The sequence below is a fragment of the Apium graveolens genome, chromosome 3 (assembly GCF_009905375.1).
Source record: "Apium graveolens cultivar Ventura chromosome 3, ASM990537v1, whole genome shotgun sequence".
Lineage (NCBI taxonomy): Eukaryota > Viridiplantae > Streptophyta > Magnoliopsida > Apiales > Apiaceae > Apium > Apium graveolens.
Window position 1 is genome coordinate 103,221,448 of NC_133649.1, and position 72,089 is coordinate 103,293,536.

The 72,089-nt window shown below is 38.1% G+C and overlaps 1 protein-coding gene across 1 annotated transcript; it reads right to left on the reverse strand.

Annotated features, from left to right (window-relative positions):
- Positions 1-33,178: 33,178 nt before the first annotated feature.
- On the reverse strand, positions 33,179-42,366 carry LOC141712657 (2-oxoisovalerate dehydrogenase subunit alpha 1, mitochondrial-like). The gene is made up of 9 exons (XM_074515669.1): positions 42,012-42,366; positions 35,400-35,537; positions 35,033-35,215; positions 34,683-34,840; positions 34,501-34,600; positions 34,241-34,352; positions 33,931-34,070; positions 33,570-33,755; positions 33,179-33,483 (listed from the first exon to the last, which is right to left on the reverse strand). The coding sequence occupies exons 1-9, from the start codon at positions 42,249-42,251 to the stop codon at positions 33,316-33,318; spliced, it is 1,425 nt and encodes a 474-aa protein (XP_074371770.1). The 5' UTR covers positions 42,252-42,366; the 3' UTR covers positions 33,179-33,315.
- Between the last annotated feature and the right edge of the window lie 29,723 nt (positions 42,367-72,089).

The following is a 72,089-nucleotide window of genomic DNA, read 5'->3' on the forward strand; positions in this document are numbered from 1 at the left end:
AATTAGCTTGTTGGGTTCAAGAGAGAAGAATCATTTCAGATTTGAACAGAGCCAACCATCATAGGGATGTGCCAATGTTCTACTTTCCTGTAATGCAGACACCTCAGGTAAGTGAGGTAAGTTCATCCATACCCTCAACTATTCCAATCTCCTCAATTTCTTTGAGTTCAGGAGTAGCTATGGCAACTGTGACAATGACCAAACAGTTGCCTACCAAAGCCGCCAAAACAACTGTAATTTCCAAATCCAAGTCAAAGAAAACCCCCTCGGTATCTCTCAAAAGGTACCAGTTGAAAAATCTACCAAAGCCAAAGAGGGGAGTGTGAAAGAGGGTCAGTTAGGTGAGGGAAGGGGTGAACATCAAAGAAACCCCAAGGATAAGGTTGGAGAGTTGAGTGAATCCCAGCCTAGCCACACTGCAGTTTCCCAACAAACTGCAGTGCTTAAAAAGGAGAAAAGCTCACTTCTAGCTGCATCCTCCCAAAAGGATGTGGCTATTGAACAAAGCTCTCAGCCAAGAGCACAGGCTAAAAGGGTTAGGGACACAAGCTCACCCCAAACTTACACAAGAAAGAAGAAATCCAAAACAACTAGGGATGCACAGGGCACACATGTAATAATCCCAAAATTTTGAACTTTTTGTAACCCTTATGAATAGTGTTTTGCTGATGTTACTGAATAAGAAAACTTTTCATGCCACACTATGTAGGGGTTCTTTTATTGTTATTCTAAGATCTTATTAGCACTCTATATGATATATAAGTGTATGTAAAGATCGTCAGAATCCAAATTCGAACACTTTGATTTTTCCCGAAAATCCACCAGATACCTAAAGAATTGAGTATAAGGTAACAGGGTAAAAAGGATTTAAATTCAAGGATTATAAGAAAGGATCATAAAAGGAATATAATGTATTGAGAAAGGTTAAGGAAACCCAAGTAATAAGATCCCGGGTATGATCCCTCAAACGATAAACGAAAACGAAAGTTAAGCGAACCGTATAACAGATCAGCGGTCATTAGCCAAGTAATTAGAAGCTAATCAAAGAGATTAGTGGGGATGATGTCATCAAACCAATAAGAAGAGGACAAAGGTGGGAGGGTGACATCACATGGTGACATAAGCATGACCAAGCAAAGTGTGTTGTTGGTTGATTTAGAACCTCACAAAAGTTACCATGGTAAAAAGGTAACAAAACAAAACAAATCAAAAAAAACGACCAACCAAGCCAAAACATTTCATTCTCACCAAAAACACAAAATTATTTCACCTTCTTCATCCTAAAAGCTCTCGGCTTTTTCTTCTTCTTCAAAGCAAGAAATTCAAAATCTTAGTTCCAAGCTTTGTTAATTAGCAAGGTAATTATCTCAGACTCCTTATGCATAGATATAGTTATCCTATAAGTTTGAGCTCCTAAATCATTCACAATCTCCTCCTAAAAATCATGGAATAAGATGGTGAATAGTGTTTTTCAAGAACTAAAATTTTTGTTCTTGAGTTTTTGTTTAGATTAAGCTTGGATAAGGACTTTTAAGGGTGACTCCAAGCTAATTACTTGATTCTCCACTCTCCAAGGAAGGTATAACCCCTCTAAACCCTAACTTTACTTGAGTATTAGGTTTAGTTTTGTTGTTATAGTTCATGAGAGGCATGTGTGTTGTGAATGTAGAGGATAGTTGGTGTTGTAATGTTTTGGAGTTGTAATTCTTGGAGTATTGATTAATGAACTTAAGTATAGTTTAAATTCATGTTTGAGAATAGTATAAATTGTTAATGTTGAGTTGTTGGGGCTGTTATGGTGAAGTATGGATGGAGTTTTGATTGGGTTGTGATTGTGGGTTGATTGTGGGTTGATTTGGAGTGGTATAAATTTGGGTAATCGCGTAAACATAGTCGTCGTAATGTCCGATTTACTTTAGACTGTTTTTGTTCTTAACATTAGGACCCGTGAACTCACTGCTAGGTTTTGACCATTGCCATGATTAGATAGTTCATGTTACGAGCTTCGTTTTGATATGTAGTTCGTTTGATTCCGATGTACGGTTTAGGAGAAACGACCGTTTTAAGTAACGGCATTTCGCGAACAAACCGTTACCCCTCGCCTTACTTTGAAACATAGGTTAAAGAACAAAAAGACTAATTGGAGTATGAAACATTTATGTAAAGTGTATTAGGCAGTTGGTAAGACACTCGTGAAAGAATCGCCTTAAAACTCTTAATGGTTAATTTATTAAAAATGGTGGAGCCGAGGGTACTCGAGCGACTTAAGAGAATCAGTAAGCGCAAAGCGAGCGTTAGAGTCTAAATTGGTTAAAGTATAGATTTATAAGTGACTTTGGTTTAATTCCAACTTATATGTTGTTTATAGGTTACCACACTCGTCCAAGCCATTTGTAACCCCCAGTCGCTCAGGCAAGTTTTCTATCTGTTATACTGTTGTTGTGATATATACATTTGTACATGCATTATCTTGTGATAGATGCCTAATGGTTATTTAGCAAATTTTTGCGATATATTGTAGCATGTGATATGGTATATATGCATGCCTATTTCATAATCTTGATACATATATCTGTTGATTCAGTTGATAATACCTATGCTAGGGATAAGCGGTAATTTGCATATACCCTTAGTATAGGGAACCCAAAGGTGAACATTTTTTTCTAAAACCGGGAGTCGATGCTCCCGAGTATATTATATATAATTATGTATATATATATATATAGATATAGTTTTCAAAACTATGAATCGAATAAGGTTTATTCGATAACTTTATTTTTATTAATGAATATTATTTTGAATATTCATTCGAGGACTTATGACTCCGTTTATTTTATTAATGAATATTATTTTGAATATTCATTCGAGGACTTATGACTCCGATTATATACTAATTATTATTCTTAATTTTATTAAAGAATAATGTGTCGATAATCAAACTCACTTTTGATTATTCAAATAAAGATAGTACTTTCGTATAAGTATATCTTTGGTTATTTAATATTCATTGCAAGTATAAGTTTTAAAACTTCTACTTCAATTATTTTTATAAAGATTATTCTTTATGGGAATATTATTTAAATAATAATATTCAGATATTTTCTAATATATTGGGACTGATTTATTTTGTTAAATCAGCATCACTCCGAACATTCTTAAAAATGTTTTCGAGTCTTCAACATGATTTTAAAGATTAGGGCGGATCCCAAAACTCATTTTTATATTTAAGATCCTCCTTTAGAAGGGGATTTAAATACTCACTCAAAACCTGAGGGATCCGGCTCTGTGGTGTGTTTTATATTCGCAACAAGGTTGCTATTCTGATAAAAGAGTTTTTGATTACTTACCCAACACTCGGGAAGTAAAATTCTTGGAACAAGTTAATCCATTAACAGGCATCGCCTGGGAAATATCGGTGAGTTTCTCTTTCCAACTAGATACGACTTCTTGGTGGAGCCGTATCAATAAGTTTCTACTTGGGGAAAGTGGGGATGAGCTTTACGTTTCAGAGTCATGGATTTCATCTGAACTAGGAGTGGCGTAAGTGGTCGAGTGGCGCCGGCCCAGCCTTATTATATTGGCCCAAATGGCCTGAAAGTTCCGCAAGACGGTACATTCCTTAGGAGTCCAGTGTTCGGTTGACAAGTAAATCCGACAGGTTCTCCTCTACATGTAGAAAATGGTGGGGTTGTACTACTGCGACTGATCATCGTAAGTAGTCTTCCTGGTGCGACAAACTCCCGTAATGAGTTCATCATCCAGTTGGATAATTCTGCAACACTACCCATAGCATTTCGATCGAAAGGCTACGAATGGGTGGTTGCCGAAGCATTGACAGGGTCAAACAGTTATAATGGTGTTTCCATTGAATGAAGTATCTCGTAACTTCATTTCCTTTAAAAATATTTCAAAGATTGAATCTATTCAAGTCTTAACTTGTGGTCTCATCTATGGGATGACCTTTTGAAACTTATTATACTTTGAACAATAGTAGTTCAAGTAGATTTCTAAAAATGGTATAAGTATAGTGAAGTAATTGGTAACTTCACCTTCCTTTAAACTTATATCCAGTAAGTAATTACCTTACACTTGATAAAGGATTCTAGTAAGTTACATATTTAGATACTTGCATTATTGTTTACACTATATATTATCTTGCGAGCTGTAATGCTCACTCTTGCTTCATTTCTTCATCACACAACAACAGTTAGGAAAGATGGCCAGACTAAAGCAGACCCAGCGCAAGCGCGTGGGAAGCGTCCCGCGTCTTCCCGTTGATGTTGTAGCTGCTATAGCTGTAGAGGTAGATCTATTGGTAGATCAGGCATTCTACTTTTGGGAACCAAATATTGTATAATTATAACTTATGGCAGATAATGGCAATTAACTGTAAATTTATCAAGTAATCATTTTGGGTTGTAATAACTTTTAAATTATGGATTCAACGACTTGTACTCATTTCAATTTCATCTCTGAGACTATAACGGGTTGTGGTGTGTGTTAGTGTGGGGTCACAGCATGAGGTTATTTATTATTAATTAAGTGAAGTGATATTATGGAAAGAAAGACCGTGGCGACCCGGATCCCTGACCCCGGATCTGGGGGTGTTACAACACACACAGTGCAAACTGGTGCTAACGACACAGTCCCTGTACTTTCTCAAATTCAGATTGATGTGGCTCCAATAAATGTGGAGTCACAGCCAAAATCTCTTATAATAGAAGCCTCTGAAACACCATACTCACCAACAAACTCTCTGGAAGTGGATATGATAAACACTTCAATTCCTGATTCCCCTTCTTTAACTCTGTTGGGGAAGCCAAAATCTAGTGCAAGTGAGCATCATCTTTTAGATGATTTGTTGGCTCACTTGACAATTCTTTCAGATACTATTGTGACATATGTGCCTCAAATAACTTCAATCAACAAAGAGTCAACAATAGTTTCTCTTCCCACCTCATTCATTTCTACTCTCTCGATGGATATTGCTCATCCGTCGAGTAGTGATTGTATCCCGACGGATAAGCTTAACAGCAGTTATCCGTCGGATAGCTTTACCACTCACCCGATGGATATCACTTATCCATCGAGTGTCAATTATTTCTAGTGCAGAAGACTTAGTGGTAATACAATCACTCTTAGGACTGAGAGAGGAGAGTGCATTGAGTGAGAGGCTGGGTTGCTCTCAGGCAAAAGGAGAGGAAAAGAGTGAATCTCAGCAATCCATTTATTCAGGATTGCCAAAAGTGAGTGAGAGGAGTCCCACCTTAGTAGGTGAAGGTGAGGGTGTGAGGGTGGGGAGCCAGGGTGAGACCCTGATGCAACAAAAGAGAGATTATGAGAGAAAGGCAGGTACAGGAGAAATAAGGATGGATCCAGCCATTGCTAGTGAGTCAATGATTATGGATGATGCTGAAAAGGGAAGACAATTATAGCAACATTACAAAGCTGAAATTGATAACATTTCCTTGGATGCTGACACTTTTACTCATCCTGTGTCAGCCTATCAATTGTTGGCTGCTCAGGGCAATGTGGAGGCAAAACAGACTTTGAATTTAGTACACACCTCAGAATCTCTTCAAAGAGATAAAGCTGCTATCAATAGGATGCCTTCTCAAGCTGGTGAGCCATCTGAAGAATTTGGAGTAAATTCTGATGATGATGACTCTGTTTCTTTGGATGGAAGCATGAACTTAGGGGGAGATGAAGGCCCAAGTTCTGTTTTAAATTTACCAGGATGGGCATGGACAAAGGAATTTACACCAGGACAATTTGATGTATCTTTGGTCATGCAAGTGGTGGTTATTCAAAAGGCCCTTCAGGAGACTTCAGATGCTGGTACCAAGGCTATTCTTCAAGCTCACCTAGACTCTCTACATCTCATGAAGATCCAGCACTTAAGACAGAATATGAGTGTGGATGAACTAAAAAGAGATATAGCTTACTTGAAGACATGCAATTCTGAGAAGCTGGATTCAGTAATGCCATATGGTACCATGCAAGATCTACTACTGAGATTAAGGAGAGAATCAGATTCTGAAAAGAAGCTAGCCAAGCTGGAAAAACAGAGTTCAAGTTATTGAGAATTCAGTGGCTATCCTTCTTCAAAATCAACAGACTCAGACAAATCTTCTTATGCAACTGGCTAAAGCACAAGGCCTAACTCCTCAACTTGATAATAACAAAAAGGGGGAGAGAGAATCAAGTAAGGGGGAGAAAGGACCAACTGAGGGGGAGAAACTTCAAGTACAAATCAGCAAAGTAATTGTACCTTCAATTACAATCTCCAAGCCAACAGTTGCAGATGGTATAGATCTAATTAATGCAGCAGCAGCAAATTTGAAAGTTGCTGAAAAAGGAAAGTTGAGTTTGATCAACTGGAATAAGATTAATGAGGAGATACAGAAAAAGTTTAAACTAGTCAAGGAGCCAATTCAGACAGCCATCCATCATTCTCATGTCAAGCCAATCAGTGTGAATGAGATGAGCATGAACTATCTGGAAAAAGGACAATCTTCCTGCATCAAGTCTACAAAGGCTGAAACAATTCTTAAACCAAGGGCAAATTATCCAAAATCATCTTGGAAGAACCCTATGGACACTGTGTATGAGACACCTAAGCCTGATGAAAAGAAGCTTCTGTCAAGATCTATTGTCTTCTATAAAGATCCAGCTGATTCAGCTTCAAAAAGGAGAATTGCTAAGATATTCAGAAATGGAAGGGAAATTTGTGTGGTAGCTGGACATCCACAGTTTGCTCAACCAAAGAAAGAAGAAAAATCCAGATTAAAGCAGAAAAAGAGGCAAGCTGCTCTAGATGCAAAGAAGTCTAAACAAAAGAAAGAACAGATTGCTATCTTGGCCAAGCTATAGGCTGTGAATTCTTCTCAACAAATTCCCTCTCAAACATCTGAAGCTGCTGAATCAAAGAAGAAGATTGAAGAACAGAAGAAATCCCCAAGGAAGAAAGAATTGGCTAGAAGAACAAAAAGGAAACTGGATGTTGTTGACAAGGAATTGGAAGATCAATTTCCTAAGGAATCCACACCAGCTACAACTCAAGCATCAAAGCCCTCTATGGTATTTGAAGATATAAGGGTGGTGGATCCCTACAGGAACATACATGGTGAACCTATTGTGCCAAAGGATGGGCCAATAGAGTGGGACAACATACCAATTCCTGACTTCAACATACCAATCCTTAGCAAGCCAAAAAGGACAAAGTCAAGGGCAGTCAAGAAAGTGAAGCTGTCACCTCTCAAATCCAAGTCAGTAGTTAAAGCTCAACCCAAGGTCAACAGGGGAGACAACTTGTACTTGTGTGACAACAAAGAATTTTCAGATCTAAACCTTTATCTGGATGAACTGGATAAAGTAAGGGCAATTGATGCATACAGAAACCTACCTGAAAGGTTGGTGTTCAAGTACAAAGGAGGAAGGGAGATTCAGTGGCCACTTCACAGGATTCTTCAAGAAAGCCAAGCTGTGCTGATTAAAGTCTATTCATCCTTCAAGAAAAACTTTGGGTTCAATGTAACTGCAAGAAGACTAGTATTGAAGAAGATTGAAGAGCTAAGGAGTGTTAGAGCTAAAGATGCACTCCCAAAGACTCTAATCATCCCATACACAGGGAGAAGAGTGCATCTAAGGCCCTACTGGCTGATGGAATTCATGGATGACAAGGGTGTGAGAAGATTCTTCAGATTAGAAGACCAACTGAGTATCTCTAGCAATGAGACTCTCTTGGAAATGCAAGAAAAGCTAGATATCTCAGAATCTGATGAACTAGAATTCCACAGGCAGCTCCAGAATCAAATTGAAGAAAATAACAGAAAGCTTGGAAGAAGATCCAGACCTTCAAGGAACTAGAAAAATCTGCTCAGGCTAGAGGAGCATTTTGAATTGACTGTGAGCCAAACCTTGCACATTTTAATTAATTGAAGCACTTTCAGTTTATCTACTTATCTTTAAAGATATATGTTCAGGATGTTTTGTTATCATCAAGTATCTCTTAATTTATGGCTACAATTCCAGTAGACATAAATTGGGGGAGATTGTTGTGCATATGTTGTGTACTTGATGATTTCATAAACAAAACATCTAAGTAGATTTTACTTAGTGAAATTATGTAGCACTCGACGGATAAGAATTATAGTCCCGACGGATAACTCATTATAGTCCCGACGGATGATTAACTTATTATCCATCGAGTGAGTAGCTTATGTAATAATAAGTTTGTAGCACATTTATGTATGCACCTTTGTATAGAATCTGTAGTAGCATATAAGTCATGTTGACTTTAACTAGATATGCAGAATAGGTTGATTAATTGTACATAATTGATGTCTTGTAATTCTGCATAAGTGAAATAAAGTCAAGTGCCAAAAGAGCTATTGACGGATGATTAACAAAGCCATCGACGGATGATCAAATGACTATCAACGGATGTTTAATATAGCAGTCGACGGATGATCAATTAAACCATCAACGGATGTTTTGAAAGTCGACGGATGATTATATGAAGAATTCAAACAGCAGTTGAACAGTGAAAGCTGACACACAGCCGTCGAGATGTATACAAACACACTGTGGAAGCCCATTAACTGGGTAATAGAGGACGAAAAGCAGCAAAGCTTAAGACTGTTAGATTTTATATTTGTTCAGTCTTTTTGACTTTGTAATCTTGGTATTATATAAACCAAGAAAGTAGCAAAATAGAAAAAAAACTGAGATAGCTGAAAAACACAAAAACAGAGAAATCTTTGTAAGCAAAATCTTTAGCATTTCCTGTATTCTCAGTAGTTCCATTTGTAAGCAGCTGTGAGCATTTCTGCACACAGAGTCCTCTCAATATATTATATATATCTCTGGTGGAATTGTTTAAATCCACCAGAAAGTTTTTAAAGACTCTTGTTTTTAATTACTTATGTTTTGATTCAATTAAGTTTTCATTCCGTATTGTGCTAATCAAAACAAATATATCTATAATCGAGTTGAACATTTTTATTTCAAGAAAAAGGTTCAAGAATTCCATTCAACCCCCCCTTCTGTAATTCTTGCTATATTGTTAAGGGACTAACAATTACGTAAATACGGGAGCATATCCAAAGATTATCGGGACGTCGAGCGAATATAAGTAAATACATATATGTATGTTTTATACAAAACCTGATTGTATGTTGTGTTGTATATTTTGTCCAAAACACAGTAACCCTAATTTCGTAAAATGACGAGTATACGTATTTTCTAACAACGAACACTAGATCAATTTCAAGAATGTGAACCTTAATTGTTGTCTGTGTATTCTAATATGAGTAATTACGAGTCGGGTTTGAATATTTTTGGGTAAGAATTAGTATCGAGGATATGTCAAGCATACCTAGACGTCTAACGTAGGGAATTTCGACCCTGTAGGTTATAGTCGGGAACCTGAAAGTGGATGATGGACTAAAGATAACCTAGTGGTCAGTCGACGAGCTCAGTAGAGTTTCAACAGGAAGACTTGAGTGTCGAAATCGAATCCAATGGGATCTAGTGGGTGGACGTTAGAGCCTGAGCAGCAAAGTCGGCTCAGAGTTGATCAGTAATAGTTGTAAAGCCTTGTAAGGCAAGTACTTTCAAACTTTTCTTCAAGATATATGGCAATTATTTTCGAATTATTTCATAACATGTCGCTATTATTTAAAACAACTCCTGTTTTATATTGCAAGTGCTTTAAACTATTAAACCTTGAACCCTGATTTTCTTAATCTTGAGTCGTAAGCCTTATTCTTTGTAAATCATCCTATGTTGATCCTCAGATACCAAATCACACAAATATGATACTACTTCCCAAATGTATAACTACCAAACACCAGACACTGAAGCAAAAATTGTTTGAAAACACAGAAACATTTATACTTCAACCATTCTTTAAAACCTCAAAGAACTATACCTTGGAAAGCCATTATTTGGCTAATATCTGATCCTTTTACAGGTTAAAAACCGTTTCTTGTACATACCTTGATATACCCTTATGATACTCATGAATCGCATTACGCTTTTGTACAAATGCTTTATTAATATTGATTATGATCTTGTTTATTGAATTACATTGTTTATTACAATGAATTGTTTTAGAATTGGATAGTTTTCTTATGTGGACCAGATTCGTGGTCAAACCAGATTCGTGGTCGAATTAGGCCAATGTGTGCCTTGGATCCAGTAATTAGAGCAGTGCTGTGTGTTTTGCTCGGGGTTAGTGCGTGACTGATCAGCAGCTTAACCTTGGTTTTTAAAACTTAAAATGAATATTCAATTCTAATGATTAGTTAAAAAGAAACTTGATTCATCGGAATCATCTCACTTAATCATTGTTTAACCTCAGTTATCGTTATTATGACTTGCTGAGCTAGTTAGCTCACTCTTGCAAATATTTTTATGTATTCTACAGTTAAAAAGGAATACGGTTGATAGCGAGGTTTCCCAGTTCAATGTACGAGCTAGAATTCCAGATTGAGTTGGATCGAGCTAGCAGAAGTTTATGGAGGTAGTGAGATAGGAAGATTGTAAGAATAATTTTATTATCAGTTGTAAGTTAAATTAGTTGGGGTTTGGTACGTTGTAATAAAAATTAAGGTTGTGGCTTGTTTTCATACTAAAACCTATTGCGATCCATGGTTACATAAAGCAGGGTTATTGCAATTAATATTTCAGATACAGGTTGATATATTGTGTTTATGTTGTGGACCCCAAACTTCTGACCCGGGTTTGGAGGGCGCCACAGGTTGGCATTAGAGCTACAGGTTATAAGTCACTGAAACAAGCCTAGAAATGTCGGGATTGGGTAGAGGGTTAGGAATAGGAATAGGAATAGAAAATAGAAAGATAAGACGTTGTGAGGTTGAGTGCGATGGTATAGTAGGTCTCCGGCACGGTTCATATTGCGATTCGGGATTCTCAGCGTGCGACGTGATTTCCAGACAACAGCAATGGCAGATCTTGATTCCGGCGTCATTTGATCATTTGGAACTTTCTGTTTGAGGATCGTCATCTTCTCTCAGATTGAATTTGCGCCCTGTTCCTCCAACAGCATTAATGGTATTACCTTCTATTATAATGGTTGTACTTCTTCAAGCTATTCTATGCTAATTTTCCACCTCTTGATTTGAGATTACCTATTCAAAAACCTCCATCTGTTTATTCTTGTATCACTGGACATTAGGATGTGAGTGTATCTCTTTAGTTTACCATACATCATGTTCTATATCCCTAGTTTAGAACTTGTCCTATGAAGCAATTGTACCTACGAGGATGGATTCGAGAGCTACAGTAAATGGTGGGTGCTTGAGTTATAAATAAAGGTGAGACGAGGTTTAGAGAAGAGATTTAAGTGTTTCAGAGGATAGCTGTTATCGGGTTAAAAGAAGCCCTTAGTGACTAAGCCACCCGTGAATAATTATGGGATGAACTAGATGAATTTTGAAAGAATAAGAGAGAAAAGTATAAACCTGGGATTTTTGTGAAATTGAATGATGATGATATGATAAATGTGATACGTAAAGTAGTGATATGATGTGATACGGGCAAACTTTGTTCTATGAAATAGACTTGTTGACTATTGGATAGCATGTTCTACTTAACTACTGCAACGATAATGTCAGAAGTATTACCAGTATGGGCGCCTTGATGTGAAGCTACGAATAAGATAACATGCAACGACAATTGAAGTTTTCGTCGATTAAGGAAGGCAAATGGACCCGATAAAGGAGAAAAGGTAGATTGGAGTGAATGCACTTTTATGTAATTGTTTCTTTAATATGGTACCTTGTTATAGGTCGGAAGGACAACAACCAACTCATATAGTAAGGACAACCAGGTTCATGATTTTCCAAACTTTTTAAACAAGTTTTCTAAAAAGATTTCCCTTTACAAATTTTTAAAAGCCTTTTCGAATAAAATGATTTTTAAACATTGGTTGTCAAGTTACTACTTGAGTTTCTTGTTTTTTGGAAAGCTCAGATTACCTGGAAGGATACTGTTTCAGATTTAATATTGCTAATTTCGAGAATGAAGTAACCTATGATTATGGAGAAGTTGATTATTCTTAACAGTAAAGTGCAAGTATTGTTTGATAAAATTTACAACAGAATCAGTGTATGGAGTAACTATACATTCAATTACTAGGACTATCAGAGTTCGAAGAATTCATTGATTTAACAGAAGCCGGAGCGTGATCGCAGAAGATTGGAAAAATTTCCAGACCTCTCTAAAAGCAGAATATTATTAACACAAGGATCGCTATGTTGAATGCTTCGGGGTTATTCTAAATTGAAAAAGGAAACTCGAGGTTGTCTGGTAGGGACGTCATTATGATCGAGTTGTTAAAGTATTATATGTAGAGGTGTGATGTTAAAGACGCAAGACGTGACAAGTAAGAATCTACCATAATGTTAATTTGCGAAGGCATTTCAACGTACTTTCTAAAGTTATTATATAAAACAATTGGGATATGATCGAACGAGCTCGAAAGATAAATACAAGTGAAATGTGGATGGTAACCAGTGGTATCGTTCTTGTCTTCAATATTACCGCGTACATTCCTTTTTAATTCCTAAAAATGTATAAACTTCTTTTCTTAATTCTTTATGATGATATCAAAAAGGAAGATATTCCATTCCTTTCAAACTTATTTGCTTCCCTCAAGTTTTGCTTTCTGATTGGGACAAATAGTGTTATGATGAGACACTTTGTCCGAATGACGAAGAGTCGGGTGGGACGCCACCTAATCATGTGTTGTATGTCATATGATACGAAAGACTGGCCATCTTAAGTACCAATGTGGTTGTCTCATTCATATTCAAATCCTTGTTTCTTCTTTCTTTTCAACTCTTAATTTTGTTGAATTGTGAATCCTTCTAGTTGCTTCATTGTACTGTTGTTCTTTGTAAGAATTTTTCAAACAGAAATCAACGAATTATGGACCCAGCGGGCAAAGTTCCATCTACTTCTCACGCATGGAAAGCAAACAAAGGCATATGATGAAAATTGCAAATCACTAGCCCAGTCAGGGATGAACTAAGAGTCAAGGGTATCTACTCCAATAAGGAATACGTCTCCAAGAACGAGAATATGTGATTTTTCTGTGAAATATGTTATTCAGAATACGGATGTGATGACATGGATGATTAGGGTGAATGCCTTATGCGTTAAAGTATTAAAAGATGTAAAAGAAACTTAATTGTTTATCTCTCAAGGTTTTGTTGATAAGATAAATTACCCTGTTGAATTGATAAGATTAGGATCAAAGGACTAACAAGTTAAGAACGTGAAATTGTTGAACAAGTGAGTACCAATGGTGAAATTGAGATTCCTGGCAATAAGTTGTGAAGAATTGATATCATGGAAGATAAGAGGATTTGATATTATTCTAAGGAAGGAATTAACTATTAAAGCGTGATGTCCAGATAGACCGTCGTGATGAAAAGATAATTCTGAGAACGCCAAATGAGAAGGTGAGGAGGTTCAGAAGATGAAAGAAGGTAACGAATGTGTTAATGATGATTACGGTGATCAAGATATGAGCATTATGGTGATTATGGAATACATAAAAGTCGGAAGCAAACAAAGTTTGAAGATTTTATAGTAATTAAGGAGTTTCAAGATATGTTTTGGATGAGTTATCAACATTTCCTTCGAATATAGAAATTGAGTTTGTGACTGACTTATCACCTGAAATGAAGCCAGTGTCCAAGGCCCCGCACAGAATGGCGCCAGTTAAAGTGAAAGAGTTAGCAAAGTAAATGCAAGAAATGCTAGAAGAAGAAGCGATTAGACCTAGTGTACCCCATAAGGTGCACCGGTATTAAATGTTAATAAGAAAAATGGAAGTATGTGATTATGCGTCAATTAGCGAGAGCTCAACAAGTTTACTATCAAAAGCAAATATCTGTTACCTCGACCCAATGAATTGATTGATCAAACGAAAGAAGCAAAGTACTTTTATGAGATTGATTTAAGACTTGGTATTATACCAACTAGAGATTAAACCTATGAATATATCAAAGATAATTCTCATTTCTAAGTATTGTTCTCGTATCATCAATTGGATTAACCAATATACTAGTAATATTTGAACGGGATGGTCAACACCTTTAAGGAATATCCGAGTAAGTTATAGTTGTAATACTTAAAGTCAACGGAGGACCATGCGAAGCATTTAATGATAACTGGGAAGTTGGAGAAGAAAGAAGTTGTATGAAATATAGTTCTTAGCATAAATAGTCAATGTGGAGAAGATCAAAAGAGACCCAGTAGAAATTAAAGTTACTATGAAGGAAGGCCAAAAGCATCCAATAAAAGTAAAAAGTTTTACCCTGGACTGGTTAATATTGAAAATTGGTTCAGGATTTCTTAAAAGTTGCAACGCTTTCGACGAAGCTAACCAGGAAAAGCAAGAAATTTATATGAAATGGAAAAGGGTAAAGAAATTTTTGCGGAGTTAAAGGAGAGAATGCTTACAGCACCTGCTTTATCATTTCGAGAATATCAAGGAGGTATGGTAGTTATAGTGATGCTTCTCATAAGGTAGTAGGATGTGTGCTGATGTAGCACAATAACGTTATTGTATATGCATCCAGACAACCGAAAGTTTATGAGCAAAAGTATCCTAATTATAACTGGGACTAACAGTACCAATATTTGTTTTAAAAGATTGGGGAAAAACATGATAAACATGGAGAAAGATGAAAGATCTATACGGACCATAAGAGTTTGAAGTATGTATTCACGAGTAAAAACAAATGTAGTGGCAAGCGATAGGCAAAAAGGAGAGAAGAACAGAGAGACTTCACCAGAGGAATTAACTATAGAATTCTGAAAGTTGGAATTGGAAGCTAAAGTTCATGATCCAAAAGGAAGAAAGATGGATAGTATAACCTTTCAGTTGAAGTTGTGAAGGGAAAGATAAGATGTCAAGAGAAGATAATGGATCACGATGTTAGTAGTTAGAAAAAGGAAATTTATGCGCCCAGGAGAACGATCACGATATCTCCAGATTTTCTTCCAACACTTGGATGCTACAAGTAGAAGAATTAAGAAACGAGATCCCACAGGGAATTCACAATATTAAGTATTTAAGTTATTGAAGAAATGCCAAGATATACGGAAATTTAAAGAAAAATAGTGGTAACCAGGTATACGAAGGAAATTTCAAGATGGACTAGGAAGTGTGGACATGTCAAAGGATTAAGGCAAAATATCGGAGGCCTAGTAAATAAGGCAGATCCAGGTAGTGATTTTACAAGAAGCGAATCGTGAAGTGTACCAGTGATGTTAAGGGAGAAAAAGGAATGAAAGTATAAGAGTATGTACTGATTATCGGGAGTTTAACAAAATAACGAATATGGAGAAGTGAGACTCTACAAAGAATTGATTACCTATGAAACCTAATCCAAGAAGTGTGTTATATCTCGGGGATTAATTTAAGATCCGACCTGAGAACATATCAGAGATTACGATTGAAGTGAGTTAAGAGCATAGCAAGCTTTGGTGATATTATGTGAAATAACAAGTGTATCAGGTGACTATAAGGAATTAAGGATCATGGTATATAAGGATTACTTAGATAAGCAAACTGTATTTATTGATAACATTCTCAGCTACTCAAAGAATAAGAAAGTCTGCGTGGAATGCCCAAGAATTTTTCTCCAAGGATCAGAAGGGAAGCAACTATGCGTTAAGTTTTCAAGAATGAAATTTTGACTAAGGTTAACAAAAGGTTCTGAATTAATCCATTAACAACTACCTAAGCAAAGCCGTATAATAACAGATGCCCTATACCGACAGGAAGGGTGGATATAATTAAGACTACTGAAGAGTTAATAAATGAATTGGAAAGAGTGAAATTTGAAGTTTAAATACTTAAAGGTGATAATACGTGAATATATGAGATTACTTTTCAGCCTTAACTAATAAAAAGGAGTAAGAAATGTTTAAATATTTGGAAACCAAGTTGAAAATGAGCACCACTTATCATCCTAAAACGGAGAGTCAAAGTACGGAGGTGATTTAAGAAATGTAAGATATGTTGAGGAGTTGAGTTTTAAGGAAACACGGGAATGAATAGTTATCATCGATGTCAGCTTTGGAGTGCTACTTTATCAAGATTCATGTGAACGCAAGTGTAGATCCTCATTTTTATTATAAAGTGAGAGAAAGAAAGTTGTCAAATTCTAAATTAATTCAGCACACCAAGAGCGAAGTAATATGGATTGAAGCAGCTCGGAGTAGACAAAGAAAGAAGGCGAAATTATATCGAGAGAGAATATGAGTATAGAAATAGGACCAGTAGTGTTAGTACAAGTTTCATCTTGAAGAAGACTAGATAAGTCTAAGTAGAAGAGACAGGTTAAGTCCTAAAAATTGGTGAACCATTCGAGGTATTGATAAATATAGATAAGGTTGTTCATGAGTTGATGTTACCGTCACAACAGTGTGTATATATAGTGTGTTTAGTCTGTTAAAGATAAAAACGATAAGTATTTGATTTAACTTAAGTAATTGATCAGAAGCCAATGGGGCTCTTGTCCAAGTTGTTCTGCATATAGTGATCAATCCAAATTCTTGATCATCAAAGGCAAGTCCTTGGAAATGAGTGCATACCTATTGTGAGTACGTTTGAATCCTCGAGTAGAAGAGTCTACTTGGGAATTAGAGTCAGATATGCTTGACAAATATCCTCACTTATGTAACTAAACCAGATTCTGAGGACAGAATCTTTTTAAGGGGGGAAGGATATAACGACTCGTGTTTTTTTTGAATTATTTAATTAAGCAATTATGGAAATTATTAAATAAATAAAATATGTGTGTTGGTTTTGACCGCTATGTGTTGTTTGATTATTAACCATATGTGATTTATAGTGTATCGGGTTGTCCGCGCGATTAATTATGGGATTGTATTGAATTGTTTTCACTTTCAAAAGTGGATTTAGTGCAAATTTATTTGCATAAATATTTAGAATATTTGTAAAATTGTTTTTATGATTTTATAATTACAATAATTATTTTTAGGATTTTATATAATTGAGGAATCAATATTTCATTAATTATTTATCTTTAAATAATTTTCTGAGTATGTTTAATGGTAAAATTCATAGTTAATTCTAAAATTCTTCAAAAATTATGAAACTCGTATTTATTGAAGTTTGGAATATTCCGAGAATTTAAAAATTATTTTGGAAATTTTCGGGATTAATTTCACCCGTGCGTTGTTTCGTTTATTTGTTAAAAGCGGGTATAAAGTGCATTTTAGAAATTATTTTAAAATTACGAAATTTACGTTTTTATTTACTTCGGGATATTTATAGCATTTTAAGATTATTTTTGTGATTTTCAGAGTTTGTTTTAAGTGCAACTTAATTCGTTATATTTCAAATTTCGAGTCAAAAACCAGATTTTCGGGAAGGGACAGGACACGTGTCTAATTAGTAGCTTATGGACTGATACGTGTCAATTTTTGTTCAGCCATTGTGAATCGTGGCAGTGCTGTATTGGTGGAACAAAATAAAATAAAAAAAACAAAAAAAAACAGCAAACACAGTTCCTCCCCTGTTTTTATCACCTGTACCTCTCCACTCTCTCCTCTCTTCTCTCGTTACCTCTCTATCTTCCTCTCTCAATTTTCTGCTCCCCTTCTCGTGGCTTCCCGATTACCCATTCCTGGTGAGGTTCCAGCCGTTCTATCAGTTCCTGGGTGCAAGCTTCGGTTTTGTTCTTGGTCGATCGTGCGTATATGCGTGTGTGTATATACGCGTGTATAGGTACAATTAAGTGATGTGGTGGTGTCACTGTTGTTGTGCTTCTCTGTGTTTCTGTCTCCGGCGACTCGCGGTTGTGTTCTTTTACTTTCTGTTTTTGGCGCGTGAGCGCGTGCAGGAAAGGGTCTGTGTTGTGGGATCCTGTTTATGCTTGGTTCGATTGTTTTGAAATTTTCGTTGTTCTGTGAAGGAATATTGTTGACTGATTTCATGATAGTATAATTCGTGCGGGAATTTATTTTGTAATCTGTGAAATTACATTGGAAACCCGAAATTTATCGGCTACCTGTAATTTTACCGCCATTGACGATGAACTTCGGTGAATCAACGGTGGACGGTGATGACACGATTCTGAGTCCTAATAGTTTTTAAAAAGTAAAAGTCGTGTTGTGTTTCTATTCTGGATCGAAATAGCTAATTAGTAAATATCGAATCGTGATGGTTAAATTGGTTGTGATTACTAAATTATATCGGTGATTGGAATTGGCGAGTTGTGATTGGTTATCGGTTTTAAATGGGATTGTTATTGTTGAATTGACGTCGATTAATGTTTCGACGGGTAGTCCGATAAACAGAGGAAACGCTACCCGATTCTCGGAAACTGAATTACGTAAATATGGGAGCATATCCAAAGATTATCGGGACGTCGAGCGAATATAAGTAAATACATATATGTATGTTTTATACAAAACCTGATTGTATGTTGTGTTGTATATTTTGTCCAAAACACAATAACACTAATTTCGTAAAATGACGAGTATACGTATTTTCTAACAACGAACACTAGATCGATTTCAAGAATGTGAACCTTAATTGTTGTCTGTGTATTCTAATATGAGTAATTACGAGTCGGGTTTGAATATTGTTGGGTAAGAATTAGTATCGAGGATATGTCAAGCATACCTAGACGTCTAACGTAGGGAATTTTGACCCTGTAGGTTATAGTCGGGAACCTGAAAGTGGATGATGGACTAAAGATAACCTAGTGGTCAGTCGACGAGCTCAGTAGAGTTTCAACAGGAAGACCTGAGTATCGAAATCGAACCCAATGGGATCTAGTGGGTGGACGTTAGAGCCTGAGCAGCAAAGTCGGCTCAGAGTTGATCAGTAATAGTTGTAAAGCCTTGTAAGGCAAGTACTTCCGAACTTTTCTTCAAGATATATGGCAATTATTTTCGAATTGTTTCATAACATGTCATTATTATTTAAAACAACTCTTGTTTTATATTGCAAGTGCTTTAAACTATTAAACCTTGAACCCTGATTTTCTTAATCTTGAGCCGTAAGCCTTATTCTTTGTAAACCATCCTATGTTGATCCTCAGATACCAAATCACACAAATATGATACTACTTCCCAAATGTATAACTACCAAACACCAGACACTGAAGCAAAAATTGTTTGAAAACACAGAAACATTTATACTTCAACCATTCTTTAAAACCTCAAAGAACTATACCTTGGAAAGCCATTATTTGGCTAATATCTGATCCTTTTACAGGTTAAAACCCGTTTCTTGTACGTACCTTGATATACCCTTATGATACTCATGAATCGCATTACGCTTTTGAACAAATGCTTTATTAATATTGATTATGATCTTGTTTATTGAATTACATTATTTATTACAATGAATTATTTTAGAATTGGATAGTTTTCTTATGTGGACCAGATTCGTGGTCAGACCAGATTCATGGTTGAATTAGGCCAATGTGTGCCTTGGATCCAGTAATTAGAGCAGTGCTTTGTGCTTTGCTCGGGGTTAGTGCGTGACTGATCAGCAACCTAACCTTGGTTTTTAAAACTTAAAATGAATATCCAATTCTAATGATTAGTTAAAAAGAAACTTGATTCATCAGAATCATCTCACTTAATCATTGTTTAACCTCAGTTATCATTATTATGACTTGCTGAGCTAGTTAGCTCACTCTTGCAAATCTTTTTATGTATTCTACAGTTAAAAATGAATACGGTTGATAGCGAGGTTTCCCAGTTCAATGTACGAGCTAGGATTCCAGATTGAGTTGGATCGAGCTAGCAGAAGCTTATGGAGGTAGTGAGATAGGAAGATTGTAAGAATAATTTTATTATCAGTTGTAAGTTAAATTAGTTGGGGTTTGGTACGTTGTAATAAAAATTAAGGTTGTGGCTTGTTCTCATACTTAAACCTGTTGCGATCCATGGTTACATAAAGCAGGGTCATTGCAATTAATATTTCATATACAGGTTGATATATTGTGTTTGTGGGTTGGACCCCAAACTTCTGACCCGGGTTTGGAGGGCGCCACAAAAACACTATTCACCCTCTTCTTCCATGAATTTTAGGAAGATATTGTGAAGGAATTTGAAGCTTAAACTTATAGGATATCTATATCTATGCACAAGGAACCTTAGATAATTACCTCACTAATTAACGAAGCTTGGAACTTGGATTTGGGTTTTTCTTTCCTTGCAAAATGAAAGGGGCCGAGAGCTTTTGCTTGAAAATGGGAAGTCAACTTTGTGTTTTTGGTGTTATGATTTGTTTGTTGGTTGTTTTTGCCTTTTGTTTTAATTAATTACCTTTTAACCATGGTGATTTTTGTGTGGCTTGAAATCAACCACACTTCCTTCCTTTTTGGTCATGCTTAGGTCATCATTCTTATGTCATCTTCCCATGCTTGTCCTCTTCTTATTGGTTTGATGACATCATCATCACTAACCTCTTTGATTAGCTCCTAATTACTTGGCTAATGACCGCTGATCTGTTATACGGTTCGCTTAACTTTCGTTCTCGTTTATCGTTTGAGGGATCATACCCGGGATCTTATTACCTGGGTTTCCTTAAACGTTCTCAATACATTATATTCCTTTTATGATCCTCTCTTATATTCCTTGAATTTAAATCCTTTTTATCCTGTTACCTTATACTCAATTCTTTCGGTATCTGGTGGATTTTTGGGAAAAATCAAAGTTTTTGGATTTGGATTCTGACGATCTTTACATACACTTATATACCACATAGGGTACTAATAATATCTTATAAGATCAATAAAAGAACCCCTACATAGTGTGGTATGAAAAGTTTTCTTATTCAGCATAATCAGCAAAATCACTATTCATAAGGGTTTCAAAAAAATCCAAAAATTGGGGTTATTACAAGTAATATGTATTTTTGTAAAGGAAACTTGATAAAAACTATTTTCATGTTAGTGATCACTCTTCTTATAGCTATTTCTAGCCTTGCATGTTAGTTTTATAATGAGTTTTTGAAGAAAACTATGATATTTTACTAGTTCATTCGAAAGCATGCATGTATGGTTTAAATCCTTGAATTTCGAATTTTTTTGTGCATATTAGGACTTGTTACCATGTTGTTTTGCTAAAATTAGTTAAGGTAAGATAGTATGAATGATTATTATTATTGGGTAAGTGTTAAACGTCGAATTTATAAGGAGTAATCTCCCTTGTTTAGTTGAAATGTTGATGAGTGAGAACTTGCATTATTTTTGGTAATTTATTTGCATGAGGGTGCAACAGGGTATGAATGATCTCCACACTTTTTGAGGCATTAGTTGAGAGTATTATGATAGTACGGTTGCTTGATTAAAGGTTGATCTCTTGGTTTTAAAGTGGGAGTTTAGGTGGAAAGGTTTAGAGTATAACACTTTGATTTTCCAGATTTGCACACTAGTTGTATGTGAGTTTTGAATGGGAATTTCTTAGGCCTTGGTAGGCCCGAGCTACAGAGAGTTGGGACTTGATATATATATATATATATAAATATATATATATTTGAGTCCAGAAGCAATAGATTTAAGAAAACGTACCATTTAGTGAGTGCACACATGAAAACACTAAATCTGTCGGAACAGGGAAGAGTTTAGGTTTTGTGTAGGTTGGAGGTCATAAAGTGGTGTTATGCGTAGGCCCTCATTAGTCCTTTATTAGCACTGATACTAGGAAGTCGAAGGAAGGTTTTTTAAGTCAAAATATGTTGGTTTAGAGTCAGAATCAATGGTTAAAAGTGAGTCAAAACCATGGTAGTTTTTAAGGCACCAAGCAGATTTGTGTCAACTTTGAGGGTAGGCCCAGGGAGGCCTAGGTTAGACCTTGGTATCATTCCAAGTGCATAAATTAGATTTAGGTCTTAATAATCCAGTGGGTAAGTTTTGGGAGTAAGGCCTAGAGTAGAAGAGTGTCAAAGACCCTAAGTCACCCAAGGTATCGCTAAGAGAGTGCAAGTGAGAACACTTCGACTTAACACTTAGTTTTGTGAATCCTATGAGCGAGGCTTAAGTAAGACTTAGTGTTTCCAATTAGATAAAGGTCAGTAGGGTGTAAGGCCATAGGTATGGTCAAAGGAAATGAGATTACCAAGTTTAGGCACTTCGAGTTTCGAGAATAGTAAAGTTGTTCTATGCTAGTCAATTTGTGGAGATTAATTGAGTGAGATCATTCAATACCCAATGATGCACCAAGTCTAAATAATATATTGCACTATCTGTTCTTATATGCTCCAAGGTGTTATAGTGTTATATATATAATAATGTGTGTTGACTTGAGGTCTTATGCAAAGTAAGACGCTAAATGCTACTTGAAGTCGAATTGGGCATTAGCATTAGGGTCGATTGTTCTTATAAGAGTCTTTTATAATTAGAGTTATTATTATTGTGTAGGATCAAGTTAAGATAGGAAGCTTTCCGTCAAGGTCGAGTAGTGCTCCCGGTTGCTCCTAAGCCAAGTTGAGTTCTAGATAACCCTTCCAAGTATTCCCGAACTTTCTTGATATATTGCAAGTGTTCTTAAACCTTCTTGAGATATGTTGAAAGTTTATTCTGAACTTTTTAAGATATATTGCAAGTGTTTCTCCCTTATCAATTCTATTTTTATGCAATTACCTTGATATAAATGTATTGTCATGCCTGTGATTATCGTAATTGTTCCAAGTTCATTTATGCTCTAATAAAGATCATTCGCTTATCTACGTCTTTCCATAGCTTGACTTAGTACCTATAATTGATATCCTTTGATTGCTCGTACTATACCAAAATACCTTTATAATCTCCAACATTTCAATTTCCATTATCACAAAACCCCTATTGAATTGATACTATATCCCTATACCTTTGATACTTTGAGATATCAATAATCCAACTTCATACTTCTTCATTATTCTTTATATCATACCTAAAATTTGTTACCAGATATATGCCATGTATTACCCTCCAAATTTGAGATCCCTATCTTGTAGATTATCATTATGATTCCTTTTTAATACTTTCTTCCTTGGTTGATAAACCATTGTTATTCATCATCGATGACCCGGCTAGTGAGAAGTTAATTCATTTCTGATAAGAGTTTCAAATCTTGGCTTATTAATTTAAACTCTATTGTTTAGAATCCTTGTAATTTCTCCCTAGCATCAGTTTTATGAAATATAATTTCTTTTCAAACAAAGAATGTTTTCTTGAGATTGGTGGATTGGACTAAGATGCAACTCCCTTTCACACTTATTTTATTAGGCTTAAAAGATGCCTAGGGATCCCAACTAAAATTTGTTGGAACCCAGCGAGGTTCGGGATTACTTCGCGGCTGATCACCGGTTGTAATCCGTAGCGTCATAAAATGATTTTGAGCAATGATTTGATTTTGACTTGAATAATGATGCCATTCACCCCAATTTCGAATTATGAATTGCTATATTGTTAATTTATGTCTAATGTTATATCTTGTTGAGCGTTTGGCTCACTTCTTGCTATTTATTCATGTCATTTAAGCTAGCAAGTATGGTTAGATTCAAGCAAACTGCTCGTAAGATACCGGTGGAGATGTTGAGGCTTATGTGAGAGTTCAGGTAGTATAGTTGGCGTCTGTGTGAGGACCGATACTTATGTAAAAGTTGTAATAGTTGTATTGTTGGATTGTTCAAACACTGAACCTTTGCAATCTTGGATTTTATTGTAAACAACCGTTTATAATGACTTTATATATATCAGTTGTTATTTATTAGTTTTATTTCAGGGTTGTGACACCTAGGTCACAAAGTAATGATTAATTCAGTGATAGTTTAAAAATTTTATCCAAAAAATGTTATCCAGAATTTGAAGAAAGAAAATTATTACGAATTTTGCATTATTATCCTATTATTCTATTCGATTTAGGACACCTACTTTTTTTTGGTTTAAATCATTGAAATGTTAGGATATTCTATTCAATTTAGAATTTCTACTTAGTATTGATTATAAAATATTTATTTGTTTTAGATCAAACGGCTATGATCAATTTGTTTAAAGATCTAATGGTCCTTATTAAATTGGTAGTACATGAACCATAACTATAAAAATTTTGGATAAGATCTCCTTTATGCATATTATATAATAAGGATATAACTAGTTTCGTACCCATTGTGCAATGCACGGTATAATTTATAGAATTTAAATATTAGAATTTTCTCTTGGAATTTTAAACTTTTTAAAAATATTATGTTTGTTAATTTAGTATTATGATTTAATTTATTTAATTTTAATATTAGTAATACATATAAAAATTATAATTCCGTGTTCATATGTTAACCTATAATAACAAAAATAAGTGATATTGATGTTATGTATTTAATTATTATTCTTAGCTTGCATTCTATTTTTTTATAAATCTTTGTGTTGTTGTAATTTGGTATTAACTATTATTAAAATTTTATTATTTTTACTCATTATTATTATTATACTACACATGATAATTTTCTTATTTTTTTTAAAATAATATAAATTTATTTACAACTTAATTATTTCATATATTTTTTTATGTAATTTGAACATTTGTACATCAATTAAAGTGCGTGTGAAGAGGATAGTTGATATTGATAGAAAATATATCCTAAAACACATTAAATGTCACATTAATTACACTTGGGCTTCTTGTCCTAAGCCTAACATAAACCTAGTCTGGTCTAAGCTCGTGACAGACTCAAGACGTCCCAAGTAATCAAGGCCCACTGGCAGAGGTTGTCAAGGTCCACGAACATGAGATATTCATGGGCTAGGCCCAATACAGCTAAAAGAACAGAGACTTGTGTCCAAAATAAACACACACTCCTACAAGGAAGGATCTGGAATTCCTTCCCTTACAGGAGTCCTAATTACCATCTATGTTGGAGACTTGTCCACCAAGTCTCCAAACACAAGTCTAACCCTATACTCATCTCTATATAAAGGGCTCTACCCCTCAACCTAGAACTACGTTTTTGGCTTGATTATCTACAACACAGTGATACATAGGCATCTTGCGAGGACAGACAACCCTAATCGCAAGAATAGCCATTAAAAATCAAAACTCACAAATCCTAGCATTAATTATAAATGCACCATAGTTTTTATTCCACAACATTTGGCACCGTTTGTGGGATGACTACAACAACAATGGTACTCACACGGAGCATAAATAATAGTGGAATAGACAATCCTATCCCATCGCGAATAATCGCATCAGTGGTAGAGATACCACCGCACTCAACCTATGCCTCCACCCAAGGAGGAACCCCTGTAAGGGCATTTGAGGCTCAACCACAGGGAACGAATCTTCCGGCTCCTCAAGGGATGAATCCCCAATTTCTGCAACTACATGCACCTGTGAACCCTCAACCTGTCAGTTATGAGTACTCCACGATCATGACCACTAACCCCTCTCATGGGATGCCTCTATACCCCGAGGTTGGAGGAAGTGGACACTCTAATCGGAGCAAAGGACAAGGTGGACGCACCAATACATCCGTGGCTTGGTTCCTATCCCTAAGAACAAAGAATTCTCTGGACCCTACTCTGCTAGAGACTCCGAATCATCGGACAATGATGTCGCCCCACGGAGGAGGCGTGTTGCAAAGGAGCCCATGCCTAGTGGCCACCAACAGCCCAGGAGCACTCAAGGAACGATTCCCCAAGATGTACAAGAGAGGATCAGGGCTCATGAAGCTAAGATCCAAAGACCGAAGCATGATCTGGAGGTGCACTTGACTCCAAGACCTCCACTTGCAGCGAGACAAAGGGATTGTCCTCCAATTATAGACCTGGAAGGTCCAACACCAAGAAGGGTTGTTGCCCCAAGGGTTGATCTAAGTGATCTGATGCCCCTAGGAGATCCTAATGATCCAAACCCCCCATTCATTGAAGAGATCATGAATGCCCACATCTCAAGAAAGTTTAAGATTCCCACCATAAAAGCGTATGATGGTATTGGGCTGACCATGTCAGGATGTTCTCTAATGCCTTGTTACAGCCTGTGAACGACGTTATCAAGTGTCGGGCATTTCCTCAAACCCTATCGGCTATGGCTCAAAGTTAGTACACCCAAACTTGATTGGATCCTTGAAGGATTTGAGCCAAGCTTTCATCAAGCAATTTATCAGTGGCAGAGTGCACGAGAAAAGTTCGGCTTCTCTAATGGGCATAGTTCAAGGAGAAAAGGAGTCCCTTAGAGATTACCTGAACTGATTAAGGAAGGAGGCCATAAAGGTCCCAGATCTTGACGATAAGGTAGCCATGATAGCTCTACAACAAGGGACTAGAAATGAGTTCTTTAAGATGTCCCTGGCCAAATGCCCTCCGGAAAGCATGTTGCAGCTCCATGATAGGGATGGGAAGTATATTAAGGTGGAAGAAAGCATAAAGAAGACAGTGGTGAGTAACAAGCCTGTAGGCAAAAAAATGAAAGACGAATCAAGAGTATGATGTTAAGGATAAGTATCCTCGAACTGGCAAAAGCTCTGACTCCTCTTCTAAGAAGAATTTGCCACCAAGGTTCACTGAATATGCGAGGTTGAACACTCCAAGAAGCCAAATCCTTATGGAAATTGAGAAAAACAAGGAGTTCAAATGGCCGAAGCCACTAAGGGGAGACCCCGAGAAAAGAGACAATGATTGATAAGATGACGATCAAAGGGGTAACGACAAAGATTGAAACCCACGGCCTTGAGGGCTAGTAATCAATATGATCTCAGGAGGTCCTACAACAGCTGGGACTATAAGGAACTCTTGAAAAGCTAATGCGAGAGAGGTAATGGGAATATTCGGAGAACTGTCTAAGCGTTCTAAGTCGGAGATGATGCTTGAGTTTGGTGACCCAGATCTTGAAAGTTTGAAATTTACTCAGGACGATCCTTTAGTTATCAGACTAATCATTGGAAACTGTCCCGTCATGAGGGTCCTAGTGGATACCAGAGCTTTCATGGATATTCTTTTCCACGACACGTTCCTAAGGATGTGATACAATGATTCTCAACTGACTTCATCCGACACACCCATATACGGTTCAATCAAGTAGAATGCTAGGTTGAAGGAGCGATTCAACTTCCCGTGACTATTGCGTAAGAGCCCAGAGAGGCCACATAGATGTTAAACTTTCAGGTTGTTAAGGAAGCCTCAACTTACAACACTATCATGGGTAGAATAGGAATCCATGCATTTAAATCCGTGCCCTTAACCTACCACATGCTATTGAAGTTTCCAACTAGGAACGATGTTGGTGAGGCAAGAGGGGATCAGAAAATTGCCACCAGTTGCTATGTTGCAGCACTTAGGCCCGATAAAACTGGAGGGTGGGTCTTTCCCATAGAATACATGGATGTCCGTGAGAATGAAGATCTTCGAGGGAAGCCAGCAGAGGTCACATATATTGGATCATCTTTGAACAAGCCTTTGAGAGGCCAATTGACAACCTTCTTACAAAAGAACAGTGATGTGTTTGCCTGTACGATAGCTGATATCCCTGGGATTGACCCCAACCTCATAACTCATAAGTTGAATGTCGATCCAACTCGGAAGGTTGTGAAACAGAAGAAGAGAACTTATGCCCCTGACAGGCTGGAAGCCATTAAATAGAAGGTCGAAAAACTCTTCATTGAGGAAGTGCAATTCTCTGAGTGGCTGGCCAACCCCGTAATGGTCAAGAAGGCCAATGGGAAGTGGAGGATGTGCATCAACTTCACTAACTTAAATGATGCTTGTCCTAAGGACTGCTACCCCAACCAAGGATTGATACCCTGATCGATGCCACCACTGGACACGAGATGCTAAGTTTCATGGATGGTTTCAGTGGTTACAATCAGATCAAAATGCACAAAGATGACACCCCCAAGGTATCTTTCATAACTGACTTTGGTGTCTTTTGTTATCTTGTTATGTTTTTTGGACTTAAGAATTCAGGAGCTACTTACAAAATATTGATAAATAAGATATTTGTCCATCTAATTGGGAAGGCCATGGAGGTCTATGTTGATGACATGTTAGTCAAAAGCTTAGCCAAGGCCAATCATATTAACCACCTCAGAGAGGCATTCAAAGTGCTGAGGTACCACAAGATGATGTTAAACCCCACCAAGTGTGTTTTTGGTGTCGGGTCTGGAAAATTTCTGGGTCACATGGTCTCAAAGAGGGGAATTGAGACCAACCCCGAAAAGATCAAAGACATCCTGGAAATGGAGCCACCACACTCCATCAAGGACGTTCAGAAGCTGACAGGAAAAATCGTGGCTCTAAGGAGGTTCATCTCCAAGTCTGGAGACAAATGCCTACCCTTTTTCAAAACCCTTAAGAAGGTGAAGAATTTTGAATAGACAGCTGAGAGCTAAGAGGCCTTTGAACATACGATGAAGTACATGACTGACACTTCATTGTTGGTCAAACCTAGTCCGGAGGACACCCTTTATTTGTAACTCACGGTATCTAAACAAGCCATGAGTGCAGTCCCGATAAAGGAAGAACAGAAACTCCAGAAGCTTGTATACTATGTAAGCAAGGTGTTACACTGAGCTGAGTTGAATTACTCTACCACAGAGAAATTTACACTTGCCCTTATCATAGCCTCGAGAAAGTTGAGACCATACTTCTAGGCTCACAAGATCGAAGTCCTGACAGACCATCAATGGAAGGCCAGTGGAAGGCTGAGGCTTGTACCATTGAAGAACATTTTTCATAGCTCGAAGGCCAGTGGTAGGATCATTAAATGGGAGATTGAGTTAGGAAAATTTGACATCAAGTACAAGCCTCGAACAACCATCAAGGCTCATGACTTAGCAGACTTCCTGGTCGAATGCACTATTAGCGACCAAGAAGTTGGGGGGGCAAGAGATAGTAACCCCAGAAGGAGAAGAGAAAGAGAAAGATGAAAGTACAACTCTGATAGAATATTGGGTTCTCCATTTTGACGGAGCGTCCAAAACAAAATCTAGTGGTGCAGGCCTAGTATTTCAAAGCCCCGAAGGGTTCATAATTGAGTATGCTTTAAATTTGGACTTCCCCACCATAAATAATGAAGCAGAATATGAAGCATTGATAGCCGACTTAGGCTTAGCTAGAGCCGTGAGGGCCAAAAACTTTAAGATATGTGAAGACTCAAGACTTGTATTTACTCAAGTTAATGGAGAGTTTGAGGCCAAGGATGATAGTATGGACAAGTACCTGAGAGTCGTGAAGGGAATACTGACTCAGTTTGATGAATGGTACGCATAACATGTTCCGAGAAAGGAGAACACTACGGCTAATGCCCTATCCCAGTTCGCCTCGTCTGAAATCGAGGACTATCCGAGAAGTATCTACTTCCAGATCCTGAAGACCCCTACTATATATGTCATAAATTTGATAGCACCAATCGGTATGGAAAACTGCTGGATAGATCCGATCAAAACCCACCTTGAGACTAGATGACTCCCTGATGATTCCAGGGAGGCACGCAAGCTGTAGGTGAGAGCATTGAGATATTCATTGATTGAAGGCCTTATCTACAAAAGGTCCTTTGTTATTCCATACTTTAAGTGCTTGGGACCTCTTTAAGTAAATGAGGCATTTAAGAAATCCCATGAGGGAATCTGTGGATAACACTTGGGGGGCAGGGCCCTTGCTGATAAGATAACCCGATTAGGATTTTTCTAGACAATTATGCTAGCTGATGCAATGGCGTATGTAAAGAAATGCGACATATGCCAGAGGCATGCTCCGATGGTAAAGCAGCCCCTAGAGAGGCTTACATCCATCAGCACACCCATCCCTTTTGCAATATGGAAAATGGATATATTTGGTCCATTTTTTATGGCATCAAGGCAGGGGAAGTTCATTATGGTAACCATAGAGTACTTCACAAAGTTGATTGAGGCTAAGGCACTAGCCAAGATAACCACCAAGCAAATTACCCAATTCTTATGGGAGAATGTGATATGCCTATTTGGGATCCCACGCATCCTTATCACGGATAATAGCCGACAATATGATAATTTAGAGTTCAGAGAGTATTGCGACGATAACAGCATAGAGCTTCACTTCACCTTGGTTGCACACCCACAGGAAAACATGGAGGCGGAAGTTGCTAATAGAATCATCCTTGATGGACTTAAGAAAAGGGTCAACGTTCGAGGAGCACTCGGGTGGATGAGTTACTGCCTATACTATGGGCATACCGTACCACCTGCAAAGTGATAACTAAAGTTATCTCTTGCATGTTGGCTTATGGAGCCGAAGCTGTAGTACCCCTAGAGATCACCCATGAATCACCTAGGGTCGAAGCTTATGCACCAAAAATCAATGAAGAAGGCCTGAGGCTCACTCTAGAACTTATTAACGAGGTCAGAGATGAGGCCAACGCCCGCAATACAGAACATCAATGAAGAGCCTCCCTCTATTACCATAGAAGGGTTAAGAAAGATTCTTTCAGCAAGGGACCTGGTCTTATGGTAGATTGAGGCATCGGGAGTCGGGGAGAGAGAAAAGCTAGCCTCTAACTTGGAAAGGCCTTATAAGGTCAGGAAGACATTAGGACGAGAATTATACAAGATAGAGACTCTGAATGGTGATGAAGTGCCTCGCACTTGGCACGCTTCAAACCTGAAGGTTTATTATGTTTAGGACATTCATAACATGTTCCTAGTACTTATTATTAAGTTTATTAATAAGGTCGACGAAACCATCTTATGTAAGGGTTGAACCCGTTTTTCAGAGATATTGTCTATTTATACAAGTTTATTTCTATCATTTTGTCTACCAATTTATTTAAGTACGAGCATCTAAAGAATGCAAGTCCCGAAGGACCAAATGCCAAAAATAAAAGACAAGTATGAAATAAAATCAAATGAAATGCATAAATAAAGATCCTGAAGGATCACAAGTTAAGTCCCGAAGGACCAATAATAGTTCAAATAAAAGAGTTTTGAAAATAAAGCCACATGCGACGTTCAAAGCCATGCAAGCCTATCACAATTACTCCTCAGAAGAGTCCTCCTCCTCGTCGTTTCCCACTCCCTGGGAATCCTTTTCCTCATCCAAACCTGACTTAGAGGAGGAGTCGTTGCTCCCTGGAACCGACTCCCTAATTTTTCCGTAGAGGGTCGCTTTAGGGCTGGGAGTTCCTGAAGGGGCCTTACCCTTGGAACCGGAACCCCCGTGGTTTGAACTAGATTGAGATTGCTAGCGTGAAGTCTTATGCACAGACCAGGAGGACTTCCCGGATGGGTCCATAACAAGCATCTCTTAGGGGCAAGTGAAGAGACTCGGATTAACCATGTCCGCATACAAGCTATGAAAGTCTTTAACGCCCCTTTGCCACCCTAAGGCCAAGTTCACGAGACACATCCGGTTGTCATGGCCATCCATCATCTGAGTAAACTCATAGGATCTATGATATACGTTCACAAGCTCCCTCCACTCCTGCTTCCTCTTCTTCATCTTCTTGGAGCATTTCTTCTCCAAGATAGCAACCTTGTCTTCCGTCTGGTGAGCCTTAGACTCCCACTCATCTGAGGAGATCTTCATCTTGTTCATAGAAGTCTGCAACGCTGCATAATAACTCATCATCTTGATGCTTTGAGTAGAGGATGCAGCAAAGTAGGCATTGGCCTTACAAGGAAAACACAAAGAGGAGTCATAAAAAGGCAAACTCAGATAAGGGTCAAGATATTAAGACCAAATAAGACTCACAAAGGCCAAGTACCTAACACATAGAGCCTCGGCCGACCAGCACGTTCTTGAAAGAATGACTTGGTCGACCAGGACCTCTTGCAAGGATGGTCTAGACCCCCCCTGAAGTATTCTCTGATGTTTTTGGAAATTTTGAAAGAAGGGCACTTGAACAAAAATTTATACAAGTTGAAATGTACATGGTACAAGGCATGAGCCCCCAGCACTCGGCTTCAAGAAACTTCTCTCCCGAAGAGATGAATAGAAGGTCGGGAGGAGTAACATAGTTCTTTGACCATTCAAGAGCTAGGGTCGGACTCCCAATCACCGAATCGTTGTTAGAGATACCATATGAAGGTTCAAAAGGAATCTTCATATTTTTATTAAATTCCTTGGCCCTCTTCTTGTCAGAGCCAGAAGCTTCAAGAAATGCAGGGACCTTGGGAATTCGGTTCACTTGCTTAGCTGCATCCCTTTCCATCCTCACCGTAACCACGTCCCTCTTGTCAGTCATGGCATCAAGAGCCTCAACAGCTAAAACAAAATGAAATAAAAACAAATAAAAGAACAAACTTAAGGAGATCATGGTCCTGAAGCTCGGTATCTGAAAGATGAAGGATATAGTGAGAGTTGTCAACAGGAATGCTGAAGTTGCGTCTCAAGCATACCCCCCAGTATCTCTCTTTCCATTCCGAGACTATAAATTTCTTATTCCAATGATGAATAGAGTCATTGAGAGAACTTGTATTCACCGTGTGAGGAACATGATGCCTATGTTGTAGAATGACCTAGCTAGACATGTTCAAAGGAGACGCCTTCAGCATAAAGATGCTTCAGAACATTGTGACACTCAGTGGGATGCCCAGGTCATTTCACATCACTACGAAGACGATGCTGAAAGCCCACCCATTGGGATAAAGCTAACATGGGTGGATCTTCAGCTCGACAAGGAGCCTCGGGATAAAAGGGTGCAATGGAAACCTTAACCTGGACTTTAGGGCTGCCTTGTACATGAATAATCTTTGGGGGCTGAGGTTGAAAGTCCTCTCGTTAGGCTTAGCCCTGCAAACCTCTATGCACTCGGGTCAAGGGTAACTCGACCGAATCTCCTCAACGTCCTCTTCGTCGAGCACACTCTTATGGTATAATGCATTGAAATGGACAGTGCTCGGATACTCATCAGCCCGATCGTCCAGCATACTCTCAGGCTGTTGAAACAACGATTAATGGAGAAGTGGGTTTGAGAGAGGGGTACGGGTTATCAAATTAAATTGGAATGATAGGCTCTGTTGGGTAACTTTTAATATTGCTTTTAAATGCCTCGGTTACATGTATTAACTTCTAGAAAGATTCACATCGTAGTGCTATTTCAGCACCAAAATTTAATTTTGGGGGTTAGAAATTAAAATATAGATAGCTCCATCTATTTACCACAGGTCCACGATCACTAACGTTGCTCTAACCACCGATTATAATGTTGAACACTTATAATTCATAACATGTCCGCCTCCAAGTCTCGCGGTTTGTGTAACATATATATGAGCAACTGTAAACAGTAATTGAGTTGTAGCTTTATTTTGAATGTGAATGACATGAATATTGAGTTTCAAACAGCAAAACCAGAGGGGTAGTCTTGTGGGTGTTTGTGTATAGTTTCTCCAAGTGACCTTTCCTGCTCCTTGAGGTTTGATGGCATGTCATGGTAAACATCAGTGAACAAATCTGTCAGCAGTGGTTTATCTAGTTGCTCTGCGACTTGGATTGCATTCATAAGCTGCAACACAACATTGTGAAAAAACACAACTCAGTTTCATCCGAGCAAAATGTTGCCTATTTAACTCAAAAAAATTAATACTACACCTGTTCTCTAACGCTTCTGCGGAGCTCGGATTCCTGTTCTTCATTCCACCATCCATTTCTCTCTACCCAATTTCTGTATCTGGATATAGGATTTCGAGCTGTTTTCCAATGTTGGATTTCTTTTATTGCCCGGTACTTGGTGGAATCGTCAGATGTAGAGTGGTGTCCTACCCGGTATGTGAGAGCCTAAGAGTGAAAGATGTAAGGACTAAGGACACATATATTACGTTAAGAGGACATATATCAGATTCATCTTAAAAAAGCTTTTAATTTCTCATATCGCACTTAATTTTTGATACAAATAATACAGCATCTCTTCTGCATTAGTAAAATAGTGAAAGAAATGAACTTATGAGAGAACCTCAATTAAAACGGGGCGCTGTTCCCTAACAGCCATTTCACGAGCTTCACGTACTGCATCATAAACAGCAAGGACATCATTTCCATCAACTCGTATACTTGGGATCCCATAAGCTTGACCTTTGGCAACAATTCCATCACCTACCAACAAATCTATATGATTATTTTATGAGCAAATGTAAATCTGTATAAAACATATGAACAAAGAGCTAAATTCAGTTGTCCTGGTAAATAATTAATTTGAACCAAACGTCATGATAGGCACAATTCAGCATCTAGTAAAGGAGAGCTTGCAAGGATGATTCACTTACTCCTGAACTGATCTGTGGTAGGGGTACTTATGGCCCAACCATTGTTCCGACAAAAAAAAATAACCGGAGCCTCCAAAACTGCTGCAAAATTTAAACCGGCATGGAAATCTCCCTGACAAATTACAATCACCGAAAATGTGACATTGGCGCACATGTAATATACTTCAAATAGCCTCTTTTCTCCTTTTTCCTTCTTGTTTGCAAGAACTATATATATTTATCTGATATTAATAAAAGAATTAATTTGAGATTGTTGTTACCTCACTGGTAGAGCCATCCCCAAAATAAGTAACAGCGCATGCATCCTTTTTTTCCATTTTAAGAGAATACGCAACCCCAACAGCTTGTGGAATTTGAGTACTATTGAAGAAAAAAAGAATCATGTAAGCAAATGCATGATCGCTTAACAGGACAGTCATACATACACAGGTTCTGTTCTTACGCTAAAGGCGATGAGACGGTGATGTAATTGAGCTTATTAGATCCATAATGAACAGGCATTTGCCTGCCTTTACCATAATCTGCTCTGTTTCCAAAGCATTGATTCGCAAATTCTTGTAGGCTGAAACCACGCCATAAGAGCACTCCATGTTCACGATACTGCATTTATAGCTTCCTTTGCATTACAACCAGTTACATAATTCTTGATTTATAGAAGTTCCAAAATCTTTTTATCCATTTTTCTCTTTTTGTATTGTAAAAAGATAAGTATCTTTTAAAGTATGCAGAGCATTTTAGATATTCATGATTGAACAAAAAGACAAAGGTCCATTGAAAGAATCTCATACTAACCTGAGGCAAGATAACATCATCGTTACTTAGTGCAGCAGCTGATGCTATGTTAATAGCTTCTTCTCCATTTGAAGTGAGATAAAATGAAATTCTTCCTTGCCTTTGAGCTTCATTAAAGATGGTGTCCAACATTTGAAGTGTAACCATATTACTATATAACTTCACCGCGAGTTCCTTGCTTATCTAATTGAATATTGTGTCAACAAAATATTCGTGAGCACTTCAATTTAGTAATTGTAATTCTCAAAAATCATGTTCGTAAATGTCTAAAAGATCTCAACACCATGGTTAAGAAAGTGATTCATAATTTATCACGATTTTTTCGTATTAAGTAGATTACTTGAGCTATCGGCGATACGAAAATTACCAATTCTGAATTGCTGGATAGTATTTGATGATCGCTATTGTCAAGAATTCGATAACAATGTATCCTGTCTTTGGAAGAACCAGCAATGAATTTCATGTCGGTAGTAAATGGAACTTGACCACCTGGAAAGTCCCAGTCCTGAGATACCAGGATTAACCAGAATAAATTAAATTATATACCTTTACAAGGAGAGATAACCGGTGCATGTGAATTTTTTTGAAGCAGCATGACATATTCTACTTATGACCAGTTATATTTACCAGTTACTTCATTTGACATTACAAGTTTGAACTCAAGGTGTACTGTGTATTTTGAAATTTCATGAACGCGGAGCCAACGAATTAAGTCCAACATGAAAAACAAAAGGTACCATACATCAAACAACAGGGCATACCAAAGAGCTATTGTTGTTGCAGTATAGCTCTCACTCCCACTATCGGAGAGCAAGGGTTAGGCTCCAAATCTTGTTGAAAACAAATATGTGTGTGAGTGTGTTCAATTAGCAACAAAGCACGCATACTACATTGCAGAAACAACAAACCTCAACGGTACAAAAGTCGAGTTTACTATATGCTTTTCGTGAGATATTGATGAACATACACTATCAAATAGAACAGCATCATGTCAACATCAGGGTGACATCACTGCAGTTAGTTAGTTATGCCAGCTCAGCTAGTTAGTAGTGATTTGTAGTTAGTATAAATATAGATTAGAGGTGTAGATCTAAAGATAAGAATTGAAAAATAATAAACTCTCTCTCTTCTCTTAATATGAGTTAGCTTCTTCAGTAAGACACCATTGTTGGTGACCTTCTTCTTCATTTCATAATACTGTATTCTTATAGTTTTGTGAGCTTTATACCTTGTGACATGGTATCAGAGCCAGATTACCAACACTGATTACTTCCGCTGATCTAATTCAACCTTCAAGCTATCAATCTCCGTTAATGGCGAGTTCATCTACTACTACACCTAATCGTTCGTACTTGAATGCAACTACAGGTCTTGACTCTAATTCACCATATTATCTTCACTCTTCTGATCATCCAGGTATGATCTTAATCACTGTTACTCTCAACGAACACAACTACAATCAGTGGTCTAGATCTATGCGTATTGCTTTATCATCAAAACTGAAGTTAGGTTTTGTCAATGGAACATGTGTTAAGCCTGCTTGTACTGATAATCTGTTTACTTACTAGACTCGTTGTAATGATATTGTAATTTCATGGCTGCTTAACACTGTTTCTCCTGAAATTAGACAGAGTGTTATGTACTTGAATGATGCTCATGAAATTTGGGAGGATTTGAGAATTAGGTTTGCTCAGACAAACATTCCGAAACTGTTCAATCTTCGAAGAGAAATTGCCTATCTAAATCAAGGAAATATGTCAGTCTCTTCATACTTCACTAAGTTTCGCTCCTTAAATGATGAATTAGATGCTCTAACTGATGTGCCTCGATGTGATTGTAAAAAGTGCACTTGCTCTGTTAATGAGAAACTGGATAAATTCTATAAGAGCACAAAATTATCTCAGTTCTTGATGGGATTAAGTGATCAGTATACTGCAATTAGAGGACATTTGTTGTTGATGAGTCCGGTTCCAAGTTTGAGTGCTGCTTATAGTATACTGATGCAAGAAGAAAGTCAAAGAGAATGTATCTCTGGTACTAGCAGTGTCGATTCATCTGAGTCAATAGCTTTGGCAGTGAAGCAAAATGATGTTGGGAGGTTTTCTCAATTTCAGTCTAATTCTGGAAACAAGAGTACTCGTATCTCTAAACTAAAGACTAATGCAGATAGTAATGTGATTTGTGAAATCTGTAGTATGACAGGTCACAATAAGGATAAATGTTTCTGTGTGCACGGATATCCTGAATGGCATAGACTCTATGGCAAGCCTAAGCCCAAACCAAAGGTTCAAAATAATAGGAACTCTGATGTTAAGAACTCTCGTGCTTACAATGTTATTTCAGATGCTGTTCATGAAGAGACTGATAAGAATAGTGAATCTGGAGCTTTCACTAATGCACAATGTCAGCAACTAATGAACATGATACAGACAAGTCTTAAGGATCTCTCCTCTGCTGCAAGTCATACTGCTTCAAATCAAAATGCAAATCTTGGACATCATCATCTAGCTGGTACTGCCCTTCATTTTGTCTGTCATACAAATTATAAACAGTTGTTAAATGATTCTATGTGGATTATAGATTCAGGGGCTACAGACCATATAACCCCTCATTTACATCTAATGACTGATATCCAAACTATAAATTCCACTCTTCATTTACCTAATGGTCAAACAACCACAGTCACACACATTGGCACTATTCAACTACATTCCAATATAACACTTACTGAAGTGCTTCATGTACCGAGCTTTAACTACAATCTGCTGTCTATTCCTAAACTCACAAATTCAAATTCTTGTGATATATCTTTTACTAAGGATGCTTGTTATATTCAGGACCATATCTTGAAGAAGACCATAGAGATTGGTGAACTTCAAGACGGTCTCTACCTCCTAAATCAGCCAGCTCAATCATCTACTTCAACTCACAAACTTGTGACAAATTGTTATTCTGCTTATTCAGTATTTTGTAATCAAGCTAAGACACATGTAGTTGATTCTTCATTATGGCATGCCCGTTTGGGTAACCCATCTATCTCTTCTATGAACTTGTTGCCTAAAGATATGTATCATAACAGCGTGTTGTTCAAAGATTGTGAAGTTTGCTCTCTGTCTAAACAAACTAGAATTCCATTTCCAAATAGTATCTCTGTTAGTACTGAAATGTTCAATGTTATTCATGTGGACGTCTGGGGGCCATACAAGTATAAAACTCATGGAAATTGTAGCTACTTCTTGACTATAGTTGAAGATAAATCTCGGGCTACATGGACTTATCTATTTGCAGAGAAAGGTCAAGTTGCAAAATTACTTACAGACTTTATAGCTTATGTGTCAAAACAATTCAAGTATGATGTCAAACACATTCGTACTGACAATGGAACTGAATTTCTTAGTTCAGTTTTCCAAAGTCATCTTTCATCTCTTGGTATTATCCATCAAAAGAGTTGTGCATACACTCCACAACAAAATGGTGTTGTGGAGCGCAAACACAGAACCCTTTTAAACACTGCTAGAGCTCTAAGAACTCAAGCAACTTTACCTATATCTTTCTGGGGGGATTGCATTCTCACTGCCACTTATTTGCTCAATAGAACACCTACTCAACTTTTAAAAGGGGTGTCTCCATATCAGATTTTATTTGACAAACCTCCATCATATGATCATTTGAAGGTATTTGGAACTTTGTGTTTTGCTACAAATAATAGTCCACATAAAGATAAATTTGTTGACAGATCTACTAAATGCATATTCATTGGCTACCCATTTGCTCAAAAGGCATACAAAGTAATGAATTTAGAAACAAGACAAGTTTTTGTTTCGAGAGATGTACACTTTTGTGAACAGGTCTACCCTTTTAAATCTATCATTGTTTCCCCTACTCCTCCTTATTTGTACCCAGAACAGACTACATATACAGATCCTCTTTCTGAGGATTTTAATTCTACAACTTCTAGCTCTCATCCTGTTGTAGAATCGCAATATAGAGATTCTCCGACTCAAACGTCATCATCAACTCAAGTAGCTCCTCCGGTTATCAGAGAAAGATCGGTTCGCCACAAACAAATGCCAGCAAAATTTCAAGATTATGTCGGAGTACCAAAAATTCTCAAGCCAACTACTAATGCAGTTCCACTTCAGATGTCAAATCTGTTTTCTTCTGACTATCATGCTTTTATGGCTAATATTACTCATGTTCCTGAACCAACTTCATACAAAACAGCTTGTCAACATTCAGTGTGGTGTGAAGCTATGGCTACTGAGCTGGCAGCTCTTGAAGCTAATGAGACTTGGAAAATAGTACCCTTACCTGCAGGAAAGAGAGTGGTAAGTTGTAAATGGTTGTATAAGGTGAAATTCCATCAAGATGGTACTGTGGAACGCTATAAAGCAAGGTTAGTTGCTCGTGGATTTACTCAAACAGAAGGCCTGGATTATTTTGATACTTTTGCCCCGGTGGCAAAAATGACTACAGTCAGAGTTTTATTATCTTTGGCAGCAGTTAGCAATTGGTCTGTTACACAGATGGACGTGACTAATGCTTTTCTCTATGGTGAGTTGCAAGAGGAGGTGTATATGGCTATTCCTCAAGGGTACACTATTCCTTCTCAGTTTGCTCATTATTCTGATAATGTTCCTCTTGTTTGTAGACTGGTTAAGTCAATTTATGGTCTAAAACAATCTCCCAGAGAATGGTTCATAAAATTTAAGTCTGTTTTACTGGAGTATGGCTTTCATCAAGCTCATTCAGATCACAGTTTGTTTGTACTAGCTCAGCCAACTAGTTTTCTGGCTATTTTGGTGTACGTGGATGATATTCTAGTCGTGGGAAACAATCCTACTACTGTTAGCAGAATTAAGTCACACTTAGCCAGTCATTTCAAGATTAAGGACTTAGGTCCCATTAAGTATTTCTTAGGGATTGAGGCTGCAAGATCAGACAAAGGTATCTACTTGAATCAGAGGAAATATACTTTTGACATTATCAAAGATGTTGGTTTTGAGCAAGCTCGTATTGCTACAGTTCCTATGGAACAGAATCACACTTTGTTAAGTGATAGTACTTCACCATTCCTGTATAATCCTGCTCCCTACAGACGTTTAGTTGGTCGATTGATATATTTAACAATCACTCGCCCAGATTTATCTTACTCGGTTCACGTGTTATCTCAATTTTTAGCATCACCACGGCAATGTCACATGGATGCTGCTCTAAAAGTTGTAAAGTATCTCAAACATACTATTGGCCAAGGGATTTTTTTGTCCTCTGATAGTTCTCTGAGTTTAACAGCCTATGCTGATGCCGATTGGGGAGGTTGTCCAAATACTCGACAATCACTAACTGGCTATTGCATTACGTTGGGTAATTCTTTGCTTTCTTGGAAGTCGAAAAAACAGCATACTGTGTCAAGATCTTCTGCTGAAGCAGAATATCGAGCTCTGGATGATGTCTGCTGTGAGATTACTTGGCTGTTATCTCTGTTTCATGAGCTAGGAGTTCAGAATCTGAAACCTGTGACACTATTCTGTGATAACCGTTCAGCTTTGCATATAGCAGCTAACCCCGTTTTTCATGAACGGACAAAACATATTGAAATAGATTGTCATCTAGTTCGGGAGAAGTTTCAAAAAGGAGTTATTCAGACAGCTTATCTTCCGTCTCAAGAGCAACCTGCAGATTTACTCACTAAAGCCATTCCTTCATATGCAATGGAATTTTTACTGTCCAAGCTTGGAGTGCTCAATCTTTTCTCACGTCCAAGCTTGAGGGGGGATGATGAACATACACTATCAAATAGAACAGCATCATGTCAACATCAGGGTGACAACTGCAGTTAGTTAGTTATGCCAGCTCAGCTAGTTAGTAGTGATTTGTAGTTAGTATAAATATAGATTAGAGGTGTAGATCTAAAGATAAGAATTGAAAAATAATAAACTCTCTCTTTTCTCTTAATATGAGTTAGCTTCTTCAGTAAGACACCATTGTTGGTGACCTTCTTCTTCATTTCATAATACTGTATTCTTATAGTTTTGTGAGCTTTATACCTTGTGACAGATATGTAACAATGCCCGAAAACTATTCAGTAATGCAGCCAGTCAGTTTTATCTTCAAAACTACTTATGTGGCCACTTAAAGGTAAATATTGAAGTAGAGACCGGCTCACCATTAATATCCAAAAATGTATTTGGGAGAGAAGTTGGACAATATCTTCCTATATACTTTCTGTGCTTAAAATAAAACTGGGAAACATGACTGAAAGTGATATTCTATAACTAGTGAAGCATAACCATTAACCAAGTGGAAGGGGCCTATGCTTGTATCCGTGACTCTGGGTGAGCCATAACTTACCAAAAAAGGAAAAAAAAAAGATTATATCATCTGTCAACTTCTTTTCTAAATTTGACTTGGGGAATACACGTTAAAGTATGAAGGACCCAAGGAGGAGACATAATGTCTACACTATGCAGAATAACATAGGTGATAATAATTAACCCATTCACGGTCATACTACTTGAATCGATTAATTTTACAGTGTGCTTGCCAACAACCAACTAGACATAACATTAAGATGCATTCCTATACTATTGCCAACAAATTCAGCTATTACTAAATTAAGAAACAATTTTTACATTTGGTTATTGGTTACCATTCAATTCATATCATTTTGCCAACTCCCACCTGTTTCATCAGTCAACTTATTTTGTCTCTGCGTTTTACAATTTTTCGTATCTAGAGTTCAACTGCTAACGCAATCAGAACCAGGCAGGGTCGATGGACTAAGACTAACACATGCTGAAGCTCGACCTACCTATGATAATCACTGAATTTTTCATTTTAAGCCTGCAGTTATTCTTGAATAATCAATAAAAATAATACAGGATATTCTATCCCCGACTGTTTCAAAATTCAAGTTGTGCCACATCCGTGAGTGCCTTAAAAGATTAAAAAAAAATGTAAACGAGAAGCAACGAGGTACCTGATCATTAACAGAGTAATCTTGATCTTCCTGTTGTAAAGCTTTAGAATGTTGAGAAGCTCGAAAACGAAGAGAGTGGCCAAGAAATGATGAATGCAAAGGATACTCATTCCTACTAAATGTACTAGTTATATAAGGATTGCAGTGATATAATGAACCGCAAAAAATTCTCCTGTTGAGGATATCAGGCAAACCAGGCCTTGTCAAAGCGCTTCTAGATTTCTGTAACCAGATTGCCATACTTGTATTTAAGTATGTGTATGCATATATGTGAGAAAGGTGATACTGTGAACCGGTGCTAAGGCTAATGAAAAAAGACTGTGTGGGAAATATCCTAAATAAACATCTCTCTGAATCTGTGATGCATTCCTCCCTCTGTTCCTGTATATATAATACCGTTAAAACCTCTGTAAAAATATAACTACAATTTTGAATTTTTAACCAAAAATTCAATATTACCCTTATATTATATAAAAATAAATATAAATTATATATTAAATTAGATTAAATATATTTTTTAGTGATGCAGTTTTTCGGTTTTGTTAAATTATAAAATATTAATAAATTTTGGTCAATTTGATTGAACCAAATTCAAATTTGACAACTAAAAATAGACAAAGGAGTATATTTTTCTCGATCCGAGCCGGTAGAAATTAATATTTTCACTAATATTTTTTTTTTAAAAAAAAACTTTAAGTGCCCAATACAAAGTGATATTTATCAAATTAAAACGTCCATTACTTTTAAAATTTGAATTATTGTTTAATTTTTCACTAAACTCAAAATGAATCCCGACCATAATTTTATGGAGCATGTGTTAATTGTAATACAACAAATAATCGTTTTTAGCACATAAATTGGGACTTCCTTACATAATATTAGATGACAAATGTTTATATTAATTATCCTCAAGTTCTAATCAATCAATAATTTTAAATAACTTTTTATTATATATGGATAATTTTGGAAGACTCACAAATTAAGTAATTGAAAGTTCGAGATTCACTCTAAATTCGACAATTTTTCAGAGTCAAATTGAAGTAATTCAAGAACCGTTTACTTCATATATACCCCTATATTTAACTATAAAATAAAAATGAAAAATAGTTTATAAGTTAGTATTATTAAAGCTGAAATATCGAAAATATAATCATACTAATTTTCTCGTAATGACTTCACTTATCTGTTTTTAAATCCACGTTGCAAAATGTGCTTTGGGGGTGTCAAAAGGAAAAAGTGCACTAAAATACAATCAGATAACAAAAATAAAAGAAAAGAGCTCCAAAGTCCACATCTGTGGAAGGGGATCTCTAGAGAAACTGCAACAATAACTTTAAACTGCTTCTATAGTCAATTTTTGTCAAATCTGAAGCTCAAATGAACCCAATAAGTTCCTTGTCCCTCCGTCCTCAAATATTTAGAGCATTTTCACTAGTCTCCTTGACACATTTTCAAAATAATATTAAAAAAATAACTCTTAATAAATTATTACATAGATTAATGTGTCAAACTCCGACAATTTTCTTTATTAACTCTTTATTTATATTTTATTAATAAATTAATTCCACTTTTAGCAAAGGTTGTGTAATAATCGGTAGACATTCAAATATTATTAATAAAATATAAGTTAAGAACTACTAGTTACTTTTAAACGAGAGTAGTGAGAAATGACTCTTAGAATTTTAAAAAGTTTTTAAGAGCCATTGGAGTTTCATTTTGAGTCATACTCCTTATTTTTAGATTTATGAACATGTTTAAAGAGACTATTGAATATGCTCTTAGGAGCTCCATTTAGAGCAATTTTAATAGATTCTAAAATTTCTCTCTATATATATTAAAATTAATATACTTTTAACTATTTAAGTGAGAAAAATTTACTCTTTCTCCAATAATTCTATTCAACTCATTATTTATTTATATTTTTATTCTTTCAATTGAATGAAAATGATACATGACAAAATTCAAGTGTATTAAATGAGGAGAGGTTAGGAGCTCGTTATTAGTGAAGTTTTTAGAATGACTTGGGAGATTGTTGGAGACCATTTTCATATCAAAATTCTCAATTTTGATTTACGAGACTATAAAGATGAGTTGTTGGAGTTGTTGTTGTTTCCACAAAGGTGAAGTGGCCAAAAGCTCCATCCTAAATCATTTTATATTATTTTTTCTCCTTTAAAATGTATTAAACATGCATGGTATTAATATTTTTTATGTATTAAAGTAATAAGATATAGTTAGAGAGAATAAATCATAGGAAGATTATTGGAGAGAAAATATAATTTTAACTCCTAAATAGCTAGGAGTTTGATTTTTTTATTATATATTTAGAGATTCAAGTTGCTCTACAGTTAATTGGGTAGACGACTCTTGCCCTAACTCCTCAACTAGCCCCAACTCCTTAATTAGCTTCCAAACACTTTCTTTCCTTAATTTTTTTTATTTTGTTTTATTCCGAATCAATCCTTTTTTATATTATGCTAATATGAAATACAAATTCTTAGAGAAAAAATGTAAATAAGGTATTTTTTGACCAGGTGTATATAAAATATAAGATATATTTGATTAAAAAAATTATTAAATAAAGAGATTTCTTGACCGTGTTTGTTTCGATATATATTAAGTATGTGACTTGAAGTTTTTGGATTTAAAATAAGTATGTAACGTAAAAGTCCGTGCTAGGCACGGGTCTATTTATATATCGAAATATTATCTTGAGCAAACTTGCATCTGTATAAAAATAATTTTTGAATATTAATTTTTTTTATTTTTTATTGTAATTTATATTCGTATAGCAATTATGTAATGATGACGATAAATTTTATAAATTTGATTACATCTCGTAAAATTTAAATAAATGAAAATGTGATGACATAAAGTTCATATTGGATTGTCTTACTTTTTTTTTCATACATATCGTCAAAGTTAGATTAGACAATTTAAGTGGTGAGAGTTCACTAATAAATTAGTTTTAAAAGTTAATTTTTTGATATATTTGATTTCTAAACCGAGTAATAATTTCCGGTCTCCCGAATTAAAATAAATACTCTTGACTCTATAAACTCATTAAGTCAAACTTAATTAACTAAATTATGATTTTTAGATAACAAATTCAAATAAATTATAATGAAATATTTAATAGTATAAAAATATAAATCATAACAATTAACAAAAAAATTGCTATACATATATATATATATAATATACACATATATAAATGATATATATACACAATTACACACACATATTTATAAGTGCGTGTGTATTTTTTGCTTAAAACAAAGTGATGCCATTTTTGAAATTTCATAGTAAAACTATAATAATTAAATTAGAAAAACGGAGTTACATCAATAAATAATATAAATTAATATTTTATTCACTCAAAAATTACATTTATAAAAAGAGAATTTGATAAAAAGAGAGAATGGGACTTATCTAATAAATTTTTTAAAAAGAACTCAAAATGTTATGTAACACGTGACATAAAATTAATAAGTGGATCCCTAGTGGATATAGTAATTATACTTATTTTTAACTAAAACTAATTTACTAAGTTGCGTTTCGCAACGGCCTTCTTTAATAATATTTTGTTTTATCCTTTTTGCATTTTTTATTTAGATATTGATCATTCTGAAATTTTAAATTAATATAATATGTATAAAAATTTAAAACCGTTATCTCGTTAAAACATGTTTAGTACAATGAGTAATTTGAGTTAATAAATAAAAAAAATTAGAAAGTCTCTCTTTCGTTAAAATGTGTTTACCCTAATAAGTAATTTGAGTTAAGATGAGCATTTAAGAGAATATGAGGTAATTAAGAGAAAAATTTATTAATATATGTAAAAAAATTAGGAGAATAATAAGATGATAATTTATTAAGAGAAAATTATATTTAAAGAAATTTAGGAGGTATCAAGATTTTAAGTTTATTTAAAGAGAAAATAGATTTTTTAGAAAAATATTATGACGATAACTTGATTTTAAAAATTCTTAAAATAAAATAATGTTATAGAAAATTTAGGAGAATATTACGAATGATGATGATATTTTTAAGAAAACATAATATAGTAAGTTGATTTTAGGAGAAAGTGAATAAATGGTTGTAAAAAAAGAAATGGAGGATAATATCAAGATGATAAATTTATTTAAAGAGAACGTATAAGTTTTTGGATAATATTATGATGGTAAATTGATTTCGAAAATCTTAATATAAGATGTTATAGAAAATTTAGGAGAATATTACAAATGATGATAATATATTTAGGAGTGTTATGGATAAAAAGCTAAGGTTATTATTTGCTGTATTTATTACTAAGATTCGGAAGCTCAAGGCCTTTAATGGCTGCTCTCGTGTATCGTAGCTTAATTCTGCCTTTACGAGATGCCTACGTATCTCTGTGAATTAGAGAATCAAGCCAAAAAATATAGTTCTGATTTGTGGGGTGAGGCCCCTTATATAGATGTGGGAGTCTGATAGGGATAAATAAATTATGATTGTATAATTAAATACTGCATTAATTGTACAAACTGTGGGCTGCTAGGCCCAATAAAAAGATATATGATACTCAGACCAGAAAGGTTAAGCCTGATGGACCAGATCAGGCCTGATGGAATAAAAAAGGCCCAAAAGCCCTGATTATTAATTAATTTCGTAATTAATTAATAAGGGATAAATCAGATGTTGAAAAGAGTCCCGATAAGGATATAAATCCTTGGAGATTAGCCTCAAGGGGACCTAAAAAGATAAGAAATCAGTTTCCTACTACCTAGGACTCCAAAGTCCATTCTAATTATGAGACTTGCCCACCAAGTCTCCTATACCAAGTCCAATTCAAGGACTCCCAACATCTATATAAGGGGTCTCACCCCCACCAATCAGAACGACGTTTTTTGGCTTGATTCTCTAATTCACAGAGATACGTAGGCATCTCGTAAAGGCAGATTGAGTCACGAAACACGAGAGCATCCATTAAAGGCCTTGAGCTCCCGAATCTTAGTATTAAATACAGCAAGTAATAACCTTGGTTTTTTATCCATAACATTTGGCGCCGTCTGTGGGAAACACAACAACAACCATGGCGAGAACACGGAGAACAATTGGAGCTCTAGAGGAAGGAACACCATTAGAGGCAACCCAGGTGATTTCATCAACCGTGGAGGTTCCTCCCCATTCAACTTATGCATCTACTCAGGGGGAAGCCCAGACAGGGGCAACTCATCCTCAGCCACAAGGGACAACTCCCCCGACTATTCAAGGTACGAATCCTCAAGTTCAACAAATACATATACCTGTGAATTCTCGACCCGTCGGGTATGAATATTCAACTATTGTTACTACTAACCCCCCTTATGGGATGCCCCTTCACCCTGAGGTTGGAGGAAGCGGATATGCTGGGCGAAGCGAAGCACGAGGTCGGTCGCCCCCCTATATACGAGGTTTGGATCCTATCCCTGAGGATCGGGAATTTTCTGGTCCATACACTGAGAGAGACTCCGAATCTTCGGATGATGAAGTGACCCCGAGAAGGAGGCGTCCTGGAAAAGAGCCAATGGCCGATGGAAGGCAACGCCCCCAAAGCACCCCAGGGGCGAATCCCCAAGAAGTGCAGAAAAAGATCAGGGCTCATGAGGCTGAAATCCAAAGGCTGAGGCGTGATTTGGAGGCTCACCAAGCCACCAGACCCCACATACCTCCTAGGGGGAGAAATCCTCCTCCTATCATAGACCTGGATGGTCCGGTAAGAAGAAGGGCTGCTGTCCCAAGAACTGATCCAAGCAATCTCCTTCCCCTTGGAGATCCTGATGATCCAACTCCACCCTTCACAGAAGAGATAATGAATGCCCATATCTCAAGGAAATTCAAGATGCCCACTATCAAAGCCTATGATGGCACGGGAGACCCCGCTAATCATGTTAGGACATTCTCTAATGCACTGCTGCTGCAACCCGTGAATGATGCTATAAAATGTCGGGCCTTCCCTCAAACCCTGTCGGGTATGGCTCAAAGATGGTACAGTCGCCTACCCCCAAATTCTATTGGATCATTCAGAGAATTAAGTCAGGCTTTTATTAAGCAATTCATCAGTGGAAGAGTCCATGAAAAAAGTTCAGCATCTCTTATGAGTCTTGTACAGGGAGCTAAGGAATCCTTAAGAGATTACCTGAATCGTTTTATAAAGGAGACTTTAAAAGTCCCAGACCTTGATGATAAGGTAGCCATGATAGCACTGCAACAAGGAACTAGGGATGAGTTTTTCAAGATGTCTTTGGCCAAACGACCCCCTGAGAGCATGTTGCAGCTCCAAGAGAGGGCAGGGAAGTATATCAAGGTTGAAGAAAGTATGAGGAAGACCGTAGTAAGTAATGAGCCCAGTGGAGGCAAGAAACGAAAAACTGATTTGGAGTATATTGCTAAGGACAAATATCCTAGAACCGAACAAAACCCTGATTCAACCCCCAAGAAGGGAGGACCTGGGCAAAAGTTCACTGAATACGCTAAGCTGAATGCTCCCAGAAGTCAGATTTTGATGGAGATTGAGAAAGACAGAGATATTCGCTGGCCTAAGCCCTTGAAGGCTGATCCCGCCAAGCTAGATAAGGGCAAGTATTGCAGGTTTCACAAAGATGTTGGCCATGACACCGATGAGTGTAGGCAATTGAAAGATGAAATTGAGTTTTTGATTCGAAAAGGAAGATTGAACAAGTATACTGGAGATGCAGGGGACAGAAATAATAATGGAAGGAAGAACTTTGAAGATCGTAGGAGGGACCAAGACGATCAGGGGCGAAACCCCCAGCCTAGAGGACCAGTTATAAACACCATTTATGGAGGGCCGAGACCTCGAGGGCCTGTGATAAACACGATCTTTGGAGGTCCAACTGCTGCTGGATTGTCCAAAAATTCCAGAAAGGCATATACTAGAGAGGTTATGCATATTGTTGGAGAAGCCCCGAAGAGGGCCAGGACAGAAGTAACATTGGCTTTTGATGATTCCGACCTAGAGGGTGTGAAGTTTCCCCATGACGACCCGCTGGTCATAACACCAATAATAGGAAATAGCCCGGTTAAGAGGGTCCTTGTGGATAATGGTGCTTCTGTGGATATCTTGCTCCACGACACCTTTCTAAGGATGGGATATAACGACTCCCAGTTGACACCAACCGACATGCCGATATATGGATTTGCTGGAGTAGAATGTCCTGTGGAAGGGATAATCAAATTGCCAACCACCATAGGTACGGAGCCAAGGCAAGCAACGCAGATGCTGGATTTCGTGGTAGTAAAGGCTAGTTCAACTTATAATGCTATCATGGGGAGAACAGGGATACATGCCTTCAAGGCAGTCCCCTCTTCCTACCATTCAGTCATGAAGTTTCCCACCCGAAATGGGATTGGAGAAGAGAGAGGAGATCAAAAAATGGCTAGAAGCTGTTATGTGGCCTCTTTGAGGGCAGATGGAGTCGGGGGGCAGGTTCTTCCTATTGAAGATATGGATGTTCGAGAAAATGATGAGAATAGAGGAAGGCCAGCAGAAGAATTGGTCTCGGTTCCTTTATACCCCGAGAATCCTGAGAGGACGACTTTCATTGGAGCCACATTAGAGGAGCCCCTTAAAGGGAAGTTAGTGAAATTTTTGCAAGAAAATAGTGATGTGTTTGCATGGTCAGTAGCTGATATGCCAGGCATAGACCCGGAGTTAATTACTCACAAGCTAAACGTAGATCCAAGCCGGAAGACAGTGAAACAAAAGAAAAGAAATTTTGCCCCGGAAAGATAAGAGGCTATAAAGCAGGAAGTGGAAAAGCTCTTAGAGGCTAGATTCATTGAGGAGATTCAATTTCCGGAGTGGTTAGCAAACCCTGTAATGGTGAAGAAGGCTAATGGAAAGTGGAGGATGTGTATAGACTTCACCGATCTGAATGATGCATGCCCCAAAGACTGTTTTCCGCTGCCTAGAATTGATACTTTGATTGATGCCACCGCTGGACATGAGATGCTGAGTTTCATGGATGGGTTTAGCGGATACAACCAGATCAAAATGCATAAGGATGACATTCCAAAGGTATCATTTATCACTGACTTTGGTGTTTATTGTTATCTTGTTATGGCGTTTGGTCTCAAGAATGCAGGAGCCACCTATCAAAGGTTGGTGAATAGAATTTTTAAGGATCTTATTGGTAAGACTATGGAAGTCTATGTTGATGACATGTTAGTCAAGAGTCTAGTAAAGACTGATCATATAGCCCATTTAAGGGAAGCTTTTGAGGTCCTGAGGTACCACAAGATGATGTTGAATCCGACGAAGTGTGCTTTCGGAGTAGGATCTGGAAAATTCTTGGGATTGATGGTCTCGAAGAGGGGAATTGAGGCAAATCCCGATAAAATAAAGGCAATCCTGGACATGGAACCCCCCAAAACTGTCAAGGATGTTCAGAAGCTCACAGGAAGGGTTGCTGCGTTAGGACGATTCATCTCCAAGTCAGGAGACAAGTGCTTGTCATTTTTCAAGTCACTGAAGAACATCAAAGACTTTGTATGGAGTGAGGAAAATCAGAAGGCATTTGAAGAGTTAAAGAAGTATATGGGCCAGGCCCCGTTGTTGGCCAAGCCAGTTCTGAATGAAGTTTTATTCTTGTACTTGGCTGTTTCAGAGAGCGCCTTGAGCGCCGTGTTGGTTAAGGAGGAACTGAAAGTCCAGAAACCCGTATACTATGTCAGCAAAATTTTGCATGGTGTTGAGTTGAATTATTCAGTCAATGAGAAATTCGCTTTAGCCTTGGTAATGGCTTCAAGAAAGCTGTGTCCTTATTTTCAAGCTCACCAAATTGAAGTGCTAACAAATCAGCCACTGAGAAATATCATTCACAGTCCCAAGGCAAGTGGGAGATTGATTAAGTGGGCAATAGAGTTGGGAGAGTTCGATCTCAAGTATAAGCCACGTACGGCCATAAAAGCCCAGGCACTAGCTGACTTCCTGGTGGAATGTACCATACCCAACCAAGAAGTCGGGGGGCAGGAAGATACCATACCTCAAGACAAGGGAGTCGACAATGGGGACATGGAGAAAGAATATTGGGTTCTCTATTTTGATGGAGCATCAAAAACAAATTCCAGTGGAGCAGGGTTGGTTTTGCAAAGCCCTGATGGATTCTTAATTGAGTATGCCATGAAGCTAGACTTCCCAACCACAAACAATGAGGCAGAGTATGAAGCCCTGATTGCTGGCCTTGGTCTAGCTGGGACACTTAGAGTCAAAAACTTAAAGGTCCGTGGAGACTCGAAGCTGATCATATCCCAGGTAAAGGGAGAATTTGAGGCAAGGGATGATACGATGGCTAAGTATGTTCGCCTAGTAAGGGCTGTGATGACCCAATTTAATGAGTGCCATGTTGAACACATTCCAAGGGAAGAAAATGCTAAAGCAGATGCGCTATCAAAGTTTGCTTCATCTGAGATTGAAGAAAGTTCAGGAAGTGTGTACTTCCGTGTTTTGAAGACACGAAGCATAGATGTTAAGCTTGTGGCTCCCGTAGGCTTGGGGACGTCATGGATTGATCCCATCAAGGCTCACATTCAGACCGGTTGGTTGCCAAGCGATGCAATTGAGGCACGGAAGTTAACTGTTCGAGCACTAAGGTACTCTTTGATAGATGGGATTCTATATAAAAGATCTTTCGTGGTTCCTTACTTGAGGTGTCTCAGGCCCGATGAGGCACGCTTAGCTCTTGAGGAAGTGCATGGAGGTATTTGTGGGCAACACTTGGGGGGCAGGGCCTTGGCTCATAAAATAACCCGTTTAGGCTTTTATTGGCCAGAAATGATGGCTGATGCCAAAGAATATGTAAAGAAGTGTGATCGCTGTCAGAAGCATGCACCAGTCGCCAGACAACCCCCCGAGATGCTGACCTCTATCAACTCACCTATTCCCTTTGCTATGTGGGGGATGGATATTCTAGGGCCTTTTCCTATGGCCACAGCACAAAGGAAGTTTCTGATTGTAGTCATTGATTATTTCACCAAGTGGATCGAAGCCAAACCTTTGGCCAAAATCACAACTAAGCAGGTTGCACAATTCCTGTGGGAAAACATTATGTGCCGATATGGAATTCCCCGTATCCTCGTCACTGACAATGGAACACAATTCAACAACGAGGAATTCAAGAAGTATTGCGAAGAAAATGAAATTGAGTTACGGTTCACCTCTGTGGCTCACCCGCAAGCCAATGGGCAAGCGGAGGTAGCAAATCGGATAATCCTGGATGGACTAAAGAAGAGGATCGAAAAGTCAAGAAATAATTGGGTGGATGAGATACTTCCCATATTATGGGCCTATAGGACTACCTGTAGAGTCACGACAGATGCAACTCCTTTCATGTTGGCATATGGGGCAGAAGCAGTAGTTCCCGTAGAGATATCACATTCCTCTCCAAGGATTCAGGCTTTTGATGAAAAAGAAAATGAAGAAGGGCAGAAGTTAGCCCTGGATTTAATCGATGAAGTGCGAGATAAAGCACATGCAAAGATAGTAGAATATCAGAAAAAAGCTTCATTCTATTACAACTTAAGGGTTAAAGAGAGGTTTTTTAAACAAGGTGATCTAGTTTTGAGAAAAATAGAGGCTTCTGGTGTTGGACAGAAAGGAAAGCTCGCCCCAAATTGGGAAGGGCCGTACAGAGTCAAGAGCGTTCAGGGTAGAGGAACCTACAAGCTGGAAACTATGGATGGTTTTGAAGTCCCGAGGACCTGGCATGCGCAAAACCTGAAGGTTTACTATGTGTAAGATAGGCTAAGTACGATTCTCACTTGTCATTGTGACAAATAGGTTTAAAAGCACCTGGAAGCTTTGCTTGCGTAGAATTTTAGTAGAATTTACAATGTTTAGTTATTATTGATTAGGGTCGAACCCATGCTGTGTAAGGTTTTGAAAAACCAGACTTCATATTAAAGAGCTTGAAATTATTTCAATCCAAGGATGTTTAAGGTTCAAATGCATATTAAGATTGTAAAGATAAAACAGAAAAAGGCAAGAAAAGCAACGTATAAAACATAACCCCGAAGGGTAACAAGTCCTGATATAAATAAAGTTCAAAAAGAAGATATACAAAAAGCTAGGCCTTGGAAGGCTGAGATTCTTCAGAACCACTATCCGAAGTCTCTTCGGAAGTTTCAGTCGTTTCTTCGGACGTCTCGGTCGTCCCCTCCGAAGTCCCTGTAGAAGTTCCCTCAGCAGGAGATGATGGCTGTTGAGGCGCTGCTTTGGGAGATTCTTCCACCCTGGCCTTCTTAGCGACAGGCTCGAATTCCTCCTCGGAGGAATCTTCCTCCTCTCCATCTTTGATCATGCCAGCAAGCTTTTCAGTAACACCTCCAAGCTCTGGAACCCGCACTGGGCAAGGAAAGGGCGACTGCTCAAGGACCTCGGGAAACTCATCCTGGATGGCCTCCACAGCAGCGTCCCAGCCTTCCTTATAGCTAACAGGATGAAGAAGGGCGTCATGCTCCACCATCAAGTCTTTGAATTCTTGAGTATCCATCCAGCCATCAAAGGCTTTCTCCTTCTGCGCCTTCAAGATGACATTTTCGGCCCGGGCCGTCTCCAGGTCAGAGGTGGAAGAGGCCAATTGAGCTTCAAGGGCCTCAATTTTTTGATTGGCCTCCTCCAACTTCTTGTTGGCATCTTCCAGGCCAACCTTCCAAGCCTTGGCTTGGTGAATTGCCCCTTGAAAATGGGCGTTAGCCTGCAAGAGAAAACAGCAAAGGTTTAGAAAAGAAAGAAAAGAGAATTGTAAAAAGCATAAGTAAAGTACGTACCGTCGCCAGAGCTTGGGCTCCAAACAGCTCATTCCCCTCCAAGTCCTGTTGAAGGACAAAATCTTGATAATCCACCGGGGAAATGGAATGCTTAGACCATTCCTTGGACAGGGCCGTGCTGCCCACAATTGAGTCCTTGCCCCGGATCCCCCAAGCAGGTTGAAAATAGGCACCTGGCCTCTGCTTGGTGCGCAGAACTTGGCTGGGGCCTTCCTCATCTGGCTCCGTCGCCTGAAGAAGGAACTCCGGGAAGCGGTCACCCAGTCGAGGGTCCTTAAAGATCTTCCCGGCCCTCTTCATCCTGGTTGTCTCCAGGTCCTTCGGCTTGGTAGCCTCCTCAATCTTCTCAGCCACTGCAACAAACAAAGTCAGTTGAAAATCAATGAAATAAAAGTGCAGGAAATAAAGGAGATAAGAAAGGGAACTTACTTTTCTTATTAACGGGCGAAAGGCCGCGTTCTACCAGGACGGTCTCCCGGATAAGGTCCCAACAATGGGAAGTGCCATTGTCTTGCGTAAGGAGGTTGAAACCTCTAGCCTCCTCCTCAGACAAAGTTATGTCATTCAGGCTCCCGTCTACGGCCAGCCCAAAGGATGATCGAAACAGGGAGCCCCAATCTCCACCTTCCCAAATAACAAACAAAAAATCTTTCTTCCACCCCAAGTTGTTATCAGGGATGGACTTCCCATTCACGATATGGGGGATAGTGGGGCGCTGGTTGATAGAAACCCAACCCGGACTTTTATCAGGGCTGTTTTTGAATGAAAAATCTTCCTGAAGACAGCAACAGATGTGGGGACGTTGTGCTTGGCGCATTGCGACAGATAGCACAGAATCAACCTCCAGGAATTAGGGGGAAGTTGGCAAGGGCTGATGCCCACATCAGCCAGTAGCAAAGGAATGAATGGATGAAAAGGGAGTCTAATACCTGCCCTCAAAGTATCCCTATAGACGCATAGCGCGTCCTTCTTCCACTGACAGGCCCTGTCGGCCGGACCCGCAAGAACCAGCTTAAAAGGCTCCTTAATTTTGAAGCAGCTGCTCAACTTTTCCAGCTCCTTGGGATCCCGTAAAGCACTGATATGATCGTGCGCGTCCAGATGCGCATCAGACGGATACTCGTCCCCCCGAGTGTTGATCATGTCGATTAAGGAAGTATACCTCGATCGAATAGGAAAATCATTGGACTTTCTAGCCACGTTCATCTTGGCCAAACGAGTCATTCTTTTGTCAGCCATCTGAAAAAAGTATGAGGCACGTAAATAGGCTATCTTAAAATGGCACACAATGGAGAAATAGAAACGAAAAGCAAAGGGAAGAATCTTACCTAAAGAAGCACTCCTGAAAAAGGCTTTGAGCTCCGACTTGTTGTTATTGCTCTGAGAATCTTAGCAGGAGGATAAAGAAGAAAACTAAGAAATGAGAAAGTGAGGAGTAGTAGCCTTTCCTCATTCCTTTATATAGGAGGAAAAAGAAGTTGAAGGGACGAAAAGCCCATTAAGAACAAAGGCCCATAAGAAGAGGCCCAGAAAAAAAAGAACATTCCAGAATATACCTAGGAATTCTAGGGCATTCTAAACAGGGTGTGTTAAGCCCAACAATATTTGATAAAGCCCAATGAGAAGGCCCAGTAATATTTGACAAAGCCCAATAAAGAGGCCCAACAATATTTGATAAGGCCCAATAAAAGAGGCCCAATGAGATTTGAAAAGCCCAATAATAGAAGCTCAGTAAAATTTTATAGGGCCCAACAAAAAGGCCAGGCCCAAATCCAATTAGGATTTGGAAAATACAATACCCTAAATTAAAGCTAAATAAAGAAGGCTAGTGAAAGACCAGGAACCAGGTCGAAATCCAGGTCGTGAATCCTGCCCGAAATCTTTCGAGCAGACACCCGAAAATAACGGGTAAAAAAGACCAGAATCCAGGTCGAATTCTAGGTCGTGAATCCTGCCCGAAATCTTTCGAGTAGACACCCGAAAATAACGGGTAAAAAAGACCAGAATCCAGGTCGAATTCCAGGTCGTGAATCCTGCCCGAAATCTTTCGAGCAGACACCCGAAAATAGCTGGAATAACGGGACTGAATTGAGGTCGAAGCTTCGACCAGGAATGAGGTCGAATAAACCAAGCATCTTTCAAAAAATGGGGATTAAAAACCCAAGTCGAAGTTCGACTAGGATCCTGGTCGAATTCCAGGTCGTGGATCCTAGTCGAAATCCTTCGACCAGGAAACAAGAAAATCAAGGAATTTTCGAACAGGATTCAGGTCGAAATATCGACTAGAATCCTAGTCGAAATCCTAGTCGATAGGCATGACAAGAAGCTAAAAAAAAAAAAAAGAAAAAAAAAAGGGGGGGTGGAATTTTCGACCTCGATCCAGGTCGAATTTTCGACTAGGATCCTGGTCGAATTCCAGGTCCTAGATCTAGGTCGAAAATTCGACTAGGATCCTGGTCGAATTCCAGGTCGTGGATCCTAGTCGAATTCCTTCGACCAGGATGACAAGGCTGGCCCCAATTTTCGACTAGGATCCTGGTCGAAATTTCGACTAGGATCCTGGTCGAAAAAAGGGCTGGAAATTTGAAAAATCCCAGAAAATTAGGGAAAATTCCAGAAAATAAGGAAAAATCCCAGAAAATTCCAGAAAATAAGGAAAAATCCCAGAAAATTAGGGAAAATTCCAGAAAATAAGGAAAAATCCCAGAAAATTAGGGAAAAATCCCAGAAAATTAGGGAAAATCCCAGAAAATTAGGGAAAAATTCCAGAAAATTAGGGGAAAATCCAGAAAATAAGGGAAAAATCCCGGAAATAAGGGAAAAATTCCTGGAAATTAAGATAATTCCTGAATAAAAGGAAAAATTCATTGTAAATGTGTAGGTCGCTCCACACTTTACGGAAAAACGAAACCCTGTAAGGGAACAAATAGACTTAACTTCTGCGAAACCTAATCAATGTTTCCCAAAAGTTGGGGGGCAAATGATAGGGATAAATAAATTATGATTGTATAATTAAATACTGCATTAATTGTACAAACTATGGGCTGCTAGGCCCAATAAAAAGATATATGATACTCAGACCAGAAAGGTTAAGCCTGATGGACCAGATCAGGCCTGATGGAATAAAAAAGGCCCAAAAGCCCTGATTATTAATTAATTTCGTAATTAATTAATAAGGGACAAATCAGATGTTGAAAAGAGTCCCGATAAGGATATAAATCCTTGGAGATTAGCCTCAAGGGGACCTAAAAAGATAAGGAATCAGTTTCCTACTACCTAGGACTCCAAAGTCCATTCTAATTATGAGACTTGCCCACCAAGTCTCCTATACCAAGTCCAATTCAAGGACTCCCAACATCTATATAAGGGGTCTCACCCCCACCAATCAGAACGACGTTTTTTGGCTTGATTCTCTAATTCACAGAGATACGTAGGCATCTCGTAAAGGCAGATTGAGTCACGAAGCACGAGAGCAGCCATTAAAGGCCTTGAGCTCCCGAATCTTAGTATTAAATACAGCAAGTAATAACCTTGGTTTTTTATCCATAACAGAGTCCTTGAATTGGACTTGGTATAGGAGACTTGGTGGACAAGCCTCTGAATTAGGATAGACTTAGGAGTCCTAGGAAGTAGGAAGCTGATTCCTTATCCTTTTAGGTCCCCTTGAGGCTAATCTATAAGGATTTATATCCTTATCGGGACTCTTCTCAATAGCTGATTTTTCCCTTATTAATTAATTACGAAATTAATTAATAATTAGGGCTTTTGGGCCTTTTTTATTCCATCAGGCCTAATCTGGTCCATCAGGCTTAACCTTTCTGGTCTGAGTATCATATATCTTTTTATTGGGCCTAGCAGCCCACAGCTTGTACAATTAATGCAGTATTTAATTATACAATCATAATTTATTTATCCATATCATTTGCCCCCCAACTTTTGGGAAACATTGATTAGGTTTCGCAGAAGTTAAGTCTATTCGTTCCCTTACAGGGTTTCGTTTTTCCGTAAAGTGTGGAGCGACCTACACATTTACAATGAATTTTTCCTTTTATTCAGGAATTATCTTAATTTCCAGGAATTTTTCCCTTATTTCCGGGATTTTCCCCTAATTTTCTTGGATTTTCCCTAATTTTCTGGGATTTTTCCCTGATTTTCTGGGATTTCCCTAATTTTCTGGGATTTTCCCTAATTTTCTGGATTTTTCCTTAATTACCTGGGATTTATCCTTAATTTCTGGATTTTTCCCTAATTTCCTGGGATTTATCCTTAATTTCTGGATATTTCCCTAATTTCCTGGGATTTATCCTTAATATTCTGGATTTTTCCCTAATTTCCTGGGATTTATCCTTAATTTCTGGATTTTCCCTAATTTCCTGGGATTTATCCTTAATTTTCTGGATTTTTCCCTAATTTTCTGGGATTTATCCTTAATTTTCTGGATTTTTCCCTAATTTTCTGGGATTTATCCTTAATTTTCTGGATTTTTCCCTAATTTTCTGGGATTTATCCTTAATTTCTGGATTTTTCCCTAATTTTCTGAAAATATTAGTATTTTTCAGAAATTATTTAAGGAATTTCCTTATTTTTCTGTAATTTTCCAGGAATTTTTCCCTCCCTTTTTTTTTATGCAGATTTCGACCAGGAATCCATTCGACCAGGATCCTGGTCGAATTAACCTCCATATTGCCCTGGTCGACAGGATTTCGGATAGGATGGTTTCGATCAGGAATCTTGGTCGAATTTCGGCCAGGATTTTTTCCTAATTATATATATATATATATATATATATATATATATATATTTCGAGCAGAGAATTTTCGGTCAGGATTTTGGGTCAGAATTCCTTGTTTTGACCGAATTAGCCACCTTTTGTTGCCCAGGTCGACGTAAGTTCGGGCAGGATCCATTCGACCAGGATCTTGCCTTGCTTTCTGGTCGACAGTTTTTCTGTTTTATTCATTCTCGATCAGAATTCTGACCATTTCGGTCAGGAACTAATATTTTGACCGATTTAAGTATCATTTCGTGCCTTGATCGAAGCAATTTCGACCTCCAGTATTTCGATCAGGATTTCCTCATGATTCCTGGTCGAATTGGGTCATATTCCTGATCTTTTTATCCACTTTTCCCTGGGCTTTATTTTTGGGCCACCTTCACTTAGCCGGGCCTTTATTATTTTGGCCCATTATGACTGGATTTTGGGTTATGGGCTGTTAACCTTAAATATCTGGGCCCTTTTCTGGGCTTTTTGTTTTTATTGGGCCCATATTTATTCAACTGGGCTTTTATTTTAAGCCCAAGCTCCAAATCTTTCTGGATTTTTCTGGATCCTTCCAGATTCTTCAAAAAACTCAAGTTTTCTTCTGATTTTTGCTAGAATTCTCTTGAATTTTCCAGGAATTTCCTGGATAATTCCAGAACCTTCCAAATTTTGGGCCCAAATGGGCTTTTTAAGGCCCATTACCCACTTTCTCTTCCTATATATAGGTGGGGGGAGTGTGCATTCACTTCACACTCTTCACTCTTCACCTTAAACTTTCTAAACTTCTCATCTCTCAAATCCCCTCCTTTAGCTTTCCAGGTCTTTTCCAGTCTTTACTAAATGGCTGACAAGAGTTCCGAGAGGGCGGCCAAGATAGCCTCGGCTTCAAAATGAGGTAAGGATATCGAGATCCGCTCTTCGTATATGTCTTTAATTGATATGATTAACACTAGGGGGGATGAATATCCCTCCACTGCACATCTCGACTCTTTTAATCATTGTAATACTTGGCACAACATAGATTTCAATAAACTAAATGCTCGCTATAACGTCCTTCCTCCTCTTAGATTAGTTCCAGTCTCTGGTGGTGACCGTACTTGCCACTGGAGACCCGACACTCTCTTCATTTACACAGATGCCCTTAATGCTGGGCTTAGGTTTCCTTTTCACCCTTTTATTCCTCATCTTTTGGCTGATTTACAAATCAACCCGTGTCAGCTTCCTCCAAACGCCTGGAGGAACATTCTATGTTTTATGGTCTGCTGTCTTAGGGAGGGCTTTCCTCTTTCTGTAGCTGTTTTTAGGAAGGTCTTTCAGTGTTATAATAGTTCTTCCAGTATCTGTGGCTGGGTCTATGTCAAGCAAAGGCCCAAAAGCAAACATATCTTTAACAGCGCCTCTATTCCTGATAATAATCAAAATTGGAGGAATAGTTTCGTTGGGTTACGTTGGGAGAATGGTGACTGGGGCACACTTTTTCGATCTTCCTTCGGGAAGGTCAGTGATGGTAGCCTCAAATCCATTCACCTAACTCCTGAAGAAACTATTATCTATAATGGGCTTACTCAGGATGATGGCACTACCACTAGCTGGACTCTCTTAGAGGAGTTTTCCCTGATTCACGTGGGACTATCCTCTGTTTCTCAACAGGGTATTTTTCTTCCCTTCTTTAATTTATTTTATTTCATGCATTATTAACATCACTCATTTTGTCTTTTGCTTTGTTTCGCAGCTGCCAAAGAGATTAACGAGGACAATGTTCCTCTGGTTGAAGAGACTGCTAGGATGAAGAAAGCTCGGCTCGCAGGCCTTGACACCCGGGGAAAGGCGACAGAGCCTATCTTCTTGAGAAAGCAGAAAGAGCCTATGGGGGAGGCTTCAACTGAAGGAGTTGGGGGCCATAGTGCTCCTATCACTGCTGCTGCCCCTACTGCTACTGCCACAGGCGCCTTCCAGCCTCTCTGGGGATTCCGCCGAGGGGACACCGTGGTTGGTTCCACGAAACATGCTTGGGATTGGTCCTACCATAGCGTGACTCCAAAGGACTTTACTGATGTGGTGGCCACCCCTGACCTTGAGAGGATTAAGCTCATGGGAGCCCAATCTCTGGCTTCGGTATGTCTTCTCTCTTTTAAATTTATCTTTCATTCTTGTAGCATTTTCTTGCCTTATACTTCGTTGATTGCTTTGTTTCAGTCTAACGCCTATTTTCAAGGCGCCGCGAGGCAAGCCGAGTCATGGAAGCGGGCTTCTGATAAGGCCGACAATGCCCTCAGGAGGCAACAGAAGAAGTATGCTACCCTGGAGAAGAAGCTCAAGCGCAAGGAAGAAGAACTCGGAGAGTCCAACGCCGAGCTAGTGGTACTTCGGGCGGAGAAGGATAAAGCTATAGACAACTATCTGGACTCGGAGGAGTTTGCCCAATCCATGAGGATTAGGGATGATTCAGTCTTTCCCGGGTTTTTTAGGACTGGTTGGGACACGGCCCTTGGGACCGTGAATGAGGCTTGTCCTGATATTAACCCGACGGACTATGTCTGCCCTGATGACGAGGCTTTGCTACAGAGGTTTCGTACCCGAGTAGTTGTCTCGGATCATGTTTCTCAGGATCCACTCCTTCCCCCTCCCGAGTCTTCTTCCAGACCAGCTGAGGACGATAGCTCTTCCTCCTCCTCCGAGACGACAGAGACATCCAGCGAGAGCGGAGAGGACGATGATATGGATGCCGAGGGTACTTCAGCTCCTTAGAGCTTTTTCAGCCCTGCGTGGCTTGTTGTTTTTTATCCTATTTTCGAGACTTTATTTATCGAATTTTTGTAATATCTATCAGATCTATTTCATTTATCACCTTCTATGCTTGCATCCATGCATTTGATTTTTATTTGTTAGGCCACAAACATACTTTGAAGAACTCATGAATTTTGTAAAATTGTCTGGGATTCGTCCCTTACACAAGTAATAATAAACTTCGTAATAAAACTAAAACATATAAATCCTAAGCAAGCAAAGCTTCAAGGTGCTTTTCAACCTACTCGCCATCCTGACGAGTGAGAATCATATCCGGCTGCCCTACACATAGTAAACCTTCAGGTTTTGTGCATGCCAAGTTCTCGGGACTTCAAATCCATCCATAGTCTCTAGCTTGTAGGTTCCTCTACCTTGAACACTCTTGACTCTGTACGGCCCTTCCCAATTCGGGGCAAGCTTCCCTTTTTGTCCTACACCAGATGCTTCTATCTTCCTCAAGACTAGTTCGCCTTGTTTAAAAAACCTTTCTTTAACCCTTAGGTTGTAGTAGAATGAAGCCTTTTTATGATATTCTACTATCTTTGCATGTGCCTTATCTCGCACTTCATCGATCAGATCCAGGGCTAACCTCTGACCTTCCTCATTTTCTTCTGCGTTGAAAGCCTGAATCCTTGGAGAGGAATGTGATATCTCCACGGGAACTACTGCTTCTGCCCCATATGCCAACATGAAAGGAGTTGCTCCTGTCGTGACTCTACAGGTAGTCCTATAGGCCCATAATATGGGAAGTATCTCATCCACCCAATTATTTCTTGACTTCTCGATCCTCTTCTTTAGTCCATCCAGGATTATCCGATTTGTTACCTCTGCTTGCCCATTGGCTTGCGGGTGAGCCACAGAGGTGAATCGTAATTCAATTTCATTTTCGTCACAATACTTCTTGAATTCCTCATTGTTGAATTGTGCTCCATTGTCAGTGACGAGGATACGGGGAATTCCATATCGGCACATAATGTTTTCCCACAGGAATTGTGCAACCTTCTTAGTTGTGATTTTGGCCAAGGGTTTGGCTTCGATCCACTTGGTGAAATAATCAATGGCTACAATCAGAAATTTCCTTTGTGCCGTGGCCATAGGAAAAGGCCCTAGAATATCCATCCCCCACATGGCAAAGGGAATAGGCGAGTTGATAGAGGTCAGCATCTCGGGGGGGTTGTCTAACAACTGGTGCGTGCTTCTGATAGCGATCACACTTCTTCACATATTCTTTGGCATCAGCCATCATTTCTGGCCAATAGAAGCCTAAACGGGTTATCTTATGAGCCAAGGCCCTGCCCCCCAAGTGCTGCCCACAAATACCTTCATGCACTTCCTCAAGAGCCAAGCGCGCCTCGTCGGGCCTGAGACACCTCAAGTAAGGAACCACGAAAGATCTCTTACACAGAATTCCATCTATCAAGGAGTACCTTAGCGCTCGAATAGTTAACTTCCGTGCCTCAGTTGCATCACTTGGCAACCAACCGGTCTGAATGTGAGCCTTGATGGGATCAATCCATGACGTCCCCAAGCCTATGGGAGCCACAAGCTTAACATCTATGCTTCGTGTCTTCAAAACACGGAAGTACACACTTCCTGAACTTTCTTCAATCTCAGATGAAGCAAACTTTGATAGCGCATCTGCTTTATTTTCTTCCCTTGGAATGTGTTCAACATGGCATTCATTAAATTGGGTCATCACAGCCCTTACTAGGAAAAACATACTTAGCCATCGTATCATCCCTTGCCTCAAATTCTCCCTTTACCTGGGATATGATCAGCTTCGAGTCTCCACGGACCTTTAAGTTTTTGACTCTAAGTATCCCAGCTAGACCAAGGCCAGCAATCAGGGCTTCATACTCTGCCTCATTATTTGTGGTTGGGAAGTCTAGCTTCATAGCATACTCAATTAAGAATCCATCAGGGCTTTGCAAAATCAACCCTGCTCCACTGGAATTTGTTTTTGATGCTCCATCAAAATAGAGAACCCAATATTCTTTCTCCTTGTCCCCATTGTCGACTCCCTTGTCTTGAGGTATGGTATCTTCCTGCCCCCCGACTTCTTGGTTGGGTATGGTACATTCCACCATGAAGTCAGCTAGTGCCTGGGCTTTTATGGCCGTACGTGGCTTATACTTGAGATCGAACTCTCCCAACTCTATTGCCCACTTAATCAGTCTCCCACTTGCCTTGGGACTGTGAATGATGTTTCTCAGTGGCTGATTTGTTAGCACTTCAATCTGGTGAGCTTGAAAATAAGGACGCAGCTTTCTTGAAGCCATTACCAAGGCTAAAGCGAATTTCTCAATAGTTGAATAATTCAACTCTGCACCATGCAAGATTTTGCTGACATAGTATACGGGTTTCTGGACTTTCAGTTCCTCCTTAACCAACACCGCGCTCAAGGCGCTCTCTGAAACAGCCAAGTACAAGAATAAAACTTCACTCAGAACTGGCTTGGCCAACAACGGGGCCTGGCCCATATACTTCTTTAACTCTTCAAATGCCTTCTGATTTTCCTCACTTCATACAAAGTCTTTAATGTTCTTTAATGACTTGAAGAATGACAAGCACTTGTCTCCTGACTTGGAGATGAATCGTCCTAGCGCCGCAACCCTTCCTGTGAGCTTCTGTACATCCTTGACAGTTTTTGGTGGTTCCATATCCAAGATTGCCTTTATTTTATCGGGGTTGGCCTCAATTCCCCTCTTTGAGACCATCAATCCCAAGAATTTTCCAGATCCTACTCCGAAAGCACACTTCGTTGGATTCAACATCATCTTGTGGTACCTTAGGACCTCAAAAGCTTCCCTCAAATGGGTTATATGATCAGTCTTTACTAGACTCTTGACTAGCATGTCATCAACATAGACTTCCATAGTCTTCCCAATAAGATCCTTAAAAATTTTATTCACCAACCTCTGATAGGTGGCTCCTGCATTCTTGAGACCAAACGCCATAACAAGATAACAATAAACACCAATATCCGTGATAAATGATACCTTTGGAATGTCATCCTTATGCATTTTGATCTGATTGTATCCGCTAAATCCATCCATGAAACTCAGCATCTCATGTCCAACAGTGGCATCAATCAAAATATCAATTCTAGGCAGCGGGAAACAGTCTTTGGGGCATGCATCATTCAGATCAGTGAAGTCTATACACATCCTCCACTTTTCATTAGCCTTCTTCACCATTACAGGGTTTGCTAACCACTCCGGAAATTGAATCTCCTCAATGAAACCAGCCTCTAAGAGCTTTTCTACTTCCTGTTTTATAGCCTCTTGTCTTTCCGGGGTAAAATTTCTTTTCTTTTATTTCACTGTCTTCCGGCTTGGATCCACGTTTAGCTTGTGAGTAATTAACTCCGGGTCTATGCCTGGCATATCAGCTGCTGACCATGCAAACACATCACTATTTTCTTGTAAAAATTTCACTAACTTCCCTCTAAGAGGCTCCTCTAATGTGGCTCCAATAAAAGTCATCCTCTCAGGATTCTCGGGGTCTAAAGGAACCGAAACCAATTCTTCTGCTGGCCTTCCTCTATTCTCATCATTTTCTCGAACATCCATATCTTCAATAGGAAGAACCTGCCCCCCGACTCCATCTGCCCTCAAAGAGGCCACATAACAGCTTCTAGCCATTTTTTGATCTCCTCTCTCTTCTCCAATCCCGTTTCGGGTGGGAAACTTCATGACTGAATGGTAGGAAGAGGGGACTGCCTTGAAGGCATGTATCCCTGTTCTCCCCATGATAGCATTATAAGTTGAACTAGCCTTTACCACCACGAAATCCAGCATCTGCGTTGCTTGCCTTGGTTCCGTACCTATGGTGGTTGGCAATTTGATTATCCCTTCCACAGGACATTCTACTCCAGCAAATCCATATATTGGCATGTCGGTTGGTGTCAACTGAGAGTCGTTATATCCCATTCTTAGAAAGGTGTCGTGGAGCAAGATATCCACAGAAGCACCATTATCCACAAGGATCCTCTTAACCGGGCTATTTCCTATTATCGGTGTTATGACCAGCGGGTCGTCATGGGGAAACTTCACACCCTCTAGGTCGGAATCATCAAAAGCCAATGTTACTTCTGTCCTGGCCCTCTTCGGGGCTTCTCCAACAATATGCATAACCTCCCTAGTATATGCCTTTCCGGAATTTTTGGAAAATCCAGCAGCAGTTGGACCTCCAAAGATCGTGTTTATCATTGGCCCTCGAGGGCGTCGCGGTCCTCCAAAAATTGCATTTATAACCGGCCCTCTGGGTTGGGGATTCCGCCCCTGATCATCTTGGTCCCTCCTACGATCTTCAAAGTTCTTCCTTCCATTATTATTTCTGTCCCCTCCATCTCCAGTATACTTGTTCAACCTTCCTTTTCGAATCAAAAACTCAATTTCATCTTTTAATTGCCTACACTCATCGGTGTCATGGCCAACATCCTTGTGAAACCTACAATACTTGCTCTTATCTAGCTTGGCGGGATCAGCCTTCAAGGGCTTAGGCCAGCGAATATCTCTATCTTTCTCAATCTCCATCAAAATCTGACTTCTAGGAGCACTCAGCTTAGCGTATTCAGTGAACTTTTGCCTAGGTCCTCCCTTCTTGGGGGTTGAATCAGGGTTTTGTTCGGTTTTAGGATATTTTTCCTTAGCGATATACTCCAGATCAGTTTTTCGCTTCTTGCCTCCAGTGGGCTCATTACTCACTACGGTCTTCCTCATGCTTTCTTCAACCTTGATATACTTCCCTGCCCTCTCTTGGAGTTGCAACATGTTTTCAGGGGGACGTTTGGCCAAGGACATCTTGAAAAACTCATCCCTAGTTCCTTGTTGCAGTGCTATCATGGCTACCTTATCATCAAGGTCTGGGACTTTTAAAGCCTCCTTTGTAAAACGATTCAGGTAATCTCTCAAGGATTCCTTAGCTCCCTGCACAAGACTCATAAGAGATGCTGAACTTTTCTCATGGACTCTTCCACTGATGAATTGCTTAATAAAAGCCTGACTTAATTCTCTGAACGATCCAATAGAATTTGGGGGCAGGCGACTGTACCATCTTTAAGCCATACCCGACAGGGTTTGAGGGAAGGCCCGACACTTTATAGCATCATTCACGGGTTGCAGCAGCAGTGCATTAGAGAATGTCCTAACATGATTAGCGGGATCTCCCGTGCCATCATAGGCTTTGATAGTGGGCATCTTGAATTTCCTCGAGATATGGGCATTCATTATCTCTTCTGTGAAGGGTGGAGTTGGATCATCAGGATCTCCAAGGGGAAGGAGATTGCTTGGATCAGTTCTTGGGACAGCAGCCCTTCTTCTTACCGGACCATCCAGGTCTATGACAGGAGGAGGATTTCTCCCCCTAGGAGGTATCTGGGGTCTGGTGGCCTGGTGAGCCTCCAAATCACGCCTCAGCCTTTGGATTTCAGCCTCATGAGCCCTGATCCTTTCCTGCACTTCTTGGGGATTCGCCCCTGGGGTGCTCTGGGGGCGTTACTTTCCATCGGCCATTGGCTCTTTTCCAGGACGCCTCCTTCTCGGGGCCACTTCATCATCCGAAGATTCGGAGTCTCTCTCAGTGTATGGACCAGAAAATTCCCGATCCTCAGGGATAGAACCCAAACCTCGTATATAGGGGGGCGACCGTCCTCGTGCTTCGCTTCGCCCAGCATATCCGCTTCCTCCAACCTTGAATCGGGGGAGTTGTCCCTTGTAGCTGGGGTTGAGTTGCCCCTGTCTGGGCTTCCTCCTGAGTAGATGCATAAGTTGAATGGGGAGGAACCTCCACGGTTGATGAAATCACCTGGGTTGTCTCTGATGGTGTTCCTTCCTCTAGAGCTCCAATTGTTCTCCGTGTTCTCGCCATGGTTGTTGTTGTGCTTCCCACAGACGGCGCCAAATGTTATGGATAAAAAGCTAAGGTTATTATTTGCTGTATTTATTACTAAGATTCGGGAGCTCAAGGCCTTTAATGGCTGCTCTCGTGTATCGTAGCTTAATTCTGCCTTTACGAGATGCCTACGTATCTCTGTGAATTAGAGAATCAAGCAAAAAAACGTAGTTCTGATTTGTGGGGTGAGGCCCCTTATATAGATGTGGGAGTCCTTGAATTGGACTTGGTATAGGAGACTTAGGTGGACAAGCCTCTGAATTATGATAGACTTAGGAGTCCTAGGAAGTAGGAAGCTGATTCCTTATCCTTTTAGGTCCCCTTGAGGCTAATCTATAAGGATTTATATCCTTATCGGGACTCTTCTCAATAGCTGATTTTTCCCTTATTAATTAATTACGAAATTAATTAATAATTAGGGCTTTTGGGCCTTTTTTATTCCATCAGGCCTGATCTGGTCCATCAGGCTTAACCTTTCTGGTCTGAGTATCATATATCTTTTTATTGGGCCTAGCAGCCCACAGCTTGTACAATTAATGCAGTATTTAATTATACAATCATAATTTATTTATCCCTATCAAGGAGAATATTAAATAATTACAATTTTTTATATATTTTCATTCAAAAATTAATAAAATTAGAAAAATAGAATATAGTGATTTGAGAGTTAACACATAAACGCCCTCGTATTATTTTTTATATAAGTATATTGATAATTGTGTAAGGATGACATTTTTACAATTATTTTAACATAATAAGATAAAATCGTGATTTTATAGCCATTAAAATGGCTTAACTTCCCCCTTAATATGTAAAAGAGATAGTGTTTGGTTTATTATATTTCAAATTGAGTAAGAAAGATTTTTCTTAGTGCCAATAGTTTTATATTTATCATAATATGAGAAGCGAGTTTTCAAGGTTCACTACGATCATCATAAATTATGTAACTATCAAATTACGTTAGTTATGCTTTGATGTAGGCATTATGTACCTTTGGTATAGGTATTTTTCCAATACTTTTATCTATATATCAATTTCCAGCCTTTTTAAAAAAAATATTAATATAAATACTTTAATTACCTTAAACTTGTATCTCAGTTACCAGAAAATTAAGTTCCCTATATACCTACAAAATAGACAAAATAAAGAAACCAAAGAGAACTCTAATGTCCGAACATACTCGCATATTTTACATTTTTACTTGTATAGTTTTACAATTCGCGCGATGCACGTGTTTTCTGTAGTATTTTTATATTATTTAAAATTATAATAAAAACAATTTTGAATTATTACCTTATTAGTATGTTTAATAATAATAATATAAATATTTATTATTTGCGGGATTCGAACATGAATCTTGGGTAGTGTATAAATAATAATATATAAATATTTGTTGTTGGTGGGTTCGAACCGGAGAGTTTTAGTCATGTATAAATAATAATATAAATATTTGTTATTGGCGGAGTTCGAACCTAAGAGTTTGAATAGGGTATATTCTTTTAGTATTGAATATAACGGTTTCGATCACTTGATTAAAAAGATCTCATGTCATAAATGAGGCTAACCAAACCAACCAAAAAAGATATATTAAATTATACTTTATTTTGATTATTATATTATAGTATAGATACTTAAATTTTAACCGAGTTGAATGAGGGAGAAAATATTTTACACCAAATCAATATATCAATATACTTATATAAAGAAAAAGACGGAGGCGTTTGAGTGGCACATCTCAGATCGTGTCATTCTATTTTTCTAATTTTCTCATTTTTTTTGAGTTAATAAATATCAAAAATTATAATTACCTTATATTCTTCTAAATATACTATCACCGTTCGTATTATTCTCCTAAAATTTCTACAAAATCTTTAACTAAATTTTTTTAAATCAACTTACCGTATTGATATTTTCCTAAATTTCATTTTAATAGTAATTCTCCTCTTTATTCTTAAAACAAGTTACTATATTTTATTTTTTTTAATCAAAAATCACAATTAACTTTTATTCTCCTAAATATACTAACACTATTTGTAATATTCTCCTAAAGTTTCTATAAAAACTTTAATTAAGATTTTTGAAATCAACTTACCATCATAATATTTTCCTAAAATTTCTCCTTTCCATTTAAATCAACTTATCATCTTGATATTCTCATTAAATTCTTTTTAAATATCATTTCTCCTCTTTCTTTTAATATCAACTTACTATATTACATTTTCTTTATATTTTTCTTTTAATTTTTTGCCTATAAAATACTAAAAAGGCAAGTATTTACAAATAAGTTTTCTCAATATTTTTAAAATTATTATATTATTATATTATTATTCTATACTTATGCAAAGCAGAAGACGAGAGCGGTGAGGTTACGGCTCTCAAATTGTTTCAATCTATTTCTTGTAATTTTATAAAAAATTTATATTGTTAAATAGAAAAATATTATATTTATTGTTGACTAATACATAATATAATTTTATGATAATTTGTAAATAATGAGAGAGCGATCCATTGGAATATAATATTTAAAGAGGAAATGATTTTTCAAATCTTTTAATTTATGATATTTATTTATTATTCATGATTTATAAATGATCAAGATTAAATTAAGAAATAAAAAAGAAGACGAAATTATTTTTAGAAGGTCGCTCCGATGGTCCCTCTGATGGTTTATGGGTAAAATGTTTCTCATATTTATATATCGCATATAACTCAATAAATTATGATAATTTCCTTTTTTTCTATAATTTGCTTGGCAAATTGTGACAATGTTATGTTAATATAATGATATTGATTCAATTACAAATTAGAAAAGGAAATCGGAATTGAAACACCTTACTCCCCATCTTTAATTATCTTTTTTAATAATTTTTGTTGATATTGATTTATATATATAATAAAAACATTTTTTTATAAGCCGTGAAATCTATATATCTATATTATAATATAATAATCGGAATGAAGTATAATTTTTTTTGGTTAGTTTGGTTATCCCCATTTATGATCGAATGATCTTTTTAATCAAGTGATTAGGACCGTTAGACTCAAATACTAAACAATATATACTACTCAAGCTAACATGTTCAAACACCGCTAATAGCAAATATTATATTATTATTTATACAATACTAAAACTCCCAGGTTCGACCTTACAAAGAGCAAAGATTTATATTATTATTTATATACCATCCGAGATTTATATTCGAATCTCATCAATAACAAATAATTATGTTATTATTTATAAATATATTAATAAGGTAATAATTAAAAAAAATTATTATAATTTTAAATAATATAAAAATAATAATAAAGACCTGCGTAAAGTTATATTAATAAGGCAAATTAGCGTTCAAGTACATCAAAACACCACAACAACAAAAGAATGGCGACAAAAGAACGAACATAACTTTTTTTTCTTATATAAATATGGCTCATAATCTTAATAATGAGTAAATTATCGGAATAAATTAACTTGAATCCATGAAAGGGTCAACGACTCTTAATTATTTAGGTTATTCAACCGTGCCCTCGACGACTACAGTAACTTACTTATATAAGAAGTAAGAAGTATGAACATACGTGAATGAAAATCATAGGTGTGCTTTTAAAAATCATAATTCATACCTTCTGTGTGAAGCTGTACAACTTTAATTCCAGGGAAAGATCACCCTTAAAGTACAATTGAGGTCCGATATATTAATGTTCGGACAACTACGTTTATTATGCTCATCGGTTGTTACATGCTTTCAATCTTTTATACCTTGAATGACCCTGCGTCCATGGTGTGCTAAATTTCTAAAAAGAGAAAAGAAATTGTGTACTTTTATATGTACTTTAAAAGTGTAAAATCTAACTAACAAATAATTTCACTAAAAAAAGTAACAAGTGATTTTGAACATACAAATTTTGTAGTAATTGATAACTTCGATCCGCGGTTAGATTATTCCGATACCGCGCCTGAACCCCTCTTGCGGTTGTGGTGTAAGGTGTCTGCAAAATAATAGCGGAGGGGGATTTGAGTCTCACGGCACCTCCGGTGTGAGAATAATAACTCATTTTGAGAAGATAAAGATAGATATGAATGTTGGGTGGCTGTGTGTATATGAGTGTGTGTATATGAGTGTGTAAAAGAGCATAACCCCTAAATCCCTTCTCCTTGGGTTATTTATAGCCCAAGGGTAGGGTTTAGGGGTTGGTACCTTTGGATCAAGATCGTTCGTTGCTGGGGGCGGAGGACGCCCGGCTCGAATGAGTTTCATACACGTGTCTAGGAAAGTATCGCCCTAGAATGTTCCAAATGTGTACTGACGTGTGTCCTGTTTGCCTTGATTAATTGGTTGTTGATAGCTGTCATTGTCACATACTCAGGTCTGTACCCTATGTGCTCCTCCTTGGTGGGTTGTGGGGTTGGCATGTGTCTGGATTAGGATGGACCCGACTCCTAACCTAAGCCTGGCTCACCCTAGAGCAGGGCTAGGCTCTAGCTGAGAGGCTACCTCGCTCCTGGACCAGGCCTGAACCCGGCTACCCACGTAAGCCTGGTTTACCCCATTAGCTTGCTCCTGGATCGAGTTGGAGCCGGTACTATTCTATAGCAGGGTTGATGTGACGGCCTCAACCCCGGGATCAGGAGTTGACGTCACCAAACACAACTACCAAAATAAAAACACCAAGACTATTATTAAAATATGCTAACTTGACTCCAAACCAAGATCCGATCCAGGTTCAAGTATGATTCAGGTTCACATTATTACAAACCATTTATTCAACATCTAACACACTCTAACTTTATTTCGCAACTCATCAGACCTCATGGTCTGATACAA

Bases quoted from the DNA above. Each gene is read 5' to 3' on its own strand.
- LOC141712657 (XM_074515669.1), bottom strand. From the start codon at position 42,251: ATGGCAATCTGGTTACAGAAATCTAGAAGCGCTTTGACAAGGCCTGGT. The intron at 33,756-33,930 runs GTTCTCTCATAA...TTTCACTCTTAG, and splicing joins AGCGCCCCGTTTTAATTGAG to GCTCTCACATACCGGGTAGG. The intron at 33,484-33,569 runs GTGTAGTATTAA...GTTGTGTTGCAG, and splicing joins GCAGAAGCGTTAGAGAACAG to CTTATGAATGCAATCCAAGT.